The 66,910-nt window shown below is 33.2% G+C and overlaps 5 protein-coding genes and 1 pseudogene across 7 annotated transcripts; 3 read left to right on the forward strand and 3 right to left on the reverse strand.

Annotated features, from left to right (window-relative positions):
• Positions 1–6,935: 6,935 nt before the first annotated feature.
• Positions 6,936–10,381, reverse strand: LOC148275855 (pseudouridine-5'-phosphatase-like). Its single transcript, XM_088235110.1, has 4 exons — positions 10,068–10,381; positions 8,268–8,486; positions 7,863–8,095; positions 6,936–7,228 (listed from the first exon to the last, which is right to left on the reverse strand). Exons 1-4 carry the CDS (start codon positions 10,120–10,122, stop codon positions 7,055–7,057), a joined length of 681 nt encoding a protein of 226 aa, XP_088091236.1. The 5' UTR covers positions 10,123–10,381; the 3' UTR covers positions 6,936–7,054.
• Positions 10,382–13,892: 3,511 nt separating this feature from the next.
• On the forward strand, positions 13,893–40,300 carry LOC148275856 (uncharacterized). 2 transcript variants are annotated; one of them, XM_088235106.1, is made up of 19 exons: positions 13,893–14,224; positions 14,401–14,539; positions 15,487–15,807; positions 16,654–16,742; positions 18,090–18,246; positions 19,301–19,514; positions 21,504–21,570; positions 24,114–24,332; positions 27,205–27,376; positions 28,001–28,124; positions 28,739–28,961; positions 29,710–29,889; positions 32,726–32,924; positions 35,614–35,696; positions 35,880–36,000; positions 37,190–37,395; positions 39,205–39,678; positions 39,902–40,027; positions 40,118–40,300. In XM_088235106.1, exons 1-19 carry the CDS (start codon positions 14,108–14,110, stop codon positions 40,202–40,204), a joined length of 3,318 nt encoding a protein of 1,105 aa, XP_088091232.1. In that variant the 5' UTR covers positions 13,893–14,107; the 3' UTR covers positions 40,205–40,300. The 2 variants fall into 2 exon arrangements, with proteins under 2 accessions (XP_088091232.1, XP_088091233.1); XM_088235107.1 differs by having other exon boundaries at positions 27,205–27,358.
• On the reverse strand, positions 40,196–41,575 carry LOC148275857 (aminomethyltransferase, mitochondrial pseudogene; annotated as a pseudogene). The gene has a single exon (XR_015823926.1). The product of XR_015823926.1 is annotated as an aminomethyltransferase, mitochondrial pseudogene (transcript).
• A 6,530-nt stretch (positions 41,576–48,105) lies between these two features.
• Positions 48,106–50,024, forward strand: LOC148275858 (COX assembly mitochondrial protein 2 homolog). Its single transcript, XM_088235109.1, has 2 exons — positions 48,106–48,285; positions 49,147–50,024. Exons 1-2 carry the CDS (start codon positions 48,205–48,207, stop codon positions 49,312–49,314), a joined length of 249 nt encoding a protein of 82 aa, XP_088091235.1. The 5' UTR covers positions 48,106–48,204; the 3' UTR covers positions 49,315–50,024.
• Positions 49,335–50,024, forward strand: LOC148275859 (protein Abitram-like). The gene has a single exon (XM_088235108.1). The coding sequence runs from the start codon at positions 49,335–49,337 to the stop codon at positions 49,896–49,898; it is 564 nt and encodes a 187-aa protein (XP_088091234.1). The 3' UTR covers positions 49,899–50,024.
• Positions 50,025–50,149: 125 nt separating this feature from the next.
• Positions 50,150–60,511, reverse strand: LOC148275860 (sarcalumenin-like; the record flags this gene model as incomplete). The annotated part of the gene is made up of 8 exons (XM_088235111.1): positions 50,150–51,149; positions 52,072–52,335; positions 53,093–53,284; positions 53,647–53,819; positions 53,918–54,239; positions 54,417–55,030; positions 55,273–55,638; positions 60,416–60,511. Coding segments are annotated over 8 exons (2,402 nt in total), but the record flags the coding sequence as incomplete, so codon positions are not given.
• Positions 60,512–66,910: the final 6,399 nt, after the last annotated feature.

The following is a 66,910-nucleotide window of genomic DNA, read 5'->3' on the forward strand; positions in this document are numbered from 1 at the left end:
GTCTCTATCTCCAGCCTTGGAAATGAAGGCTACCTGGACTTCAGCTGTTTGGTATATAGCCCCATGCAAAACTAGCCCCAAAACGTTTTACTATTATAGGTAGGGTGACGTCTAATCCCTGTTGTAAAGGAGCAGGGATGATGCCATCCTCTCCCCCAGTTTTGATTGCTATAAAATTGTTAGTTGTCTACTCCACCTGGGGTGGTCAAAATACAAGGGATGCTCTTCTCCAGTCCTCGATCGCCGGTCTTTCAAAGTTCCTCAGCCGGATAGGGTGGCTCTCTCTTTTTTCAGGCATCACCGAAATGGGAAAATAAACCTGGGCTATGGAGCCTCAGCGTTTCTTCCGAGAATTCAGTAAATGATCCATCTGGTCTTTTAAATAGCCCTAGATGTGATGGAGAAGTTTTTGAGAGCATCTGATGAATCTTTGAAATTTATGAGGCTCCGTTTATTTCATCATAGAAACTTCTCCAAGATGCTCTCATTCATTTCCTTGAATTGAATTCAGTAAGGGCTTTTCTGCATTAATCCCAGTTTTGGTCTCTTTTAGCCCTATTGAATCGCACTTGAGCTGTTGTAAGACATTCTAGTTTGATTTGTCTTAGTAGTTTTCAGGGTATGCAGTGACGACACTACGTAAGGCCCACCAATTGGTAAGGCTATTTATACCTGAGGTCGCCCGGTATCAGGTACCCTCCGTTCTCAACTGCACTTCACTGCAGCCATGTTTTTTGGAATCGAGGTGAACTCCTCTGGACAGTGGTAAAGAGTCGGGGATCGGATCGAAGGGGGGTGTGTTAGTTTGATAACGGGATGAGGTGATAGGTATACCAACCAGTCTGGACAGGAAAGGTTGGTATCTTCTCTTGTCCGGGATCAACCATGATGTTCCCCACTGCCTGGTGCCATAGACACCCCACAGTGGGGTCGGCTATCCGCAACCCGCCGACCCGCCCGGTCGCATGAGAAGTATGCGTCCCGCCTGATCAGTGCTCACCGGCATAATATCGTGACACCATTGCCGGCGAACACCGCTCTGGCGATGGCCGGGAAGACCGTAGCTAACTAAAAAAAATATTTTTGTTTTCTTTTTTTAACAAGTGGATTGATACGGATAAAGCCTACAGAAGTATGCTTTCTTATAATTGTATTTAAGATATGTAGAAAACAATAATTATTGGACTTATAATTTCGATTCATTTGTAAGTATTATATTTTTTGTATTAGCTGTTGTTTTCTGAATAAAAAAAAACGGCAACCGGCAGCAGTCAAAATAGGATTTTAGTTATTAAAAGATTTTCTGAATCGCTTCAAATCCTGTTTAACTATAGAACAAAAACATGACCTACACACAACAAAAACAGCCTTTTATATATTTTTATTATAGGTACTGTAATATTACTTGTAAATATACAAGTGATTATGAATTATTGTTATGTAGATCAATTTATTAATTTTAATAAATTATGTATAGTAATTTAAATTGACATGATTTAAAAAAAAAATGATATTTTGAAAATCCACACTGAAGCTTCGAAATTACACCCCCTCAAAGTCAGTGAATGTTTCTAACATTTAATAGTTGAACCCCGTGCAAACCGCATGTACCCGCTACACGTCAAAATACGCTAAATGTCGAAAAATATGCCTACCCCGGAAACCTGTTACTTGCCACAACAACGCGATTGGGTATTGTAAACACATGGTCACAACCTGTGACGTTTTAAGGTCATTCTTTTTTATTTATTGTTTTGGCGTTTGTTTTGTAGAACTCCATATATTTAATATAAAAATCAAACACTGATTTGAGTATACTGAAAACTTTATTTTATTTTTAAAATATAAAAACATTCTACGATTGTTTCGACTCGTTGCCAAACATTAGTGTAAAAATAATTTTTGTTTTTGTATTTTTTTAAAGTGTTTAGTAGACTCAAATCTGTGTTTGATTTTTTATATTGAAAAAAATGATATTTTTATTCATTTTTGTATCCAATTTCCGGTAGAAATGAATTTCCTCATTGTGACTGAAAGATTGAGGGTGAAAAAAAAAAAAAATCATTTATTTTACATTTATTGATAATGGACATTTTATATACAGTTCGGTAAGTTTAATAATGAAACATATAATTATCAGATAATGCATAGGTAGTTTAATAAATTTTTTTTGTTTCTTTTTCTGAGGAAATGACATAAACTATTAGACATTAAATTTACTGAAAAATAAATTAACTATTGGTTATAAAATACATAATCAGAAGGTTACTGAACATTATATTCCTGTTTTGGTCTGATATGTATTATTGCATTGTAGATTGTATTATGTACGTACTTCTTAGACTTTGAAATAAATTTACTAATATTCAAAATTATGCAAACAAAATAGTACAATTGGTTATTTTTAAATCTAGGGCCCCGATTCCAATGGGAAGACAACAGAGTTGGCTATAAAGTAAAATACTTTTTTCTATACAAAAATGTGTAGGTTTAAAAGGTTTAACACGTTTAAAAAATCCACATTTTCATAGAGAAAAATCGAATTTACCGTATGGACGATTGAAGATGGTAACTTCCCATTGCAATCGGGGCCCAACAGATAATTAAAAATAATTTATTTAAAAGCTCTATTGTTGTTTTATTGTCACTCATTAGTATCTTAATGAATGTTTTTTATAATTATTAATAATCTTAGAAAAATAATATTATATTTTACATTATGTGCGTTTAGTATTTATTACTCGTTTTATGTATAATTTTTAACACACAAACCTGAAGGTTTAACATTTTGTTGAATGAAGGATTTTTATAAATAAAAAAAAATTATGCAAAACATAATATATAGGTCACGGTAAGCTAAGGAAAATAATTTTGCTCAGATAACATTTCTATCGAAATCTTCACAAATATCAATTCATTATTTTAGCAATCTTATATTTGACTGAGTGAATCAAAAAGAAGATAAAATCTATGAACATGTCCATTTTCATTTGAATTCTACAATCCTTAAATAATATCATATCAGCTATTAAACTCCACATATATTTTACAATCATATCTTGTGCAGATTATAGTCTTTAACATACTGATTATCCATTCCTTTATTGAATAATTCAATGGATGTCATAAGCACCAGGTACTAAACATTTACATCACAATAAAGGATTAAAATCACAGTTTCATTCATAAATATTAACAAATATTTATCTGTTTAATAATACTTTTATTATGTATCAATACATAATAAACGTTAATTTACTTTGAATCGAGTAATGATCTCAATACTCTTAATTGAAAACTAATTCATTAAATCCAAATCCAATACACAACGTGGATCATTAGTTAAATTATTATTATACGAGTAATTCCACTAATTTTTGGGTGATCATGTAACTCAATATTAAGTACAGAATTATTCAAAATTATGGCTTCAGCTTTGTACCCCTTTATTTCCAGAACAATATAGCAAATGTTCGATCACTAACAGACAATTTCTTCCTATACCTAGCTGCATCAAAGATATAGCAAATATTGCAGTGCCCTCAACAATCTGAAAAAAAGAGGTGGTAAATCATGATACACATGCAATAATTCAAGTGGGAAAGAGATATACATACGTATTTCCTTAGTTCATGTTTATGTCTATGTAACTTATTACCAGATATGACACAAGCTGGCAGCTATCAAAATTTTGAAAAATGTGCTTTAAAATATAACGAATTATCTGCTTATTCAATAAATTGGATTTTACTTACTAATTAAACGATATATCGGTTTCGCTTTGAACAGTTGCAATGCAATGAAAGCATGTTTTCATCATGCACAAGGACATATTTCTGCATAGAATCATGTCTGATCGTGATGAAAGTCCGTTACAGAATGGAGGCATGGAAGGCAATTGATTACCCACGAATTGAAATTCCATTTTCTTCACGCTTATAACTAATTTTTTTTTTTTTTTTTATCAAAATACAATTCCATGTTCACTTTGCCCAGCTAACAAGGGTACATACCCCGTTCCAAGCTAGGCAATTACATTTTAATATATTTTAATAGTTAACAAATTAATATAGAGCACAGACAAAAAAAATATAAACTTATTCGGATACACATTTTGATTCATATACATACAGACATACACATATATACACACATATATATAAATATACACATATATACACATGTACATACACACATACACCCATGCGCATACACATACATACATTCATAAAAACATAGACAATTTATTTATGCGAAACTTCATGGTTGTCATCTATAAATATTTTTTTTTTAAAATTAATCCTTATTTTTTATTTTTGACATCCAGTAAGGTTCTCCAATCCGTGGCATGCATCAACTTTTCTGACTCCCTACGACCAATGTCATGAAAGAGCGAGGTCAACACCTTCCGTAACTTGACAACACTCCCGTCTTTCCACGATTCTGGCAAAAGGTTATGGACCTTTTTGCCTACGTTATAGTGTTGTCTCGATGCCAGAACAGTGTTGACCCCTTCACTTAGTATCAGATCCCTATTAGAGTATCTTGTATTATGGTTGTGGTTGACGCTTGGGTAAATGTCTCTCTTTATGTGTGTAACCACTACCGTTCTCAATATATACTGTTGAATAATATTCAGTACTCTGAATTCTTTGAAGAGCAAGTCACTTGGATAACGAAATGTTTTTTTAAAAATGACTCGGATTAAAGATTTCTGTTATAAGTCATTGGGTTTGATAGTTTCTCAATTCAAACATTAAACCTTCAAATGGAAAGAGCATTTGTCATTGGTTTGAACAAACTGAATGTCTTGCTTCTGCTTCTTTGGATGTGAACTGAGTTCAGTTACATTCGGAGTCAAAATGGAACACATGAACATTCAACCGTATTTATAAGCTTATATTTGAACCACTTACTTTGTGACTTTCCATGTTAAATAATTTAACTACTTCTTTGTCAGCTTTATTGTAAATATATATCGACGCTGGAAAGGATAAAGTTACCAAGCGGCACGTAGCAATTTCACAGAAGAGCCAATATTTTTTATTTTTTTTAATTAGTAAAAAATCTCATATTGAAATTTTTTGTTTAAATTATGTAGGAATCAAGCCAAAATAATACAAACTAGATTTTTTATTGATTAAAAAAAAAACAAACTTTAATTGGCTTTTCCGTAAAGTTGCTAAATGTCACTTGGTAACTTTTTCGTTTCTCGCATCGACATATATTACCAAATGTAATTAAAATTTATTTTAACAGAGAGGGAAAACATTTTTGAGAAGGAAATATGGAAATCTAGGCATTTACAGGGCTTATGACCTGTCATTAGCTGGTTTAAGTGGCCACTTTACACACTGAGTTACATTCACCATTCTGCCCATGTTTGAATATCCAAATTTCCTCAACTCTTCCATCTGTTGACTTTTGTAAAGTAAAAGAGCTGGAACCTTTATCACGTGGGTAAAAGAAAAATAAAAGACTTTCATATTCCCTTCTCAAAAATGTTTTCCTTCTCTGTTGAAATAAGTTTTAATATGAATAACTCCCTAGGGAGGAAATCTAGCCAGTCTGCAAGCATTTGGACATACTCAAACATTGTTGAAATGTAATTTACTTCATGTTTGTCACTTTTTTGTGGTTCTAAATATGGAATTACAAAATAAGAGTCCATTTAGAATAATCCTGTATACCAAGTAAACAACAAACTATAATATATTTCTCAAGAAAAATAACAGTAAGTCATATTAAAACAGTTTATTGTAAATAAAATAAACCAATTATTTTACTTATAGAAAATACTTAAATGGCTAATATTTTTTAAACCTACATACACTGAGTGAATAATTTTATGCTTTTCATTACTGAAATAAAACTATATCGGTGACATTTATTGCATTAGGTGGGTCTTGCCTGTTCACTTAAAAATATTGTATGCAAGTGATTTTTTCATGTTCTAGTAGACTTTATGAAGATGATTCTTATCAGCCTAATTAAGTCTTTGTTTTCTAGATTTAAATTTATTATATTGTGCACACTGGTCGACTCATCGATTAGGCATACCATTTAGAATATAAGACATAAATATTATATTAAATATAAGTGGTTAGTTAAATACATATAAACCTCTAATAACACAGGTTACTGAAGGCCAAGATAATAAATATTTTTTTAATGTAACATTTGACACATTTGCAGAATGGCGGAAAAGCTGAATGTTGAATAAGAATCTAACACCAGAATAACATTACTTCAAAATGCAAATAAATTAATGGTGTTTAAAAATACATTTATTACAAAAATAATCCATAATTTAACATTTTCTAAAAATATACCTTCCACATTCACCAACTGTACATGAGTGTTTATTCAGAGCACAGAAGAATTTTTATTTATATATTTTCACTGTCAATTTCGTACAAAATAAAGTTCATACTATTTTATACCAAACCTTTCAATTGAATGTTACTAAGAAATAATATAGTGGAGCTGGGTAGAAGTAAAATGGATTGTCTCATTCGCCCAAACCAATATTGAATCACCTTCTCCACAGATGTACAGCTTATGTTGTCTTTATTTGATTGTGCATTTTATAATATAAATAATACAGGTATACATCAATTAAATGTAAGCATAAATACATAGTGTTTAAAACTGTCTGAATATTTTGTTATTTTGTCTTTGTACATTCACACATGTAAGTGTCCTCGGCACGAGTAACCCCAAGTGAGGTCACATTATCTTTTTTATTAATCATTGTTTACAATGGGAAAAAATTAATAAATATTAAATATAAATCTGTACCTTTCGATACAGACTTGCCTTATGAAGGAGACAAAAAGAAAAATGTCAATGGTTTAAATATTTCAAAAGAAAAATATATGACATAAGGTATGTAGATAGGTCTTAAAATATTTCAAAATTAAAATATAAACAAATATAAGCAAATTGTGTTTATTGAAATACCTACAAAGTACGTTTATGTTTCACATTGTCTTTCAAGTTCAACTTCTAGGTACATTAATTTTTGGCAAAATATCCATGGCAATATTTTGTTTTAAAACGGCGGGAGACCAAACAATTCTGGTTTGAAATCTTCAAGGGATTGAAGTACGAGAGTTGCCTCTTTTGTTAAAGCTGGATCCAATTGTTTGTCTGGAACCATGACAACTTGCATTCCTGCCGCTATACCCGCAGTTACACCATTGGGGGAATCCTCGAAGACCAGACACTATTGGAAAAAGGGGGTTACATATGTTAATTTTTTTTTAAACTGATAAATTTTCTAGCAAAATCAGAGCTCTCGAGAACTAAGAACTAAGTGTGTGTTCACATACCTGCGGTGAGGGGTACAATGGAAACCGCAGTGGTCTCATGCGGGTAGTTTATAATAAATACTATTTTGACAACACTAAGCACCATTTGTCATCAACAAAAATTTAATAGAGATCGACATTTCATCCTTTGTTCAATCAAATTGTCATAAAATACTTTATGACAATTCATTTTCGTGACATTGTGGGCTAGTTTTAGAGTGCTTTAAAAATAAGAATTAGTATGTAAGTTATTTATATGAAAATATTAAACTAGTAAAATTATCAGTTATACACCTTCATAAGATGCGCAAAAAGAAGTAGGAAAAATAGTCACCAGACAAAAAAGACAGAAAACAGAATAGTCATCTTAACAACGTGCCTGATATAGTTATGATGAATATAATATTACTATAAGTGTTATCATAACATTATTTAATTGCAGTTCTAGAACAAGCAGCTCACAGAAATGAAAGTGAAAATATAAACTTTTTAAATCACATTCCATAAAAATTTTTAGACCAAAGACAAATATGAGTATTATGTACTTACTTTACTGGGATCAGGTTTGTCAGGGAATTTGGAAGCACAAATCAAAAATATGTCAGGTTCAGGTTTTCCCACTTTAACTTCAGGATCGGATGAGCCAAATATTTTATGTGAAAATAAATTGAACAAATCCTGATGATTCATTGTCTTAAGGTCAGCATTTTCTTTACTGGAACTTGAAGCCAATGCAAATGGAATTTTAAGATCAGTCAAATGTTGAATAAGACGTTTAGCACCTGCAAAAAATACAACTTTTTACCACATATTATTAACCATATGACGTTAAGTATGCTTAATTACTTTATTATATATTTCTCTCAGAATTATTTTATATTTTGTTAGCTGATCTTTTGATACTTATGTAGTTCTAGTATTCATAATAACTGTCTTTCTAGAGACTAAACTAACCTGGCATTAAAGCGACTGTAGGGAATAACACTTCAAACTGCTTGTGGGTTTCATCAATAAACTCATCGATAGACATCGGTAGATCAAGAGCCTTAATGACACTAGCTGCACATTCTCTATTCTGTTGTCCCATCAGCTGGGCCTTTAGATCCCAAGTGTACTGTTTACCAAACTTACCCACAACGTTTTGAAATGCTTCTGTATACAGGGTCTCAGAATCTATAAAATAAAGTAACTACACTAATACACAGAAACACATAAACAAATACATTAACCGACAGATATTCCAAGAGTGACGACGTCTATCCCGTATCAAATTAATGCACTTATTTTTTTAAGAATTAAGACAATGCAGCAACCTCCGCTGACACTTATCAATACGTGTAGGCGATGCCGCTGGCTGGGCCGTATATTACAGATACCTTCCGAGAGCTTTAACTACGCTTGCCTACTTTACAAGGCATCAGGTTCTCACAGTCCTGGACGTCCACGGCTGCAAGCAAAATCAGAAAGATATTGAAAGGAGGGTGAGTGCTAGGAACAGGGTTAATCGAAAACAAGAATGAAAGAAGGCTGAATGCTGTCAAAATGCGAAATGGGAATGCCATCCTTATTATAGAATGGGAAAACCATCCTTATTTCATTATCTTATCTTATCACCAATATGACTAGGCGTAACTTTATACCAGGTTTATAAGAAAGGCCCATAACGTACTAATCTAAATCATTGATTGATTCCCTTTTATCCATCTCCCTTTTCCTTCTATCGCCCATTTAAAAGTATCATCATTATAAGCTCAACAGCCCCGGGTGGGCTTTGGCTGAATCCAGGAGTCTTTTGCCGGTCTGCTGTTCTTCCTCTCCAGTTCCTCACTTTCCATATTGTCGTATCTCCACTGATGCAGTCCATCCATCGGATTATCGGCCTTGTGGCACAGACGAAGTTAGGCGTTTTATGGGGTTTTCGTCGTCCATTCTAATTACATAGCTAGCCCACCTCAAACCCCACTTTGCTGGGCTTGATTACATCGGACGCTCTGTAGATTTCATGTAGCTCTATTTATTGTAGCAAAAACGCCAATGGTTGTTTTCTCTCACAGGGCCATAGACAACTCTGAGGATTCTTCTTTTAAAAGCTGTAATGGTTCCCCTAATATTCTTTGTCAAAACCAAGGTTTCAGAGGCATATGTAAGGATTAGTTTGATCAGAGTTTTGTACAGTATTATCTTACCATTTTTTCATATTAGTTTGTACCATAATTGTTTCTGAAGTGCGTAACAGAAACATTTAAAAGTATGATATAGTTTTATCTATAACCCATTTAAATATGTGTGATTAACAAAACTCGTTATTCATTTTAGAAAAAAAAAATCTGTTATACATTTTACGGTTTTACTGTAACGATTTTGTCAAAAAAAAAGTTATTCATCACTGCTGAAATATCTGTTCACTTGATAAACTTCTTAGTTGAATCTAGTATTTGTATAAAAAAAACTCAGGCATGCTACAATATTTTAAGTACATTAATCATTTGGATAATTTTTAGGAAATTTGTCTGTCTTCGACTCACTCCTTCCATGACTATTAGAATTCAACTCGTAAAACTTTAGACGTTTTAATAGCTTTAGACATGCAACTCAGCAAAAATCAATACTAATCAGAAAATTTTATTATTTATCAAATCTACTATGCCTACGCAATCATATTTTACAATGGAATTTTGCCACCTATTTTTCATAATACAACCAAACGATATTTCAATTTAAAACATGAAGGTCATTTGATTTTTAAAAACTCACCGATAATGAGACCATCCATGTCGAAAATGAGGTGGGTAATTTTCTTATACTGCATTGTATATCAATTAAGTAATTAATTCAATAATTAGAACACTAAATAAACTGTCAACAAATAGTAAATGGAAATTGCAACAAAATTCAGTAATGTACTTTACTTAATTTCCACGTGTATAGCGAGTGGTTATCAATTTTTCAAACTACATTGACAAGACCACAGATTATATTCAATTGTACAAGTACAATGGACAAGACCACAGACTACAGATATCTGACAAGACCAAAGACCTTCAATTGTTATACGTTACAGATCTGTGCGAATTTTAGACATTTGACCACAGACTACAGATATATCATTTGACTTGATGTTTGACTTTGACGCAAATATTTTATGTTTAGTCTATGGCAAATGTTTCTTCTTTGTTTTGCTTTTTCACCCCCCAACTGGGGTGTTCTAGCCAATATCGAGTATATTTACTCATGTGTTAGTAATATAAGTAAGTAAGTGTGTTAGTATTTAATATTGCTTACATTTTATATAATATATAACATATTTATTACTAGATATTAATATAAAATGTTGAATACATGTTCATTGGGTGGTCACAGTAGAGTTAAAATGTGAATAGGGAATGAGACGTTGATATCGGAGAGGGAAGATAGGAACTCAGGATAACAATCATTTATGGGGCATAAAAAAACATGATTCGAATCTTCATCCTCAAGCTGACATTCGCACATGGCAGAGTCCCGGACATACATTCTGAACCAGTCAAAACCATTACAACAGTGCCCAATGCGCATTATGCATATGGAAGATGTCTCAAATTGGTTCAGAATCACTTTGGTAAACCAAGGTTTTTCTGTTACATTTGGTTTCAATTAGAAAATTTGTTTTCCCTTGGCTTGGGAGGAGGCTACTCAATATTTTTGCCATGTACTAAGTTGCTTCTCCTTTGTCATAACGAGAAGATCACTGTTAGGTAACACTTTACCTGTAAAGTGTTAATTGGAGAGGATTTCGTTGCACCGATGACTAGTTTCAGACTTTGGGATTGGATCCGTTCGAGTCTTTGAAGATTCTTTTTTGAACATGGTTCTAAAAGAAACGAGGCATAATTAAGATGGCTCAGGATATGCGCAGTGTAAAAAAATATTTGTTTAAAAGGGTGGCTCCCTCACCATACTCGCAAGACTGCTCTTAACGTATTCAATCCGGCTTGACACTTGTTTACAATATGGTTTATGTGTGAGTTCCGTGTAAGATGAGTGTCCAAAACTACTCCTAAGAACTTAATCTGGGTCATAAAAGAGACTATCTCATCTCCGTTCTGAATTTTTATGGTTGGGATTTTTTGTGGTCTACAAAAAGATATGGCGTTACTTTTACCAGCCGATAGATCTAAGCTATGTTCCACTAACCAAGTTTTTATGTTAATCATACCTCAATTTAGATCATTTTCTAGATTCTTTGAGTTCTTCTCATTTGCATACATGAAGAAATCATTTGCATACTGGCGCATACTGCAGCATACTTGTCTCTACGGGGAAAATGTCGCTGATGTCTATTAACATCCAGACAGACTCCTATTAAGAACTCTTCTTTGGTCAAAGCGGCTTTGATATCGGATGTCAGAATTGACATGCTTTCAGTAGTGCTCTTTTTTTTCCTGAATCCAAATTGAGGTTCGGGCAGAGTTTTCAAGCTCTCCACAAATCAGTCCAAGTGTTGTCTCTCCATATGTTCCACCACTGTTAGTGAAGGAGAGGGCTATAGAGCGGTAGGAAGACCCAAAATTTGGGTCATTGTTGGGTTTAAGGATTGGGATTCTGGATTGGGTTTTCCATGAAGGGGGGATGTGTCCTGATTCAACGATCATATTCCCCTTGCATTTTTTTCTTATGGGGACATGTTTGTTTATTGCATCGACGATGTATGATGATAATGCTTCGTAGCATTTCATTACATTTTCTTTCGTCGGAGTGGGCAGCTCGTTCACTTTGAGTTTAATATCATCAGAGAAGTCTCTCCACTATATATTTTCTCTGATGTATCGCGGTATTCGCCTTCCCTTGTGGGATAGACTACATTGGCATTATCTACGGCTGAACATGTTGTTAAACCATTAAGATCATTAAGATCATGATCGCTGCCAAGGGTGTCATCACTAATTGACCATTGTAGATTATAGCGATGCAGCCTAAAACGCTGTTGACAGTTAATCCACCTTTGCCATACAGTATATCACCAAAGAGCAAAATAATCGCACTATGGAGATTTGTATTGCCTACTGCAGTACAAATTTAGAATCCGATGCGGTTAGTTATGTTTTTCGTGGAAAAGTTTCCTGTCTTGATTTTCTTAACCAAAATTTGAAATCTTGTTGTGAGTATTTATTTCAATAAATATTTTATGTCAATTGTTCCGGACGCACAGGCTGAAGAACAAGACTGCCGAGAATTATAATATTATTGGATTATGTGCTTAATAAAGATATTAATTAGTATAGGGCCTCGGTATAAGTAATAAAATCAAGTGCTGAATCCTCAATAAAGACGAGTTATTTCACTTTCGAATTCGGCCTTGACAAATACCGAGGTTTAATTTATTTCATATACGGGAATTTAATTAGTAAAATGTTGGATATTAATTTTGTAAAATGTATGTTTATTTATTTGCATTCTTATATGTTGCGCGCCGCATGGCATACTGTCGATTAAAACCGCGCGCGGGTGGACGACGCTATTTACGTGGCTGACCGTAGGGCAGAGTGAGAGTGGGGGAGGCCAGGCGAATGGTCGCCCGTACCCCCACTCCCCGGTGGTGGCTCGCGTACAAGGCGGCAGCCGCGCGTTTATAATGGGTACATTTCAAATAAACGATCAGTTCACTCAAGACACTTAACGCATGTGTTTTATTTCTACGCCTACGCGCCCTCCGCTTTCCGCTGGACTTCGTGCTTCGCTGCTGGCTTCCGCCTTGACTGCGCTCGCCTCTTTGCACAAACAGGACCCGTTGGAAAGCCAGGGCTACTGAGGTTGACTTAGTGGTCAGTTCTTTCTCGGTGCGTCGGGCTCCCAGGTCTCCCGTTTACGCCGGTTAGGCCGATTGAGTGGAACCAGGCAGAACGAAGCTGCCACCCCCCCCTGTAACGGGTCGGTTACATCAATTATAGAAAATTAAATTATTTAACTTACTACCTTCGTATTCAAATTTAGCATTTGAGCATGGTACCGAATATTTGTTAACAAAATAATGCAGTGAGTTAATTTATCGGCATCGGGCGCCAGTGCCAATATATATTTCTTAATTGTCTAAGGATTGTTATCCAAGCATTGAAAATATATCCATGCAAATTTTTCGAAGAACTGTTTTTGATATAAAATAATTTTTAAGTTTACAAATCTTAAATGTTTAATAATTGCTTCCCTTAACAAGATACCATTTCATAAAGTGACAACAACGTTGCGACAACTGTTTTATTTACCCTGTGCATTGGTGTTTGCTTTTGCTCACTATGTGTAGGACAACTTAGAGAAAACGTTCTCCGGATTATTTTTTTTTAACATAAGCATTTTTTTGAACATTCATTTAATTCCCTCCAATTTGCAAAAATAGTTTTGTTAAAGAACAGAAGTGAACGTGTGACCAACTAAAATCTCACTGCTTTTTTTCAAACAATTTATTGATGACGTTCTATTTTGATATTCTTTTATAGTCGAGCATATTTTATGTACTGTAGGAACTTCATGAAATTAATTTTCATTTGGCAAAAAAAAGTTATGGCAACACTAGAGTGCATTTGTCATAGACAAAAATTAATTCGAGGTCAACGATATCAGTTTTCATTTTTCGTAGCCTTGTTTTTTGTTTACGTTGCCGCTCATTTTCGCAAAATGCTTTGTGACAGTTCGCCTTCGTGACATTATAAGCGATTATAACTGCATATCAAAACCGGTTTTTGGCTACATTATAAATAAGAACATTAAATCTATGTATATACAAAGTATTTCGTTGTTTGCTTCCATATGAAACTAATAAAATGGATGGTCCCGGAATGAGTTTATTCAATGGTGCCGGCAGTATTCATTTGAATACAAGTGGTCAGCGACTTGAGGAAGAAGAAGCTATTGAAGATCAGAAAAGACGCAACGAAGAGGTTTTTCTTCCGTTTTATTAAATCTTTTTGAAGAATTAACACGTTTTATTTACAGAACTAAAAATCCATATGGATCAAATCTCAATTCTACATTGTTGTTTACCAAAGTTAAATATTGTTTTTACTTCCCATTTTTTTTCGCGAGCAATAATATTCATTTGGCATTCATATTTCAGCTTCAAAATGATCTCAAGAATCGTTTTGATGACTTTATTGATGACGATGATGAGTCTATCAATGACAGCTCTAATTTTATATCCATGCACAATGTATCTCATTCACGGTTATCAAGAAACAATATTCCACCACAGAAAGGTATGATTACTTATTATTACTGGAAGAAATTGAAACTATGCATTTTATCATTTTTTTTTTAACACAACGTTTACCCGTGGCGAGCCGTGATCTATTTTATAGGTAATCTACAAAAAAATGTTCTTTAATTTGAACATACATGTAAGTACATAATATGTAAGTAATATAATTAAAAATGACTATTTTTTCTGTGGTTCAATGGTTTTGAGTAGTGTTATTGTCAAGGTTGTTGCTATAAGTATACTTCTATAAAATCTACCATTTTGATATTATTTTTTCTCCTTTTAAAATTTAAGAATTGAAAAAAATATATGTTTGCATGTAAATGAAATAAAATTATATGAATCAATAAATGAAGGGTTCCAAATATAAAGGATGAACGTCAAAAAAAGACGTTTTGAGATATATGAGGGTGGCTCAACAAGAACCCGTATTAGGAATGAAGATGCCATTTTTTTCAAAAACAAATTATGTGTTTTTCAACTCAGTCCTCTTTTAGGGTTATACTCGTTTCCCAACGTCCTAGGTATTCCTAAGGTATTGCCTAGCTCTGCAAAATAGGCCTCAGTTTCAACGATGAACTCCTTATTTGAGCAAATTTTCTCTGTCCAGGCGGATGAAGAATACAGTAATGTCAATGATAAATCTTGAACCTACTCTCATGTAAAAATCCCGAAAAGTAAATTGAGTGGAAAATAGTTATCCTTGTAGTATTCTGGTTGGCACAAATTTCTTACCATGCTCGAGTCCCGGATTCGATTGCCGGGAAGGTCAGTATGAAATATTTGTTTATAATGCACACAGCAATATTTCACTACCTCAGGCACTTGAAGAGTAAGACTGATCACCTTACATTCCTGTAACAGATGAACGGGATACGCTGCATTTTACCTCACCGATGCACAATCAAGTGCAAATAAGAGTTTGTGATGATTATTCAATTTTAGGTTTTGATAATGGCCCTCCATTAAATTTGCAAGCCGAACTCTTGCAATCTGAAAATTTGAATAATTACAAAAGCAACGAACAATTAGTACATGCGAGTCACAGTCGAGCGAATGCGGATGCCGGAAATGGAGCCATTCTTCATCACGGAATGTCCCAGAAAGACTTACATAACTACAATGGCTTCAGTGAAGGAAACAGGATTCCTGTGAATAATTCTCCAATTTACACGTCACCTAATTCTGGTCAAGAGCATTTTCAAAATGAAGTCTTGACCGAGCACCATCAGCATTGCTATCAAGCACCCATTACAGGATATGATAGTAAGAACTCTATTTTACAACAAATTTTTATTTTCAATATGTTTTCTCGTACATGATATCAATAGAAATATTGGAACCAGATTGTGTTCCAGCAGTTGGGTTGCAGACTCAAGAATCAGAGGTCTGAGTTCCAAATCCCGCTCTACCATAACATGATTTTTTCTAGCCCAGTTATTTACAACTTTCAAAATTTTTATATTTGAGTAAATAATAATTTAAAAAAATATGTTTTTGAAGCTCTAACTTTGTGCTCTACTATGTATCCAGGCAGATATAAAATACTGTTCTGTTTGTGAAATAGAACCAGAATCCTGGATGAGTGTTTTCTATGAGTATTTGCACTCAAATAAAAATCCTGAAAATGGGAATCAAGTGGAGACAAGTCCGCCTCGTTGTGTAGTGGTTGGTGTGATCGCCTACCATTTTTGAGGTCCTAGGTTTGATTCCTGTGAAATATTCTGTAAAACATAATTTACTTTTATTAAGTTCATAATGTGCAAGCTTTATCTCCCTATTAAAAAAACAGCTGTTATTTTTAATTAATTAGGTGTTTCCATGCATGTATTTTTTTTTAGTACAAATTTTTAACCAATTCTTCTTTTGACCAGTCTGCTTTTTGGTTGGCTAGAAGTTATCGTGTTCAGCGATCAGTCCGTCAAAGTATTTGTTCATTGTAGTTGAAAATTTAAAATAAATAAATATTGATTTTCCAAGTAGTTCAAACTGCAATGTTTTATATTATATACTACCTTTTTAAAATATTTTATTTTAATGCTAAGAATATGAAAAAATGGATTTTTAGGTCCTCACTAGGATTACCTGTTGTAACGATTCTCTGTTTTATAGCTCTGAGACATCTCCTCATCCAAACCAAACCGGATCTTCCGGACGAAAATCCAAGGCAAAATGAGGATCAATTACATGTTTTTTATCAAGTAAGAAAAACAATGTAGATTTTAAAATGTTCCTCGTCTTGGTGGTGGAAAGAACTCATCCAAAATAATGTACATAATTTGAAGGATGTTGACTAATCAACTAAAAATATATCTTTCTGCATAGTTTTGGCATTTATTCATCTTGGTTAATGAAACTTATTGTATAAATTTATTGTACTGTATTCTTTTGCTCAGAGACATCTCTCATTTATCGCACCGAGAGTGTTCAATATTTTGGAAGAGCGTATTAAGCTCTCAAGGACAAAAATTATTTTCAAGAAAGGAAACTGGATTTTCCTTAGTGGGAGGGATTTGAGTAGGAAACTCCTTGATGATTTTCCAAATATTTGAGTTTACTGTTTACCATATTGATGTGCCATATACAAATAAATTATTTTTCAAAATTCTATTTCTATACTAATTTTCTACAAATAAATTTATTAATTTAAAATCTTACTTTAATATATTTTGTATGTCTTTTTAAAAATTTTTTTTTTATGTTTCTGATCCTATATTTGTGGTGATATACTCATGTGTCTGTGTCAACTAATTGCTAGTCCCATCTCAACACAGGACTTTTAGTCACATGGAGTTGGGACTTATTTCTCAAATAATGTACAATAAACTTATGTAAATAAATAAATAATAATAATAATAATAATAATGAGGAAGTTCAGTGCTAAGGGAAATTGGATTTAAAAATGTTTTCCTGCACCCGGTAAAAATTAGAGCATTTAATCGTACGGATTTTTAAAATCAGAATTTACAAGGAGATGGTGAAATACCCACCCCCCCCTTCAGATAAATATAAAAAATGGGAAAAATTCGACCTTGATAGTTTTTACAGTACTGAAAATCCTAATTATCTATTAAAAGTTTATATATGAATGAAAATAACTTATTGACTGCTTACGTATTTGTTTTTTTTTAAACTTTAATTAATAATTCTTTTTCTTTTCAGTTTTTTCTTTTACTTTCATGATATAGTTTACAGAGTAGTAAAAATTGGGTTGTATGTTGCACTGAGAATCGGCTTGTTGAGTCTTTAAATCTACTTCTACCTAGAGGTCGATAAACCATGTAAATTCCCAAACTTACGTATTTTCTTCTCAGAAAGCTTCTCCATCTCTGTAAAAATATCTTTTATCTGAATAAACTTCCTAAAAAGTTAAATCCAGTATTTGTGTATAAACTCATAATAGTTTTGATTAAATTTGTAACATTTTCCGTAAGATTGGAAAACAGACTTTTTAAAACAGGCATCTTTTCTGTCTTTATGAGAGCCTACTTTAACCCTTTGATGGAAAATATTTTTTTTTTAAATACGTGTTTTTTCATTTTTTTTAGATGAGAGTACAGGAAGTAAAGAGACTAAGCGAGCAGTTGTCAACTTGTAGGAGGGATGCTGAAGCTGCCCATGACGAACTGTACTCAAGATTAGCCGTAGCGGAAGCAGAGAGAGAACGAGCCCAGCTCTCCTTGCAGCAGTCACAAGAACTAGTCGGTAATTACGAACATAAAATGACTCGCCTGCTATATAAAATGTGGCAGCGAGACTTATTTTTGTAATCTCTAAGTTCAGGCATATATTAATCTACTTCGGGAATTTCACTAGTTATGTTTTCCGAGTGTGGAATACAAACCTGTTGGCTTATCTATACGTCACTGCACAACTCTGCTCCGGAATATCTAAGGATGAACTATAATATCTATTCATTCCAAATGAACCGGCTGGCAGACGTCTTATGCTTAAATCAGCTACATCTACGGCGATAGGAAAAGTTATTTATACCTCTACGCGACCAGCGCACTAAACTCAATGAGAATGCATTTGCGGTCGCAGATCTTATTGCATGGAATGCTTTCCCAGGAGAAGTGCAAAACTGTGAGAGTGAAGTGACGATTCGGAAAAAACTAAAAACCCACTTGTTCTCTAAATCATTTAGATATATCTGTAGTATGTGATTACAAAATAAATTGTTTTACTTAAGTTATCATTTCTAAGTTTAAATTAAATTGATATTCATAGAATCACTTCGTAAAGAGCCCTTAAGGTATTGTATTATGAAAATAATGCCGTATAAGTTATCTATAATAATATAATAATAATCCCTTCTAGAAATAATGATAGCCACAAGAATGTATAATACTCGTAGTTATATTCCTTATTATATAAATATTGCAAAAATTGCTTTAATAGAATATGATGTGGTTCAACTCAGAAGGGTCCCAAATTATGGAACAGTATTCTAGTATGCTCCAGTATTCTAGGCAGTTATGTTTTATGATTTATATGTGAGATTTGATCGCTCACCAACCAGAACTTGTGACGTTTCGGACGGTGTAATTTCTAACTTTCGTTGAGATTTTCAAAATTACAAAACTTAAAAAAAAATCGTAGCGATAATAAAACATAAAGTAATTCTTTCTTTTTAACCACTAAACTTCCTCATTGAAGTACCAATGCGGTACCCCATTATAATGATGATGATGTACTTATCTTTCTTCTGTCAGTTGTATGTTTCGCTTCCGCGCATAAGTGTCCAAAATACTTTCAGCTAATAGCAAACACCGTATTGCCGAAGTGGAGCACCAGATGTCCAGCCTGAACAGTAAGCTGGGGATCATTGCAGCGCGGAACGAGGAACTGAACGCCGAAGTGACCGCCACCACGGCCAGCCTGATGGACACACAGAGGAGACTACAGGCTGCCAAGATGAATAAAGAGTCTGCACAATCTACTGACGCACTATTCAAAGCCCAACAAGAAAGGTTAACCTATCTATATTTAAATTTGGATAAACCAATATTGTTTTTTGTTCTCCATTGTATAAAACAAAAAGCAAACAAACTATCAAGCCGTTTCTTCGTGGAGGTGGGCAGAGAAGATAGAACACCACGTCACTCTGCCTCTGCATATCTTCTCATGCACGCATGATGATTATTCCGACTTTTGACATGTCCATCTGAGTGCCACAAGTTTAAATGCATCGAACTGAGAAAAATGACTTTGAACATTTTGACATTTGAGATTTTTCACCACAGTTCAATATAAAACAATGTACTCAATATTGTAATATATATTCAATAACAACAATTGTTTATTAAAAAATATATTTGATTGTTAATTTTGACACTTAACAATAATGTGTTATGACTATAAATAAATATCATGTTAGAATGCCATTATGCACTCGTATGCGGTTTTAATGAACTTTTTAGCTATGGCAATCTGGCACAGAAAACACACCAAATCCTATTCAATGTCATATTGAACTCCAAACACAGTTTTTTTTTATGCTTTCAGCACCCTTGACGGGGGGTGTGATATTAAAACATGCATAAAGAACTTTTAGAAAAAGAAATATGGATTTATAAGCATTTACAGGGCTTTTGGCTGGTTTTAGTTGCCACCTTGAATGACTGAAAAATGACATGTCTCTCTTCAAGTATTTGTTGGATTTCGGTCATACCATGTCTTTCTTAGTCCTCGTCGTTTTCTGCATCCATCAACATTCTTATTGTAAATTGTTTTAGCCGTTCTTTTGCTGTCAATTTATTCTACATGTCCAAACTAACACAGCACTCCTTGATTTTGTCTTAGTTTTACCACACATTCGTCATATAAATATTCCGCTACATCACTCACTTCAACAGTTGGACCTATCTTTAAGTACATAAATAGAATACTTAGAAATAAAATAAAATGGGGTTTTTGTGATTAATAATAAGTATTTATTCCCAATCTTGAGATGGTGAGTGCAAGCCTCTAGGGTTCATATAAAAGAAAAAAGAAAATACGTAGTGTTTTAACAATAATATCAAATAATAATTCAATGAAAATAGGAACTAATTGATAATATCAACACATCCTACGTACAACTGTGTAACTGCCTCATCCACGGTTATACGACTGTTGCATTTTTGAAATATACGCTTATCAAAATAATGAAAATGATCTAATATTAATGTTGTGACAGCGATACATAAACAAATATAAGACCGTATTTTATTACAATTTTTTGGTAAAAGCTGTGTTAGTGAACAATTTAGGGGAAGATATCAAATGAAGTACCGAGTAAAACTATGTAACTAGGCAGATACACGTGAAACATTTCAATGAATCCCATTGAATAAGCCTGTATCAGCAACTTACAGTATTGATGACAGGTTACGTAGCAAAGTATAGTAGCGTAAGTGTGTATGTGTGATAAAACAAAAACTAGTGTTCTCAGAAAGAACATTTATTTTTTATCTTATTAAATAACTCAATTAAAAGCGTTATGCCAAATTTCACAGCTTTACTACGTAAGAACAGCGAAATATCACGAGTTTATTTTTAAAAAATCTTTAAAACGCTCTCCTTTAAAATTTACTTTTTTCAGTTACACAGTTGTACGTAGGATGTGTCGATATTAGATTAAATAAATATGCAGCGATAGAGAGCATTTTTGAGAAGGGGATATGAAAGTCTAGGCATTTTCGGGGCTTGACTGGTTTAAGTGATCGCATTACAGAATGTGCAACATTCATCATTCTGCCTATGTTTAAATATTACATTTCTTCAATTTTTCCATCTGTTGATTTTTAAAATATTTTATTTTGATCTTTTTTTGCAAACATAATTCATCTCAAACTCTTGTACTTGAAAAGGAATCTACATTTTAAATATCGTAGCAATATCTCGTAAAATAGTATAATATAAAATTATGTAATACAGTTTTCATGTGTACAAATTAATAAATATTTTTTTTATTGTAGGTACAAAGAGGACACTAATCATCTAGAAAAGGATTTAATGAAAGTCAGAAACAAACTGCAGGAAAAGGTAACAAAATATTATATTGGAGTTTTACCTACCATTAAAACTGTTAATTTATATTGATTAAAATTTATTTAAACGCCCTGTAGGCTTTTACATACATAAATATACACTCCAAAATGTATTTTACAAAATGTAAAGTGAAAGAAATCAAAATGTAATAAAATAAATATAAAACAACTTTGTTTTTAAGCACTTTTTTTCTACCGACCGCTTTCAAAGCTACACATGCTTCTTTATCAAGGTTTACTTAACTAATTAATTCTATCCTATTTTATTTTTACAGTGATAACTAAAGGATTACATTATTGATACTTATGGAGCTAGTAATTCAAGTGTTTTTGTCATGTTGTTCTTTTAATTATGGGAAGTGTGAAGTGAGATAGATACGATCTTTAAAACTAGACAGGAGTAGACTAAAGGAAATATTGTTTATTGGTTATTTATTATTTTTTTCTCATTATGAATCGCTTTTTTAATTTCTAAGATTTGTTAAAAACAAGGTTGTTTTATATTTAATTTATTGTAATGAATATTAATAAAGTTAGTGCTTCAAATAAAAAAAATATAAATGTTTGTAATAATTATATTTATAATATTTGGAATCATCCAAAATTTAAGGTTACTTAAATCAAAAATAAAAACAATAGGTGAATATAAAAATAAATTAAGTAGGACAGAAAAAAACCACGTTTGCATATTAGTAATAAATATATACATATTATGTATATTGAGTCCATATTATGATAACTTTAATTTACTTTCCCATTGTCCTTTGTTTTTATCGTCCATACCTGGGTCAATGTCTTACTTTATGGTTGCTCTGTACATTTCTGACGATTTTTTATCCTGATCATCCATGGATTTTGTTTTTCAAAAGGCTCATAATGCATCAGGTAAGTCTTACCTGTATTATGTGTTCTGAATTAATTTCTGGAACACATATTATGAGTTATCTCCTGGTGACGCTTTTATTTGATATTTGATATTAATTGATTGAAAGAGACTTGCTACAGAGGAATCTTTTGATGCTGTATGACTTAGCAGATCTCTACGATCATATTTCCTGAAGGTATTTTCACTTTTGGGTAGTTTTCTAATGGCTCTTGAGAGCTTTAATCGCGCTTGTCTACTTCACAAGGCATCCGCTGCTGTCTGTTCATCGGCAGTTCATGTCAAAACTACTGAACGCGGACCTGACTCGGGAGGATGCACAGGAGCTGGCTCTTGTGGACATCATGTGCTCCAACTAGCTACAACTTTTACATGTTTCAAAATATTACAATGTTTAATTGACATTGGAAGCATTTTATATACCTAAATAATAATTAAAGGATAAATTATTGTCTTAACCTAAATTCAAAGTAGGTGTAGTTTAATTGACCTTTTTGTTTAAGTATCTTCCTTTAGAGTCTTACTTTTCATTTGAACAAAAACTTCATATTGACGTACAAATCATGATACGCAGTTGACAAACGTTTAGAAACAATAAAGTTGTAATATCATCAAATTGTGATGTTTAAAACATAATAGAAATATTTAAAGTTATAAAAAAGATAGTTTGAAAAGTTGTCATAAAAATGGAAAAAAAAATGCCGCGATCTATATATTTTTTTTTTTTTAAGTTTTATTCATTTTAACAAATAAGTAACATACATAATTGTATTTTTGTTCCCGCAAAGCCGAAGCTTGTCTGCGGATTACATTACATTTTTTTTTTAAATTTATAAGTACATAGTTTAATAATAATTGAAGAATAAAATATATTTATACACTTAAGTTTCACTTGCTATTTAATAATTTTTTGATTATTTTTTAAAATGAAATTAGGTTTTTTTCTTCACGATTTTTGGCTGGTATTAAATTGTACAGTTTTGGTACTACACTACCCATTGTTCTGTCACCATAGTAGTTTTTCTGTCGTGGTACCATCAGCAGCTGTGCCGATACTTGTCGGGTCATGATCTGGTGGTTTATTTTGGATTTAAAATTGCAATCGAGGAAATGATCTGTCATTATCTTATACTGACACTGTTAACTGGCAAAACGTTAACAAAATCAAATAATATTTTATTGTTGTCTTTTGCCTCATTCTTTATTTTTACAGGTACGATAATGTTGTTTTTAGTGATGCCATAGAAAAAAAGTGATACCGTATAAATAAAATTTCCCAACATGTAGGGGAAAAATTCTATTTTCGTTTTTTTTTTATTTACACATAAAATATTTTTAACATGCCGTTTTTAAATCAAATAAAAAAACAGATTACATAATATTGTTTGAAAAAATGTATAAATATTTTTAGTGAAATCATTGAAAATAGGAATTAAAATATTGTCAATGTCCACTTATCACCATTTTTACTATTTTTCTGCAAGTATATGTACACTTTAGTGTAGCAAATCAATTTTATTTTTATGAAATTCCTAATTTTTCCACACATTTTTTTCTTGCTCCCTTGAAAAACGTAAGAAGGTGGTTTTACTGTACTTAACTATTCTACAATACAATCATTTTTGTTTTCCCAATTCAATACAATTTTTCTGCAGGAAAATGAAAACCTGATTTTGGAGTCACGATATCGGGATTTAGAAAGGTCAAAAGAGGAGCTCCTCATTGAGAAAGGTTCTACGATTAACAAATTAGCAATGGAGTTAGAAGAGGCTCAACACAGATTAGCTGCCAATGAATCTGCTGACCTCAAGGAGAAAATCTCTCAATTGATTGTTGAAAGAAACACAGCAAGAATGCAATTCAAAGACATGGCGGTTAGTATTATTTTTATAATTTATTTATTTATACAGTCTATTTAGTTACAATAACATAATGGCCATTTTTAAAAAAAATAAGTATGATTAAAAGAAAATTTGACCAAAAAGAATAACTAAAGCAGGACAAAAAAAAAGACCTCGAGACAAGGTATGGTCTAAATTTGTTGCAACAGAGGTGGAAAACGTTTTTGAGAAGGGAATATGGAAGCCTAGATATTTACAGGGCTTATGACCTGTCATTGACCGGTTTAAGTGGCCACTTTACACACTGTAACATTCACCATTCTCCCTATGTTTAAACATCCACATTTCCTCTACTCTTCCATCTGTTGACTTTTGCGAAGTAAAAGAGCTGAAACCTTTATCATGTTAGTGTGATTCACCCAGTTGAACTATTTCCCGTACTAGGCAACGCCTAAATACAATCTTCCATTTTTTTTCTTCTTTTTTCCTTTTGATTTCCTCCCTAGGGAGTTATTTAGATCTTAATTTGTTGCAACAGAGATGGAAAACATTTTTGATACTTCCATATTCCCTTCTCAAAAATGTTTTCCATCTCTTTTGCAACAAATTTAGATCTTCTAAATAACTCCCTAGGGAGGAAATCTAGCCTGTCTACAAATATTTGGACATACTAAAAGCATTGTTGAAGGTATAGTCTATTTAATAAGACTTGCACTAAAAAAGTTTAGATCCTTTCTCGAATATACAATATGACACAATCTGAACATTGGTGTAGTCAATACTAAAAGCCAATTACGTTTTAACTAAATCTTATTTTTGCGCTAAATTGAATGAAAATCAATAAAAACAGTGAGTGGTTATAGAAATGAATTATTGTTTATTGTATCTTAATTTTTAAATAGTGCTTTTAAAAAATGGTGACAAAGATCTATCACTTTCAAGGGTGTGATTATGAACGCTCTCACGGGCGCAGAAAATGCTTTGTTAATGCGTAATTAATATGTAAATTACGTTACAGAGCGTTCAAAATAGCAGCCCAAAGAATAGACGCAAATTTGGTACAAGATCGTTTACATCACTTAAAATATCTGGAGCCTTCCATATACCTCTCTATGCCTACTGAGTAGGAAACTCCAAAAACCAATACATAGTATTACTAATACGCATTATTTAATCAATATTTGAAAATCAAATCTATTTTTTGCACCAAATTATTTTGAAACCACGTTTACCATTAATGATGAGTAGGTATATTGGGTAAAACGGGAGTTTGGTGTATTTATTTTTTGCGTATCCATTAAAGTGTACAACCTACTTCCATTGTCTGTAAGGACAATTAGTAAGTACTTTATTATATTGCTATCAAGATTTTTAAAATTAAATGTACAATGCAGCACGCCTCCCAATAAGGAACTTCAGCCTTACGGGAAATTAGATACAAAAAATGTTTTCTTACACGCGGTAAAAAATAGAGCATTAAAAAAAATATTAAATATAGCAAAGTTTCTTAAAAATAAAGGATTTAAAAAAATATATAAAAACCATGTACTTTGAACGACGCCACTAGTTTATATGAATCAACCAATGATAAGAGAGTTGTGGAAGATTTCTGTTTACTTACCGTCAACGGACCAATCGGCAAAACTAACCGAGAAGAGGTGGAAGAGAACTTGAGATGTCAAACGCGGAGTATATCAGAAATACAAAACTTAAAAAAATTATAGTACTGATAATATGATACATAGAAATTTCTAAAAATATTTTTTGGCTTAGTTTTACAATTTATTAACAAATAAAAAAACACTGAACTTCGTCATTACAATGTACGTATATGATTAGGTATTTACAAAATAATGTTTTAAAAAAAGTGCACAATAAATTTTATTGTACAACATATCCATAAAAACAATAGTAGTAACTAATACACATTATGATACATAGAGAGAAGAGTCTAAAATTGGTAATCCCAGCATAGAAAAGATCCACCTCTCTCGGTAAGCTGTTCAACAGACCAATTATCCTCCCCACAGGTATCATCAGATAGAACAAAGGTCTGTGTTTCCTAGCTCTTCAATTGTTGCTTGGTACATATACTTTTATGCTCCAAAATGTTGGTATTATAAATTAACCCATTCAGAAGTTTAAAGGCCATCATAAGCAAGGCAATGCTCCCTCTGCCCCGCAAACTTGTGATACCGAGCATACGTAAAAGGAACAATGATGAGTAATGGATAATAGGTATTGAGGTGAGTTGCGCACGGATTGATGGGTGGGGTGGATCAGGCCTAATAGGTAGAAAAGAGTTTAGTTTTGTGAGTTTTATAAGATTTTTTATTTTTATTAAATTTTTTGTTTTTTTTACAATATACATAAGAGGTAAAACAGAGTATTCAAAAATAAAGGATAATTACATAGCAATAAAATACATATCAATAGTAAAAATAGTAAACAAAAAAATCCCACAAAGGCGTGGCCTGTTCGTGGGTATACAAGAAAATGTTAATGAATTTTTGCTCCTATAATAAATCGACAGTTATAATATTTTTGTGTAACGTAAGAAAGAGAAAATAAAATATTCTGTAAAAGATTATATAGTAAATTTTTTTTATAGTAATTAAAAGAAAATAAAAAATATAAAAAAAACATTAAAATATTCCTTATTATTAAAGGGCAACAAAATATATCATAGAAAAAAAGAGTTCATATCTTTAGTTTGAATCCAGGATAGTGCGTGCCTTTTAAAAGAAGGATTATGTTCAAGGTATATTTCAGATTATGTTTAGTAAGGCATGTGTCCCTCGGCACAGGACTCCCCAGTGAGGAAACATTATCTTTAATGTAAATAATTAAAAAAGCATACGTTGTGAAAGAATCAATAGTTTTTAAATGTACATATTTTCTTCAGGGTAAGCTAGAGGCGACTGCAACAGAACTCGTGGACTATAGAACTAAATTTATCAGATTACAAGAAGAGCAATCTGAATTGGAGGCTGTTCTCGAACAATTGTCCGAAGGAAGAGAATCGGATTCTTTCGTTCAACTTAGATCATCTAAAACTGGTAATTCAATCAATTATAGTAAGTAATCCCAGATTCAGTATACTTTAGGAGAGACTATCGTGGTATGCCCTACCAGGACATGTGGGTATGCAGATACTGTAGATATGTTTATTTCATCACCATCATCAAACCCTAATCTGCACCTGATAGTGCATAGGGCACTGCATTTATCTCGATCATTTCTTACAGGGATCCAAAGTGATCAATCTTACGCTTCAAATGCCAATCCAGGGACAGTGAAATATTGCCATGTAAAACCACCTTAACAAATATATTCTCAATTTTTTACCCCTCTACAAAAATGTCTAATTTATTTATAGATAATTAAACTTATATAATAAATACACTGCAGCATAGTAGGTAGTCATGTTTAATTATTATTTTGCGCTACATATAAAAATGTCTGCCTTAAAATGGGTTGCACCTAGTCAGGCAAACATAAAAATGTAGCAGATTATAAAAATTGTTATGTTAATAAACCATAACTATTTATTACTATATAATAACTCCCTTGGAAGGAAATCCAACTTGTCTACAATAATTTGGACAAACACAAAATATTGTTCATTACTATTTAATAATGATATGCATTTGCCTTTGTTTTCTTATTCCAGTCTTAAATTTCTGGAATGTTTTTTGTAGGGCGGGGATTTTCTTCTCAAGCAGATAAAGTGGCGTTACTTCGAAACGAGCTATCAAAGACTTTGGCTGCACAAAAACTTAAAAAGGAACAAATTGAAAAATTAAATAAAACCATTCAGCAAAAGTGAGTCAGTCATATTTTCTAGAATATTCACAATTTTAAATTATTATTTTTTTTAAATCTCCAACTTACAGGTTGGGCCATGAGTGCCTATTTCTAATATCCACCATCTCCACCAACTGAAAATAATTTCCCTCGGCTGCTTATTAATCAACAAGTACTCTTCTTCTTCGTTTTTTGCTTTTTCATCTCCCTACTGGGTGTTCTAGCCTTACCAAAAACAAGTATGTACTCTTAATATGTGTATTTTATTTCTAAATCTGTATCTAAAGCATTACACATTGATTGTCTTTTTTTTCTTGCACCATGAAAAGCCAGGAGGTCCAATTACAGTAGTGAATTATAGCTCAAAACACCCAAACTTGAGAAAAATCACTTTTTTTGTGTTCTCACCGGGAATCGAACTCAAAACCTTCCGTGCATGAGTCAAGTATCTTAGCCATAACACTTGAGAGGCCACCGATGTGAGTGCAATTTTGAAAATGGATTCCAATAAAAAAAAAACTGTAAAATTATCCCGTATGGAGATGCTACATATTGAAAATACGAGTAGATAACTCATCCATATAAGTTTCATTTGGGTTTTTTATATGTAAAATCTATTTTACCTCTTACAGGGACCAGTTAATAGAAACATTCAAAGATGCTGAAGTAAGATTAAAAAAAGAAATAGAAAATCTAAAAGCTTCCGAGCAAAAAAAAATATCTCAGTTGAAATCCTTGCAAAACCAATTTGAAGAACACAATGTATCTTGCCGCCCGGAACTTTTGGATGATTTAAAATTAAAATGTGCGCAACAGGAAGCTGAATTGGGAAAAACAATGTCGGAATTATCATCTGTAAGTCAATCAATATCTGTAATAGTACGAACATCGCTCAGGGACACTCGATTATATAACAAGGGAAGGAATAATTTACATATTATGTGTATTAAAGGATTACTGGCAATAAGTTATTTATTCTACATAGCTATATCTATTCATTATAACGTCTTAACGCTGGTGTCCTAAAGACAGAACAAAAACCACTAATATTTTCCGTCACACACAGAATCAAAACTTATGAATTTAAAAGATTTGTTAGGAAAAATTATGAATCTAAAAGATTTGTAAAAAATAAAACCAAATTAACAGTAAAAACCACTGTAAAGACAGGTGAACAGTATAAAGTAAATGTAAACAAAGCTTGAAAGTTAGTAATATTTATTTATTTAAGTTTATTACACATTTTTTGAGACAAGTCCCAACTCCATGGGACTAAAAGTCCTGTGTTGAGTAATTAATTAACACAGACATACGAATATATCACCATTTTTAAATAAATACATGGCACATCAATATGGTAAACAGCAAACTCAAACATTCGGAAAAACATCAAGGAGTTTCCACTCAAATCCCTTCCACGGAGGAAAATCCAGTCCTTAACTCCTCTCTTGAAAAAAGTTTTTTGTCCTTGAGAGCTAAATACTTATGCAGTGAAATGGTTTCTGATAGAGCAGCTTGAATCTTATAATAATATAGAAGAAAATTACGCCCCCCCCCCCCTCCCTCTTTATATAATATTGTGTATGTTCAATTATTTTTATAGCTACTCTCCAAATACTCTAGTTTGGAAGAAAAGTATGAAGAAATAAGTTCCGATGTAAACAAAAGAAATTCATTGGATAGACTTACACACATGGAAATAGTCAAAGAAAGGGATAAACTTTCTTACCAACTCAAAGACGCTCAAAAACAAATAGAGGAATTCAAAAATTTGTATGTTGAGGTATGTAACTATGATACTTTATATATATAATTACCACTTTATTTTTTAATAATTTAATAACCAACTAGTTTCGGCAAAAACATCATACCTTCTTCAGGGTTAGTTACAAACCATCATAATATATATATATATATATAATGTAGTTAATTATCGACCCATTTCTCTTCTTCCCATTTTTAGTAAAATCCTTGAAAATATAGTAACTGATCAGCTCTTCAATGTTATAAAACCACATATTAATCCCAATCAACATGGATTCTATAAGAAACGGTCAGTTGAATCAAATCTTTGTGAATTTACCGATATTGTTTTGAATGTAATGAATGCAGGTTTTCAGGTAGACGTTTTATATATGGATTATTCAAAGGCTTTCGATAAAAGAAGTCATTCGGTCTTGCTTCGCAAGCTTTGGAACATTGGTGTATGGGGAAATCTGTATCGTTGGAAATGTTCCTACATTAGTAACCGCAGTCAATCGATCTCACTCAAAGGATTGAATTCATCATTTAAACCAATCCCATCAGGTGTCCCTCAAGGTTCGCATCTTGGACCCTTATTTTTTACTATTTATATCAATGATATAAGTTTATGCATTAAAAACTCAATTTTTTTGCTATACACTGATGACAATAAAGTATTTAAAATTGTGTCTTCAATAAATGATTGCGAAGTTCTTCAAGCTGACTTAGATAGAATCTGTTGCTATTGCAGGGACAATCAGTTATTATTGAATTCTGATAAATGTCTTGTCATGTCATTTACTCGAAAGAAAAAAAGTATACTATTTGACTACAAACTATCTGGGAAAATTGTCAATCGTTCAATGAAAGCGAGAGATTTGGGTGTACTGATGGATGATAAGCTTTTATTTAGAGATCACATAAATACAAAAGTGGATAAGGCGTATAGACTTCTAGGGTTTATCTTACGAATCTCCAAGCCATTCTCATAACCAGATACACTCAAACTTCTTTACTATACTTATGTGCATAGTCAACTCGAATTCGCTTCATTAGTATTGTCCCCTCAGTATAATGTATATATGAATCTAATCGAGAACATTCAAAAGAAATTTATAAGGAGCCTGGAATATCGTTTTGGTAACATTGAAAATGATTACGGCGATTAATTTTAATATAGAATCACTACAAAAAAGGCGCCTTACGTGTGATTCAATTTTTCTTTTCAAAATTCTAAATAATATGATTGATTCGCCGTATCTTTTACAAAACATTGGTTTCCGTTGTCCTCTTCGCTATATCAGATTAAATTCCCTTTTTTGAATACCAACTTGTAAAAACAATTATACCTCTAATTCATTCATTAGACTACCTGTAAAAATTATAATGTACTCAGTATTGATGTAGACATTTTTGACTGCACGTTGCATTTTTACAGAAAATTTCTTCATGGGGTCGATTATTTGGGATAGTTGCTGAATGTGCATCTTGAGTGGTTTATGTGCCGCATGTTATGTATATGTTTGTGTATGTTTTATATGTGCGTTCATGTGTGTGTGCATGAATGGCTCGGAGTGTGCATTCATTATTTTTATTTATTCTAATTAATTACCAACGATAACCTCCATGGAAAACGCAAATGTTAACAATTATTCTTTTCTCACTTGAATTTCTTATTTATTTTTAAAAAATTGTCACACTTAATGTTTATATCTTTTGCATAATTTATGAAAACTTAATTGTTCTTTTTATGTTAAAAAATTGTTGTTTTTAATACTTATTATGTATGACTATGTTTTCTGAATAAAAAAAATATATATATCAAATTTACACAGTGATGGTAGAGTAGGTGTGGCTAGGGGAGAAGAGAGGGGGTAGAAACTGGGGGTTTATGTGCGTGTTTAGGGAAAGGAAACATATTCAAAATAGAAGTTTTGCTTACATTGATTTGATAATTAATAATATTTATTGTTATTTGGTGTTTTTTTCCAAAACTATTTAGTTATTAAATCATAAAAAAATAAAGTACACAAAAATAAGTGGTGGTAAAGTTATTTCATTTTTATGTATTGATTAATAAATAATGTTTCACAAAGTTAGTGCTTTAAATATTATAAATAAATGTATTTTAATAAGACTTAATAAAAGTTACATTTTATTGCATATCATCAAATTATCAAAATTTACAGCAATACTTTGCAATTTACAATATAAAGATAATATTCTAATTAGCAGACACAATCAAATTACCTTTAAACATAAAACTAGAAACCAAAAATAAACACATTAAAAAATTACATTCTGAAAAATTGTTTGAACAATGCAGTTTTGGCTTCTTGTTAACTACCATCTTTATGCCATGTAAACGGACCAGTGAGGAAAGGGAGTCCTTATTGACGATCCATTTATTTAGAGAAGCTTCTGTTGACAATATAAATTAATATAATGTATAATATCAATTTCAAATTGAGAAGTGAGTGGACTACACATTCCAAATGTCAACTAGAATGAAAAAATATTACAGCGTATTATTTGTACGCAAAGCAAAAAAAAAAGTAGAAAAACGCAATAAAAAGTTATGGGTTCATCCTCTTAAGTAAGATTTTATCATGCTTTCCACACTCTTTTGTAGTTTTAAAAAAAAAAATATATTAAATGTTATACATTCGTATGGTTAAAGACACTTTTCAAAAATAATTTGAAAAAGTAAAACAGAATTGTGTGTTTCTCTGGCATCTATCCTATCGAACACTGGCCAACAGACAATGGTCCCATTCATTGCCAAAAACGGTCATCAACAACAGGCCTTATAATGGATTGTTGAAACAAAGACACATGTTTTAAAAAAAACCATTTTTAATTCTGTATTTTCTCAGGTTTGCGGAGTTAAAGATAAAATAAATAAAGATCTGAATGAATTAAAGTCCCAAGATATTTACGAAGACCTCCAGATGGAGCGCACTCGTGTTGACGAACTAAAAATTCTCTTAGAAAAGGAAAAATCTAAAGTTGAAGAACTCGGGCAGCACTTATTAGAACAACAGGTCAAGCAGTTTGATGACCATTTGAAGAATTGTAAGTGGATCTTTTCTTTTCTAGTCTTGTATAAGATCACTATGCAGCAACGGCCTCAAGCAGTTGGTATTTATTTTATTCTAAAAATAACTGAAGTTGTATAAATAAAAATGTATGGCTGGGCTTAGATTATAATGACATACAGTCGAACTCGGTTATAACGATCACGGAAATAGCGAGATCTCGGATGTAACGAGGAAACATTAGTTGACATTTTAGTTCATGGTTTTCCCCATATAATTATTCACTGTTATAATGAGCTACTTCTCGGACATACTGAACAAAAATATTGTCAAAAATTATACAAAAAATCTTAAATTGTTAAAAACATCATTCTCGAAATAAAAACCTAAGTAATAAAATCCAAACCTTCGACTACGTAACGTAAAGGATTATTACCGCCGGGCGTTGGGATCGGATTATGTTTATGATAGCTATGTAAGTGTCTACGTACCTAATTGGATTTTTCGCCGACAATATTGAAAAATGAACACACATGGTTTTTAAAAATCCAAGCTTTGTGAACTTAGTAAGTGCCGGCTCGGCTCATTGTTACAATTTACAGCTGCTTTTGTAGTTTATGAATGACATGCTTGTTTCGGGGGTTTTTCTGGGGTTTTTTTTAGATTTTTTAATGTTCTATGCTTATTTCAATACACAGCAAACATAACAAGTGGGTGATGTCAAATGAGTTCTAGAACAGATCAGTTAAAACCCAATCCTTGAATTATAAAGATGTCTACTAACAAGAGAAAGTGTCTCTTAATTCGTAAAAAAGTGGCATTTATTCGTGAAATCGAACGTGGCGCGAAAAATGTGGAAGTGTGTACAAAGTTTTCTCTATTATCATCCACAGTGTGAACATTGTGGAAAAATAAGCATGTTTATTTGTCTGCATTTGAAAAGAATATCACAGAAACAAAAAAAATTAGAAAGTACGATTGTACTAATATGTCAATGAAGCATTGCTCCAACAGTTTTGTACCCAAAGAAACGCAGGATTTTCCATCAATGGATCAATATTGAAGGCGCATGCGGAAAAGCTCGCAAAAAAATTTGGATACGACGATTTTAAATGTAATAATGTCTTCATGTGATAGGTATGTTTGTAAGCATTTATTATAATTTTCCTTAACATTTTTTTTAATTTTTTCTGTGAATTATGAGTAAATGTACACATATGTATTTACTTGTTTACTTAGTGACAATGTGCAATAGCGATTGTATAAATAAAACCTTTCTCTGGTATAAAGAATTACGCTTATAACGAGCAAATTTATCAATTTATCGGTCCCATCTTCCTCGTAATAACCAAGTTCGACTGTATTTATTTAAAACAAATAATATATGTATGAAGAATGAAAATATCTTTTATACAATATTTTTAAAATGTAAATTTAGTATATTATCGTTATATACGATTCAGCTACGATTGTTTTTTATAATATTTATTCAATGTTTGATTTACATTTTAAAAATTTTATTAATACTGTGTCTGCATCTTAGACTAATAATTCGCTACCCGCTTATACAGACATCCTTTCGCTCTATTGCATAGAATACTAACTTACCTTCAATGAACATATTGATACTATGATTAACAAGTCACTAAAACTCTTGGGTTTTGATAGCAGGACATCTAGTGACTTTACTAATATGTTCATGGTTAAAACACTATATTGTTCACTTGTTCGTCCTCTTTTAGAATATGCATCCGTGATTTGGTCCCCCTTCTATGTAGGCCGGATAAATCATATCAAATCGGTGCAACATCGTTTGCTAAGAAAAGTAGCATGGATGATTGGCCTCGAGAGGGGAGACTACTCTTACAGAGAAATGGAGTCAATGTTAAAAATCTCAAGTCTACAAAAACATAGGAATAACATTGACTCCATATTTATGTTTAATTTACTGAATGGCTCAATTGATGTACCATCGTTACTGGAACAAGCGGCATTCAATGTTCCAATCAGCCGGTTGCGAAATAATAATGTGCTGTTCCTCGATCAACACAGTACAAACTATGGCTTGCATGCACCAATGTCCCGATTGTGTCGTATTGTAAACTCGAGACAAGATCTGGACTTTTTTGGTGTAACTTTTTTGTCCTAGCTTTAATTTTATTTAGTTGTATTTTATTTTATTAGTGCCTGTATTTATTATAAGAAATTGTATTCACCATCGTTAGAATGGACTGCATAAGTCTGTCAAATAAATAAAAGCACTCCAAATTTTGGTTTAACAACAAACGTGTAACGGACGGTTTTGGTTTGTGCTTGCGATTCTCGACCTGAGTACCATAATATAATGGTTTTTGTCTATATGGGCGGCTCTATAAGCGGGTGGCGTACTATTACTCTTAGGTCTACATTCACTGTTCTGCATAGGCAGATACACGGTGAGTAAAGTGAACACTTAAACCTGCCGATGACAAGTCGTAAGCCCAGTAAATGCCTAGACTGCTATATTCCATAATATTCCAAAATCTGTAAATCTTGATAAACTCAGATAGTCAAATACAGTATTAGACCCCAAACATTTAGACATACTCAAAATCATTATGGTGTTTTTTTTACCTTTTTATTTTGGTTACTTTTAACTTTGCATACTTTTGTCCTTTTATTTGTATAATGCTACATATTAAGTTTAATTATAAATTAATAAACAATATTAATTTGTATACTTTAAGATCAACAAACTATGGAAGCTTCTGACACGAAATCAAAGGAAAAAAATAGTATTACTGCAAGACATTTAGAAATAACAAATCAGGTAAGGAACATACAATTTTTTGCAATTAAAAAAATGCACTGAAATGAAAAAAAATTACGCAATGTTTTTTTGATAAAGGAAATCTCGTTTACGAAGTGACTGTGTAATCAAGTAAAATAATTTTTCCTCCCACATGGTTTTATATAATATATTTTACAATTATATTTTTTATTTATTTTTCAGTTTAAAGAAGAAAATGAAAATCTCCGACACTTATGTGATGATCAAACTGTACAGTTGAATAAACTACTTCTTGAACTGGAAGAATCTAAAAAGATGACTCTGAAATTGAATGCAGAAGTCGGTATGTTGTATCGATCCATTTTATATGGGGTCTTTTTACTTTTTTTTTTATTGTGTGAAATAAGCTAACAATATTTTGTTCCGTGCGACGTCAGATAAATTTTCTACAGAGGTTTAAAAAATGCATGTTTAGAATTGCTTAAAAACAAGACGTTTCGCACCCTGTGGAACAAACGAAACGTGTTACGTTACCGTGCCATACTTGTACCCAATGTTTGTCAGAAGCACACTTGGGGAGCATAACATGTGACGACAAAATGACATGACGCCAACTGCGTGCCGTTTTGTACGTGCTCATTTTTCGCTCGAAAATTATAAATGAAAACTTTTTTTTTAGATTGATAGTTCTGCATTAGAATCGTTAAAACCTGCTCTAAATATTCAATATATTTTTCAACAATGTTTTGAGTTTGTCCAAATTTTTATAAATATATACTAGATTCAACCCCCTAGGGAGCTGTGAATATTAACATATTACAACAGAGATGGAGAACAGCTTAGAGAAGAGAATAATGCAATCGGATTAATCTCACCCACATCAATAAAGGTTTCAGCTCTTTAACTTCACAAAATCAACAGATTGAAGAATTGAAAGAATATAGGTATTCAAATATACGTAGAATGGTGAATGGTACACAGTGCGTAAAGTGGTCACTTAAACCAACCAATGACAGATTATAAGTCCTGTAGATGCCTAGACTTCTATATTCCCTTCTCTAAAATGTTCTCCATTTCTGTTGTAATATGTTAACAATATATTTTTAATGTTTTTCCCGATCTGTAATAATATGTACAATGCGGCCTATCGCAAAAATAAAATAATGAAGCACACAACTTGACAAAAAATAGCAAGCAACTGACTAAAAATCTATATTTTTATATATCCTGGTTCTAGATGAACGGATGACTGATGAGTTAAAGGTAAATTTAAATTATTATTTTTTTTTTAATTTCCGCTATTGTTTTACCAGTATACCGACAATACGTATTTTGTTTTCGTCCGATATTATCATATTTTGGTAAAAGACAAAGAAAAAAAATCTTGTATTGTATTTTTCTGTGGTCAACACTTAAAAATCATAGACATAAGAAAAAATCCCGTCGTGTACCGATCTGCTTACACAGTAATGATTACCCTAATGTAATTAATGTTTACGAACAAAAACATTAATTTTGCGATACTTTTTTAGAATTACAGGGCGAGAGAGACAGATTGATTACTGACTTGAAGGAGAAAGGGAAACAGTTTGAACAGTACATACAATCACAACAGACTAAACTAATGAACAGACGAGATGCGTGCACGTCACCTGTCCCCACTCTTATTCAAGAACAAATTTCAATTACCAATCAACTTTCGGATAATGATCACAGGAAAACTAATGTAACACAACAGGTAGGGGTAAATTCAATATTTAAGGTACTTATTTGAAATCGGTAGATTCGGTGTCCAACTTTTCTTCGTTTTATTATATTTTTTTTTACCGAAGATACAGTGTTTTTGGCTTTACTTTGCATTTTCACGTTATCTTTAGATTTGTAAAGTGCTTAGTTCAACTCTTCCCAATCAGGGCAGAACTTGTATACCCTTATAAAGGGGGCTCCTAAATGGAGATCGAATTGAGAAAAAATGTCATTTTGTACTGAAATCAGTTGACATATACATGGTGAGTCCGGAAAGTAATGTCATTAATTTTTTTGGCGCGACTGTACATCTGAGCGCGCCCGTACCGGTTGAGAATGATAATGAGGGAAGTCAGCTTATGAACGCTGGGTCTCTCAGTCTTGTGACGCCTGTCTCACTAAACGCCTGTCTAGTGAAGACAGGCGTTTCTGCGGAAGTTATTTTGGGACCTTGTACAAAAGTCGAATGGCAGCACTCGGTACAGTAAAGGATGGCGATCAAGTTTTAATAATAATATTTGGCTGATTTATATAGCGCCATTTTTGTAAAAAATCACCTCAACGGCGCTTTACAAGTGTATACCTAAACTTACATTTTAACTAAACTAAAGTGATATATTATATTTAGATTTAAAATTGAGGGTATGATAGTCTAAAGATGTGGGATTTTAGTTGGGATCTTAACTGACTGGGACTGTCAATGATTCGTAAGTTTGAAGGCAATTGGTTCCAGGCAGAGGGGCCGACAACGGGCAAAAGCACGATCTCCCAATCTAGTGTTTAGGGAGCGCCGGATTTTGACAAGTTTTCCTCTCTCTGAATCAAATGCTGACCTAAGAGTAGATTTTCTTTGACATGTATTTTCCCAAATACAAAGGTCCGATAGGTATTTTGGAGCCATTTCATGAAGGGATTTGAATACTGTCCAGCAAAGCTTGTATTTTATTCTCTCTGGGCTTTTTAACCAGTGCAAATCTCGAAGATGTTGTGAGATGTGAGAATATTTTTTTACTCCCGTAATAAGCTTTGCTGCTGCATTGAAAACTGATTGAAGTTTATTAGTTGGATATTTTGGGAGATTTGCGTATATTCTATTACAGTAATCTAGACACGAAACGACATAAGCATTTACAAGAGCTTTAGTTGCATCTATAGGAATATTTCTCAGCACGGATTTGATCTGTCAGAGATGGAAGAAACCAGCACTTACCGTTTTTTTGACCTGAGAATTTTGCGTCAAACTTGGCAAGACTGCCGCGGAAACTGTTCTGAGGAGCCTATTTTGAGGAATTTTGATGTGTTGTAACGAAAAGTTCAATAACTTCTTTGTAATCATCTCACTAAAGTTACTTTCCGGACACACCGTGTATGAATATTGTGAGCATACAAGGAAAACCGACAAAGTCAAAAGTTTTTACATAATCACAAACAATTTTTTTGCTATTGAGTACACTTTTGATTTTAAGTTTCTTTTGCTTTACATAAACAAAGCATTAGCAATGTATTGTGTTCGTTTGGAAGTGTTTTGATTTTGTCAATACTTCCTGTAGCGGATGCTCTTAGACTGAATTGATCAATATACAATTATTAGTGATGTGTTTGATAACAAATACATATTAATAAAAAACATTACCACATATGTATAAAATAGTTAAATGTATTGTTTATTCAATTGAAATTGACCCTCTACAAAATGCTGGGAAAAAAAAAAGAAATCTATTTAGATCCAAACCGCAGATATATATTATGTACAAATATGTTTACCCGTATTAAGTCATCTCATTTATTCTTCTGTTACTAGGTCAATGTGAGAATGGAAGAAATAATCAGAGAAGAAGTTGCTCAACACTTTGCTAAAGAGATTAAAAAAACGGAAATTTGCTTCAGACAAAAACTATCCGAAGTCGAAGATCAGTACAATAGTAATGTCACCCAACTCGGTGATGTACTAAAACTTAAAACCAGAGAAGTGGCTTCATTACAGAGTGTTATATTAACAGAAAGGGCAAAACTGCAAGAAGTCTTGTCAAAGTTAGGAGAACATGAAAAGATGAATATCCAAAATGAAAAGCTCAAAGAGGAATACAAAAGAAGTTTGGAAAAATATCACCAGCGAATCGATAACTTAAATACCGATGTGGAGAATATTAAGAATCAGAAGCAAACTTTAGTTGAAGCTGCGTTAGTAAAAGAAAAGTTTGCAAACACACTAAAAGATCTTGAAAGGTTAAAAGATAAATATAGGATTTTAAAGAAAACAGCTCTTAAATATAAGGTTTGTAATAATTTCTATTGATATTATCAATGTACTGTGTTACAACTCCATACATTTACGAAATGCACCGTTTTAGTAGAAAAATAAATTGATCCTAAATATTTATAATGTATTAATTTATAAGTCTGTATTATTATTTTCAAAAACTATTTTAATCTCCGATATGTGTGAATGAATTTATTATTCATTTGAAGTACTGTATAGCATTTTTTATATATTTCAGGAATACGTTATTGAAAAGGATAAACACGTGGATGGTGAACTAAAGAGAATAAAGTCTAATTATGAAAATTCACTTAAAAAAATGCAGGAGCGTTTAGAAAATTGCTTAAACAATAAAAATGAAAAGGTTTGTTTTATTCACTTATTGTTTAATAGTTTTAATTGTAACTTTTAATAGTACAATCAATTTATAATTATGCCACTTATTTATTTTTAGTCTGGAACAAAGCTGATGGAATTGGAGTCCAAGTATTCTGAAAAAATGCCTCAAATACAAAATAGTAAAAACCAACAATTCAGCTGACAAAAGACTTTAATGATCAAGCGTTTGATAAATAAATTATTTTCAGTTTTGTAAAATAAGATTTCTATCTCGTAATATATAAGGTTTACTAATGTATTTTTTGTTTATTATTTTTTCAAATAGTATTTGGATGGTACAAAGGGCATTTTAGAAATATGACATTCAGTGTTGGTATTGCGGATGTTGACAGATATGTTGGTATTCAGTTTTTTAAACTTCTCTTCGACATATCCCATTGCAACATTTCCACCCAGAGAAGGACTCGGACATCCGCTAGTGACTGTTCCTATTACTCGGGAGTCGGAAGGATTTAAAATCTGCACTCCTCTGCGAGCTGGAGGACCCGTTTCCAACCTTAAACCCACCCGACGTTTGGAGACTCCGTCCCTGATCTGCTTCAACACAACTCCGGCACCGATGAAATTACCTTCTTCTCTCCTTCTCTTTGCTACCAACCATGTAAGATTAGCTTCGACCGGTGTAACTGTGTCGTCAATATCATTTCCGTACAAACATAATCCTGCTTCTAACCGTAATGAATCTCTCGCACCCAATCCCGCAAGTCTGACACTTGGTGATTTTAATAAAATTTCACAGATTCGAGTGGCACTGTCAGCTGGAATAGAAACTTCTACGCCATCTTCTCTAGTATAGCCACAGCGTGTAACCCTGCAGCCTTCTACTCCCGCTACTTTCATTTCCAGAGAATTCATAAAATAAAGATTGGAGAGATCCTTGGTGCACAAATTCTGGAATGATTCAACCGCTTTTGGTCCTTGAATAGCAATCAAAGCTCGTTCCGAAACATCCAGAAAATTCATATGTACATCTTTGCCTTTTGTTTTGAATATTTCCAGGTGTTCTGTCATATGATTCTTATCATGTTCCATCCGTCCGGCGTTCGATACCACATACAAATTATCCGAGTCTACTTTGGTAACGATCAGATCATCGAGAATTCCGCCGTTTTCATTCAGGAATACTGTCAGAGCACTGGAACCATTCTCCATGTTTTTAAGATCCACAGGGCATAATGTTTCGAACCAGGCGAGGCAATCTTTACCTTTAATGATAGTCTGTAACATATGAGACACATCGAAAAGAGAGGCACTGCTCCTAGTGTGAAGATGAGAGGCAGCAACACCCATATCAGAATATTGTACAGGCAGGAGATGTCCAGCAAAGTCAACCATTTTTCCTCCATTTTTTACGTGAAACTCGTAAAGCGACGTTTTCTTTACTTCCCCACCACTTGTTGAATCACATAAAACGTTACTTGTATTCACAAGTCTCATCGGAGGCTTACATCCATTGGCTTTGGATATAATTTGAAAACACTTGCTTCGTATAAACATGATGTCTTAAGTCGAAAAGTACATTTAACACTGCTACCAAAAATCAGTTGACTGTTACATTGATAAATGTATATCTGGGGTCAGAGGTTACAAATACACATTATTATCTTAGGAAACCAGTAAATATATTTAAAATAATACAATCAATCCTCTTTATCCAATTACAATACTAACTCCTGTTAACTTAATGATATTGTAATCAAAGAAACATAATTTAAAACAAACAAATATTTTTCATCAAGTTTGTCCATGAATACTTAAATTTATCAGCACCAATATTATTTAAATATTCATGATTCACATTTAATAAACTTTAAATGCTCTAAGTTTATTTGAATGTTTATACTTCCATTGGCAAAAAGAGCATTATGTATTATCAAACCAAATCATTCTTAAAAACAACTACGAATTTCAGAATCTTGAAAAAATACCTAATGACATTACGCAGTGAAGAAGTATTTTATGTATTTATTAATTTGTAGACATCAACTTATGGCGGCCATACACCTAATGTTTTACCTGATAAATATACCTGTTCAGGAAATAATAATATGTATTTTCTACCTGTGTTATTTGTCATTTTGTCCTCCGTGAAGGAAAAGGTTGTGATTGGAAAAAATGGATTCTCACAAGCGCGCCGTAATTTCATCCAATTGCATAAGTCAGAGACTTGTTTTCATTTCATTTATTCACTTTTTTCACATTACAAACAATAATAAACATAATGTGACCTCACTGGGGTTACCCGTGCCGAGGACACAACAATATACTTTTTTATATTTTTTTACATGTGAGAATATACAAAGAAAACTTAATATACAGAGAGAAATTACAAAATGTTTAGATAGTTTTGAACACTACGTATTTATGTTTATATTTGATTTCTGTATACCTTTATTATTTATATTATAAAACGCACAATAAAAGAACAAAAACATAACATTAACTATACGTTTTGAAAGAGGATGTATTCAAACAAACTCTACCAAAGAGGATGTATTCAAAAAAATCATCCTGTTAGTATTTTTTTTTAAACATTTTTGTGGAGCATAGCAATTTACTGCATGTGTCATTAAAAAATATATATCTGTTTGTTGCTTTATAATAGTGCATCGGCATAATGCATCATCGGCAACAAAGACATATGGAAGACATATGTAACTATTTCCGAAGCTTTCTGCCCATTAGATTTTAATGTTTTCTCCTGCATTTTTTAAAAAAACTTAATATTCTTAGCTACCAGAAATTCTTCTATTTGTACCAAAATCTGCTAATATGAATCGGTATTACGCTGTCTGATTCCACCGTTGACTGAAAATTGTCACAGATAGGCCGTTACATGTCTGATCAAAGTTGAACTTCATCATGTGTATGGCCGGCTTTTGTAATTTATCTAAATAAATCATGATTATTTAGATAAATAAATTAACTTTTATTTTGTTTCTTAGTTTTTCCGACAGAAATTTTACTTTCCTTCAAAAGGTAACTCTGTAAACACCTTTTAATTCTCAACAATGCACCCAAAGAGTGATACATAGCATTAATATGTGCCTGCATCAAACAATAATTTTGGGGATAGGCTTCTGTTCTTTAATATTTCCAAAATTGGCACACCATTTATTACACAAAATTTAATGTAAAGGAAAAAACGGATGTCCTTATTTTAAAATTATAATTCTGTATTCTATCAGTCTTGGCGCTGTGGCGCAAATTGGCACAAAGAACTATACCAATATTTGAACCGATGAAGTGTGTTCCAAAAACCGACATATTCCCTTTGAGGGGTAATATGCAAATGACTCATTAGAATGTGTAAATGGGACCAAGACCAATCCATAGTTTTGATCGACTAGAAGCCACATTGCCTTGCATGAGGCCAAAGGCATACCTTCAAAAAAATATTGCAGTTTCAGTTTAGTTTTTTTTCTTTTAATTAAAAGCAATATTTGTGTCTGATGATTTACTCAAATGTTTCATTTTCAACAAGTTTCTTATTACTCACTATTACAAAATCACCTTCAGAGGTACAAGGTTCAACCCTCGGTGAACTCTGAACCCTGCGTCAGCAAAACTAGTCACGAGACAATAAACTATCCGGTCTTTATTCTGAATATGCTCGATGAGCATTTATAAAATAGGAATAGATCAGCAGGCTTATTCTGTCACAATTTTGCTTAGTAAATTCGTTTGTTCGTCATATATCCATCTCACTCGCAATCAAAATCGTATAATCAAAATCGCATTTCGCTCTCGTTACCTCTCATACGATATGAATGTTTTTATAAAGTCAATTAGTTACAGATAAGACCACAGCATGTCTTATTGCATTTATAAATATACCCTGGCCACTCTATACTGCTGATGTCCCGATCATCTATAATTTATGTCGGGTAATATTTCTACCCTGATTTTTATCCCTACTCGAATTATCATGAACTCAAAGTAGTTACCCCAACCACAACGAAAATAACAACACCTGGAAAAAAATTGACATGAAAAATAGTTGTTTATGACTGAAAAGTCGCAGGGGGAGGGCTATATCCGACAGATAAGGTACACAAACCAAAGTACAATCAGACAAAGTTTTTCATGTCATTTTTTTATTTTGTGGGTATTATTTTCTTTGTGGTTGTGGCAGCTGCTTTCAGCTGCTGATTATTATGGATGCCTCCTAAAACCACGCTTACCGACGCCCGCAGCTGACAGTCCGTTGGCTCACTTTCGCCGCGCGCATTCGTGATGCCGCAGCGTAATGTTGCACGATGGGAAAAAATATAATTATAATACTATTTTTAAGGTAAAAAAAAGCAATCTGTTAATTTCTCTAAAATTTTATTGTGCATGCGGAAATATTGATTGACACAACAGAGTAGATAAGTAAAGAGTCATTTAATAAGAGTATTGAACTAATGAACTTTAAATTTAAAACATAAAACAAATTTTATTATAAAACGGATATTTTTATATCATGTTAAATAATATTTTATGTTTTAAAGATAATGTCAGTCAAATATCCTCGATAGAGTTGTTTAATCCGAGATCCAATTTTCATTAGTTCTCTCATTAGATGAGCAAAGTAGGGTTAAAAAATTTACTACCCTGGCAACACTAACGAAATGTTTATTTTATTTCTTTGACAATCTGACAGGTGGAAAAATAATTCAATTTTTAAGTAATGCATTTGTTACATACACATTCATTTGCTAATTACAAAGAAATGTGATTGCATCCTGTTTCTTTAAGATCCTAGCAGTATTTCTACACTTTAAAAGGACACAACACGGCATATTTGAATCCAAATCAGGAGTTGCGAACTCATCTCTGGCGTCATCTAATAGCACACAGTGCCACAGGATGTGTTCGGCCGATTGATGGTTATCTCCGCAAGCACAGCTCGAGACAGGGGCAAGTCCAAGTTTATGAAGCTTGTCTCTTAACTCCCCATGTCCCGGAACCATTTGTGCAGTATGATGGTCTAACACCAAGAACTTACTACACATCCTGTGTCTGATGGAAGGTAAAAAAGACTACGTCCATTTCCCCGTACATGCCATGTCCCATCTATTCTGCCATTGATTGAGAGTTACGCCTCGCATAATATCACATAGTACGCTAAATCTTGTCTCGGAAGGGCGCAGCTCAACACCAAAGTATTCCATATTCTCTCCTCTCCTCACAGAGCGTTTTACTACTGCTTCTCTTGTCTCAAAATCTATTGGAAGAACTCCTGCAAGCACAGGAAGAGTCTCAGACGCCACAGTCCGATATGCTCTTGTCAGTGCCAGCAGATGAACCCTCTGTCCACTAAGAAGTGCTAGTCGAGCCACTCCGATATTCAAACGATGTACCCGTACCTGGGCCGCATACGTAACCTGGGCCACATAGGACCCACGATATAGGATCCGCAGGGCTGGAGAGCGGATTCCCCACTCAACACAACTTAGGCGACATAAATGGAAAAACAAATTTTTAGCCTTTACCGAAACGGTCTTGATGTGCGTGAGAAACGACTGAGTTCTGTCTAGTTGAACACCAAGATACCGAACATGGTCTTGAAACCTGATGCTCTTCCCGTCCATCCTAACAACAGGGTTTCTCTCCCTATTCAGGTTCCCTCGTAACATCAAGCCAATGGTCTTGTGAGGAGAGAATGAGAGTTTGTTTCTTTCACCCCATTTTAAGATGTCGTTCAAAGCATCACTAGCCTTCTTCTCTATCATAGCTCTTGATCCTCCAGAGACAAGAAGTAGCGCATCATCCGCATAAGCCACCGTCGTGCAACCCTTTGGCAGCGGAAGTAATAAAAGGTCATCGAATAAAAGGTTCCACAGGGTCGGCCAAAGAACCGAACCCTGAGGAGAGCCCATGGTAGATGCCCGAACCACGCACGTATCGTCATACCTGATGGACACCTCTCTGTCAACAAAATAACTAGGAATAATCTTAAAAAGCTGTCCCGAACAGAGCCTGTTCTTCAGTTTTAAGAGAACCATCGGCCACCAGGCGTTATCGAAAGCACCAGATATATCCAGGAATACACCCATGACGTACTTTTCGCTGCTATCTTTCACCCAATTTAGTGCATATAAAATGGAATGCTCAGTAGATTTCCTTCGGACAAATCCAAACTGACGGTCACAGGGAGGCGACAGGGAGACATTAAGTCTTCCCCTTATCAGCTTTTCATAAACCTTTCCCATTAGCGGAAGGAGTGTGATCGGCCGATAAGCCCAGGGATCCGACCTCAGCTTGTCATTCCCTTTAGGTATCACTTCCATTCTTTGGGGAATACTCCCCGTCGAAGACATGTATTCATCACCTGAAGCATCTCATTTCGTGCAAACTTCCATGTATTCTTCACAATTATGCCCGTGATTCTGTCTATGCCTGGCGCCTTTGTTGGTCCAAGTCCCCGCACAACAACCTCAACTTCCGCCTCCGAAAAGGGTGCAATAGCAGATCCCGAGCACCCAGCCCCATCGCGTGGAGGAAGCCGAGACAGATTGCGATCCTGTCTGTGATGGTCCCCCTCTCCAACTCGAGACTCTGGGGGTACGAGTTTCAACAACAGCATTTGCAGGGTGGACTCTACGTCCAGACACTCTGTCCCATCGACAGTTATAATACTAGAAAGGTAACGGTCTTAGCCCTTACCAGTGTCACCGACCGCGCTGTAAAGAGTCCATGGATCAGCATTGCCCACCCCTGTGACCCACCTCCCCCAGCCCTCTCTTCGCACCGGCGATACCTTTAAGATAGGCCGACCGAGCAACGCGGAGAGCGGATAAGAGAGCAGCTTCCCTATCACTAGTGAGAGCCCCCCTCCTTACCCCCCACATCGCCTGTAAGCCCTTCTATATATGGCACGTAAAGACGAAAGGTCAGATGTCCACCATGTTGACTTAATGAGAGCACCAGGCTTAGTGCGTCCCAGGGCGTGGTCAGCCGATCGGACAACTGCTTTATTGAAAAAGTCGCCTAATTCTTCAGGTGTTTCTGCGGCATATTCATAAAAATCATACAACTTATTCTGAAGGCAACTACCAAACTTCTCCCAATTGGCTCCCCTGGTTCTAAAATGGCACGTGGAACGGGCCTCTGGCTCTATGCGTTTCCCGACGCTGAATGTTATAAGTCTGTGATCACTGATTATCACACCCGGGAGTACCTTCCAGACTCCTGCAACCCCAACGAGGCGTCCCGAACACAGGGTGAGGTCAATGTTGCTCTCTCCACCTGCATAGCTAGAGAACGTTTTAGGCTGCCCAGGATTATTGAGGAGATTTAAGCCATACAAGGCAATGAACTCTTCAACAGCTTCCCTTTGGTAAGCTCTAGCCACTCCACCATTATCAAACCATAAGGGCGAATGAGCATTAAAATCCCCACCCACGATAACAGGACGTCCCCCTAGAGCATTGAGAGCACTAGACAGGCCCAGGATATGAGGACCAGGAGGGTCCCCAAACTTAAAATATACAGAAATAAAAACGATCTCAAGGTCTCCGAGTTTTATCGCCACACACGTGCGGTCCTCTGAAGAGAGCCCCTCCAAAAGCATAGGCCGGATTAAGGGATTACCTATCACTGCTCACGTCTAATCAACACCGATCTTGCATGTACTACCTGTAGTCTGCGTGTACTACTGTGGTCGTGGTCCGTTTGGAAACTGAAAAAGATAATTTCGCGGGCCGTTAATTTCCGATCGCTGCCGTAAATGATATGCAGGCTTATTCTGTCACAAATTCGTTTCGTAAGTTTGTTCGTTCGCTATATATCCATCCCATTCTAACGCAATTAAAACCATATTTCGCTCTCGTTCCCTCTCATACGATACGAATGAATTAACGAAACGAATTAGTTACAGCATAAGGCCACAGTAGTTCAAATTTTGGACATCGACTGCCAGGAAATATGTAAATTGTCTGTGGTTAAAGTCAATCGTCTATTTTATTTTTCTGCAATTAAATAGTCTCTGGTTATCACTGTAACTTTAGTATAGTCAAGATATCTGTAGTCTGTGGTATAGTCTATGCTTTTCAGTTTATCGCCACTGGTAATTTGTGGCTAGTGTACTTATAGAACAGAGTAGTAAGTCATTTTATATTTTCCTGTTAACTGAATGATTTTCGCTACATAACAGTTATGCATACAGATTTATCTCCTCATTTGCATACTGAAGAGTGCAATAAATTAATACAAGCCCTTAGCCAATGCCACAAAGATGTAAGTAAATGTTTATAGGTTATGTTATTACCTAACTTTATATAAATGTCAAAACTTTCGTCCACGCGCCAAATATTATTAATTTTACTCAAATAACATTAAAAATTACATTACCCACGGATTAAATAATTCTTTTTTATTTATATTAAGCAATACCATTATCGTGTTTGTTTTCACAAATTGTCTAGTATGATTATTTACTATCATTGATTTGATGTCAACAATGATTTAGAATATTGACTATTTTTTTGCACCACAACAGGCAGGACGCCCAATTACAGTGGTGAATTACGAGACAGAACACACAGGCTTAGAAAAATCACATTCAATTTTTGTGTTCTCACCGGTAATCGAACCTGGAACCTTCCCTGCGTGAGTCAAGTGTCTTAGCCTTGCCGCCTTGATACTTCCAAACATAATAAATATTTAAATCGATATTACCCTTGTTCATGTTTTATGTAGAATGATGTAAAATCATCAACCCTGTGAATAGAGAATTTTAGCTATTGTTGGACATTAGAGCTTAAATATCAAAGTTAGTTAGCGGAAATTTGCTCAAATTAATAATATAGTACAAAGTATTTGGTTTGGTACAAAGAATTTAGGTTACATAATGCTTACACACAGGATCAGAGGTCTAATGCCCGCTCGTCCACAAATTGATTTTTATTTTTTATAACAATTATAACATCTTGATTAAATGTTGAATATAGATCCTAAATTAAAACAAATGTTAGTTTTTTTCTAAAATCATTTTTTTTCCACATATGCATTTTTGGTCTATTTCTGTTAAGGAAAATTATAACATTTAACTAAGTACTAAGAAATAGATAGAACCTACTTTTTTTCCTTTGATTTCAGAATCCGTTTAAAAGATTAGTAGGAGCTTGTAATGCATTTGATACAGAGATGGTTAAATGCTTAAAACAAGAAAGACTTCGAAAAAGAGCAAAAAACAACGCTGACGCCATCATTCATAGAGAAGCTCACTTGCAACGCATGAAAGAAAACACAAAAAACACCATTTAATAATTAAAAATATTTATACAATGTCTAATCACAATGAAAAAAATTATGCTCACAACCCAATTCCTAGTATAGTTGATTCAATTAACATCAACGATGTATATAAATCTGTAACTGACCGTTATTTTTCTCGACGGTACTGCATTAATGTCAAAGGGATTATAGGCAATGATCACCTCTTGCTGTTTCATTCAAATAAGATTTGTATCATAACTTTAGCACCTTCTCATCCCGCTTTAAAAAAAGATAAGTTTTCTATCGACTATCTCGTTGGTAACACTGATCGATCTAAGAATGCTGTCAAAGGAAAAGGCAAAAAGGGGGGGCAGATCTTGGAAGTTAATTCCACACTTTGCAAAATAAAATGTGCTGATGAAAATGAGTTTGTTGTATCCAGCTGCATCAAGGGCAAACTTATCGAAGTAAATGAAGCGCTTATTCAGAACCCCAATCTTCTGAAGACAGATCCAGACTCCTATGGATATATTGCGGTTGTGCTAACACTTATTTCAACCAATCTAAAGTCTAAAGATGAACTTCTTACTCCTGAAGAATATGAAAAGGTTTTAGCTGATAGAAACTGTTAATATTGGTTTTAAAAAAATGTTTTTAAGAATCATTTCCAAAATAAACTAATTATTTGATCACTCCTGTTATCTTATTAAAAATTCATGGAAATAAATTAAATTATAAATAAAAACACGGAGCATCCATTTTTCTTTTTTTTTATTAAGGTTGTAAACCTTTTGTAAAACTTAAGGTATTTACATAACAAATATACATAATTTAAATAATAACTTGGAAAAATCACTGATGTATTCGGTGGAGGAACAGTTACTTACTATCTACATGTAAATAATAAGTGGTTCATAAAATGCTGTTATAAGAAAAGCAAATTTTAAATATCATAAGTAAAAGCTTCATCAAAATAAAAAGTATTAATTTTTCTTTATGCAAGAAAGATGATAAAATGAAATGATTTTCGCAAATGATAGTCGATGTTCATTTAAACAATGGTAGAACTGTTCTATTTTTGATCAATATCTTACACATTAAATGTACATGTTTTTGTCAACTCAAACATTCCAATCAAACAAAGCAAATAAAAGAGGATAACAGAAATTAGTAAATACATAATATGCTAAGTTAACGTAAAATATATATATTAAATAAATAACAAAAATATCTATTACGCGGTAGTGTTGTCTAGGTTTCTTTACAAAATACAACTTTAACATTCTCTTTTTATGCTTTAACAACCATTATTGACTAGACGTTGTGTAAACATGTAAGTATTTAGTTTATCAAAAATCTAAATTTCGTGCAGTAAAATGAATTTCAGTATTAATACTTTTTTCGAACTTTGGCGTATTTAATTAATTTGTTGATATCGTATTGCGGTTCACGTTTTTGTAGTTTTTTTTTTTTACGATAGCAAGTTTTCACAACTCTTGGGAATCTCATCAACTTTTGGGCATTCCTTGTGGGGTGGATGTTTCCACCATTTTCTTGTACTTGCCGACGAGCTCTGGCAAGTCGTACGCAATGGCGACATCTAATCGATTGATGGGACATCCCCGGAAGTATGTACAGGTGGCCGAGAGTTGCTGGAACTCGTACAGAGGATTTAATCTGAAGAAATCACGGTACGTTTCTGGATCGGGAAGATCGTAGCGAGAGATGTTAGTGAGAGTGCTTAGTCCCTCATAGATGTGGTAGTTCTGTGGATGTTCGATGATGGCTTCAGCCACCACCCTCTTGTTCCCGAATATTGTTTTGTGATTGTAATATGTTGTCAGATAACAATCTACCATCTTCGCATGATTCCTCACTCTAACCTGTAAATTAAATATAGTACATCAAAAATAATAATACCATCTATTTTTACATCTTAAAATATTACTAGTAAAATACATAGTATTATTAATTTATGCATAATAATTTAACACATGAGCCACAACTTTCTCTTTGATTTTTGAAATTCTTCTTTCACGCAACATACACCTATTTACACCATTATATATATTTTAAATACTAACAAAAAAATAATAATTATTACTGCACACAATTTTTTCATGACTCAAGATGCTATTATCGAAATTTCAAGACCAGCAGTGCGATTCTGAACACTCTAAAAGGTAGAGAACGCATTGCTAGTAATTGATCTACTAATTTCCCTTCTGATTGCTAACCAATTTCACTCTTAACTAGTTGTCGATTTAAAAAGATTTTTCTGTTGCATTATTTTGGTTAGGCTATTGTGATCTGTGTGTTTGGTGATATGGGAATAGTTGTTTGGTATATTTTGTATTCATTTGAATAAATAGTGTGCTATGATGTCATTTATTTGCTGCGTTCACTATTTTTTTATATACGAATTATCATTATTATCAAATAGTCTCGAAAAGTCTCAAAATTCCGAGACTTAGTCTCGAATTTCGTCAGTCTCGAGACTCGAATTCGTGTCAAGACTGGACGCCCCAATTGTGATATTGATGAAATATGTTTTAGTTGCACCAAAATTATGCTTGGGAAAATGCAATGTGTTTTTTCATTTCAACATCCACAGCCCTTGAACTTCTTTTATGTTACAAATTATTGTGATAGACTAATTATGTCAATGCAGTGCCTATTGGTGATTCATTGAAATGAATTCCTGTTAATCTTTGGATTAGTTTCTTTTTAAATTTATTTTATTATATGTACTTCTAAATCTAGTACAGTTGATAGTTTGTCCATATTTTGTGTATATTAACTTACTGAAAATCTTCTTGCACTGGCAATCTTATTTTCCACTCTTCTGTCAATGGCAGTGCGAAGATCTGTCAGGAAGCTTCTCTCCTGTGCCTGCAATAGACGCACTGGGGCTCCTGCCTCGTAGGGCAGGGACCACAGAGATGTGGTGTACATGACAGGTGGTTGAGCTGAACTCATCAAGGGAGAGATGTTCCATATCAGGGCGCTCTGTACCCTCATTAGTTCCTCCGGTTTCACTTGGTCAGCTTTGTTGAGAATGATTCTTGTCTAAAAAAAGGGAAACAGCTATTAGTCTGTCTGCTTAAACTTGTAAAAATATGTCTGTTGAATAATAATTTGTCATACCACTCTACTAACTGGGATATACATATTTATGAGATTTAAAGCTTTCCTAATCTGACAAGCTCGTCATTTATGGTTAAAGGCTCAATATTAATGAAGTTTATTGTTGATTCTTCTTTCATACCATTAAATTAAATTGTAGGTACTTAAGTGGGTTATAACAACAAGTTGTTTATTCTAATTCTGGTGTGTTTCGGTGACTCGTTTCTGAATATTCCAGACTTGTATCTGAATACTTCAGACTCAGGTTTGAATACTTCAGACGCATGTCATCTCTGTTAGAGGGAGGCAATGCTAATTGGTCAAACAATTAAGTGGAAAAATAAACAAGTATTTTATATTAAAAGTTATATAAATTAACCTAATCATACCCATCAAATTTGATCTGCTACTCTTAATAAATGTGACTTAGCATGGACTTGTACACAAGAAACAAACTTTACTTCTAAGATGAAGCACTTGAGTATCTGCAACCTTATTCTGTTACTAATTTGTTTTGTAAATTTATTCACATCCTATGAGAGCAAAATACGATTTTGATTGTGGTAGAGTGAGATGAATGTATGCCAAACTCGCAAAACGAAATTGTGACAGAATATGCATGCTAAATCAAATCACGGTTAAACCAAGTTTTTTGTTACATAGCTGACTTATAGTATAATAATATGCACAAACAATGTACCTGGGCCTCTCTTCCTTTGAGTTGATCCAGAATAGCTTCAGTTTCAGGTCCCACATCTAACTTTGATGGATCGTATACTAAGAAAATAACGTCAGCTCGATCAATGAACCACTGACAGGCATCGTTGAAGGGGAAAACACGAGATACTTGTTTGCGGACCTCGAGTATACCAGGAATTTCCACAATGTTTACCTGTAAATATGCACTACATTTTTACTTTTCAATTCAGATAAAAAAAAATATTTTGGTCCTGACCAGCTAAAAATTTGCTGAGTTAAGTCAAGACCATTTTTTGTCACACAATACATGCATTGATGTGTCTCTATTTATCTATATCGCCTGATCTGATGACAGAAAGGGAGAACTTCTTTATGAAGAGAATATGGAAGTCTACCCCTTGAGAGTTAATTTTAACATACTCAACATTTTAGACATATTATTATGTAATATTGTTTTTCAATATTAAAAATGTCCCATTAATTAAGTCTTCTAACAACTTCTAATCATCTGTAATTCTGATTGCTAATATGTATCTCAATGCTTTCGGTTGTTACCTTTTCAAGTAATTTATTGGGTAACCTAAGTCCTCTGAGACGTTCCTCAAGTCCTTGTCCAAACTTCTGCAAACCGGAGAATGTCCAATCAGCAGCCAGCTGAGTTCCATCCAATACTTGTGGCTCCGGTCCATGCATCAGAATATTGAAATAAGCTGGCGATGGTTCAGCACCTATTCAAATCAAAATAACTTCACTGAATTTAAACCAAAGACAGTTTCCAACAATGCAAAATTTTGTTAGGTGCTAAAAGATAATGAAATTTCTTTACCAGTTCTGAGGGACCATTCGGTGAACTCATTGTCAGTCAAATAGTTAACCAGAGAAGATTTTCCACCACTCCATGGTCCCATAAAGAGGATCAGGGGCTTGGAGAATATTTCTGGATCACCGAAGTGTCTGTTACTCAAATCACGATACTTGTACAGAATTTCCAAAGGTTTGATGGCGGTATCATAGAGCCTTTTGAGTTCTCGCAGAGTTATATCAGCTGATTTCTCGACCGTCATCTCTGCTTCAGTTGAATCTTCATCCAATCGTAATAATTGAGAAATGTGCTCACGAGATCGTAAGTTATCTGGAATGTCGATTTCCTGAAAACACAACCATAAAATGAATGTAAAAAGTAATTATAATATGTACACATTATACACCGCATCATAGGTTACTTTTTTTTTACAATAAGTACAAATACTGAAAATATTTGTTTGGCTGGCTACTTAGTTTATAAAATATAGCAATTGTTCTAAAATAAAATAGTAAATGCTTACCATCAAAAGATCTTCTTCTGGCATTTCACTAGATTCTTCACCATCTGTTTCTCCCTCCTTTTCGGAGCTAGAATCATCTTCAGTTTCTGCATTCAGTTCACCGGCTTCTTCCTTTTCAACTGTCTCTTTCACTGGTTCATCTTGTTGTTCAAGGGAATCTGTTTTCTCGTCATCCTTTCCGTCAGCCTCCTTGGAATCATCAGAATCTTTGGCATCATCACTGTCCTTAGAATCATCTGCTTCCTTGGAATCGTCAGCTTCCTTGGAATCATCAGTTTCCTTAGAATCAGGTCCATCTTGTTGGTCAGCATCCTCTTTAGAGTCATTGTCTTCGGCTGAATTTTCAGAAGATGTTTTGTCTTCTTTTGAGCCTTCCTTAGAATCATCAGTTTGTTCACCAGAATCATTTTCTTTAGAATCTGCCTCTTCCTTTGAATCACCTTGTTCAGCAGATGTATCTTCCTTAGTCTTATTATCATCTTCTTTGGAATCATCGTGTTCTACATCTCGCTTTACCCTTTCCGCACCATCATCAGCTCCATCATCTTCTTCAGGTTTTTCTTCACTTTCACCATCTGCTCCATCTTCTACAGAAGCATCATCATTTGATTTAGCTGTATGAAAATTCAAAAATATTTTTTGCAAATAATTGTAGTAGTGCCACACTTATACACTACTAAAGTTTATAAAATGTTAAAAAAAATTGAAGCACAAAAAAAAAAGTTATTCTTTCTGTACCGGGTGTGAAATTGAATTCATCCTGCTTATCAACATTCAACTTGGCTATAAGTAACTTGCAATATCTAGATGTAGCGTATTTGCAAAATTTCAAAATAAAAACAAAGTTTTATCTCACCATCTTCGGTTTTAGTATCTTCAGCTGATGCTTCGTTGCTGTCTCCGTCTTGGTCACCAGATTCCTTGCTATCGTCCTCCTTGCTGCTGTCATCAGAAGTAGCTTGCTCATTACCCTGATCATCTGCATTGTCTTCCTTGGAATCATTTTCAGCTTCATCAGCCTCGACAATAGCTTCATCGACGTAGGGTTCGTCCGCCACTTCAACAGAAGGTTCGTCCTGGTTCTGGTCTTCATTGGAATCCGCGGCTGCAGGTTCCTCCGATAGGATTTCTACACTACTATCTTCATCGGCTGCCTCTCCTTTATTATCTTCTTCTGAGCCATCCGTGCTATCTACTTCTTTACTATCTGATTCTGTTGATCCTAAAATAAAGAAAATAAACTATCTTAAATCACTACAAAATTATATCATAAAAACAAATCATTAATTTATTTTCTTGGTAAAAACTAAAAAAGTATTTATTTTGCACAAAAATAATGAAACACACAAATTTTACGAGCTTATAAAAAAAAAGGATTTCACTTATAATTTTACGGTGTTACTTTTGTGTAAATTTAAGATAATGCAATATTAGAAAGAGGTCATTAAACAAATACTGAAAAGTATTGATCTTAAGCTGTACAATTTTATCTGAAACTAATACCCGTATGCAGAGACAAACCTTAAGGTGAGGAAAGTACATTCTATTGTCTTCACCTTCGGGTTATTCTCTGCATTTGAAATTAGAATGTACTTTCCTCACCTTAAGTTTTGTCTCTGCATACGGGTATAAACATTGAATTCCTCATACAAATCGGTTGAAATATAATTTCAAAATATATTTATTTTAACGTTTTAATATAAATACTTTTTCGTCAGGTGGGATCTAATATACTTAAAACGAACAATAGATTTTTAAAAATCAAGTTGTCTATAAATAATAATAAATATGTTATACAGATTACTATTTTCATTACTTTGTTAAAAAAAATATGTACATATTGATTTATTTATTATATATACGGCTTAAGCCAATTACAACAGTTACATAAAGAAACACATATACAAGAAACTGAACAAAAAAATAATTAAAATTATGTAGCAAAGACAAACAAGAGCAATAAAATAATGGTATACATATATTCATACAGTGTATATACATTTAAGGGTGGGTATATTGATAAATATGAACATACTGTATCATTATAATTGTATTAAAAACAATTTACCACCTACAGATATAAAACAAATTAAAAAAAAAAAAAAAAAATTAAGTGAAAATCTACATTTTACAGGCGGAATTCCGCAACTAATGTAATTTTTATATTTATTTTGAATCTTGAAGTAAGAAACACATATAAATATTATTATGTGTGCTCTAATAATTACATTGTACATATCATATATAAATTATTTATAAACTATTTAACACATATGTGGGAGTTTTGTTTTTTTTTCTGCGTAAATGTTTTTTCCCGTCTTACTGCGTTGAATAAAACAGAATTTTATGATTTTGATTTTTTTCTTAACAAGGGTCTGATTTTTTCCCTATCTTTGGTATTATGAACAAGTTTTTCTCAAATTCTGCGTTTTTTTTCTAGAGTTAATAATTTTATACAAAAAAATCATCTTAATTAAAAATATTATTTGTCTGTATGTTAGTATTTTTATTTCATTTAACTTCGACTTTACCCCTTTGTATTTTTTTTTTCAAAAATATTTTTGTGTACCAACAAAAATCCCATCACTATCAGTAAAGGAATGATGATGATTTGTGTTTTCGTACAATGTTGTTTCTTTATTATACGACTTATTTATAATATTTACTATGTCTTTCTTATATAGGTACATAGAAAAAAACTTTCTCTCATGTAAACTAATGAAAAAGTACCAAAAGAGAGTTTTTGTTATAATTTTATGCATTTGTTTTAACGTAATATTTCACTAGATGCATATTTATAAATGCTATGCTTTTTATATCCAACCTTTCTAATCTTCTAGGTGCCGCAAGCGAGGTATCTCGCGCACGTCGTAACATGAATATTTGCATGTAAATAATCTACAATATGTCGTACCGCCTATAGGGAAATATCACATTTTTAAAGTAATAAAGGTCTATGAAATACTGTTTAGTAAAAAAAAAAAATGTTTTCTGTTACTTATTGGTAGCATAAACAATATTTTTAAATTTGTAATTTTGAATTCTCTCAAAAACGGTCATTCCATTGGCCACGCCCCTAATACGTCACGATTCATGTTTATTTGTTACCGACCATTTAAATTTGTTTCGAACATTGTCACGAATCTTGACCTCACAATTATCAAGGCCAAACGTATTTTAAAAAATCTTTTTTTAAATTTACATATGAAAATATTACTCCACAATATCCATATTGATTTTGAAAATACAATTAATTATTCTAAATATTTTCATCGATATTCGTAGTATGTGCCATTTTCCTACTGTATGCCACCCTGCCTAAAATAAATAGAGAGACCATTTCACTTTTAAATTCGCATGGTATCATTTAACAAAACTCTGTGGCATTTAGGTAGAGATGTCACTAAAATTAGGAAGTTCAGTGGTTTTTTTAAAAAAAAATATGTATCGTATTATCAGCGCTATAATTTTTTAATGTTTTGTATTTTTTAAATTACGTCTCTCTCCTTCTTCTCGATGAGTTTTGCTGATTTTCCACAAACCGGAAATTCATCACGATTTTTTTATCATTGGTTGATTCGGAAGAACTAGTGACGTCATGCAAAGTAGTTTTTTTTTTGTTAAAAAAACATTTTCATTATTTTTGCATACATTTGCAAAAAAACTGAAAATTTAATCTCTGCCCCAAAGAACTAAAAACTATTAAAACTAATAATATCAGTAAACAAATTCAAAGTAAATTAATAGAAAATTTTTGGATCCCGAGTAAAAACGCACTGTATAATTTTTTCTTCTCATGTACTCGCATATTCCAAATTATATAACTTCAAATTACTTAATAAATACAACAGTGTAAGTCACTCTCCAATCACAAGAGCTAGTCTCTTTTTGGAAAATTATAGAATCTTTATAAATAAATTGTAATAGAAAAAAAAATCCTTTATTATATCTAATTTCCCGTAGGGCTGAACAGTGGCGGCGTAGCGTTGATTGGCACCCGGGGCTGTTTTCAAATGAGCACCCTCCAAAATAAAACAATAAATACTTAACGTGTTTACGCGACATTATTTTACTAAAATATTCAATAACATGGTCAAAGTTTACTTTTCTTTCGCTTTCAATTGACAAAATATAGAGGTTGGATAATCGCGCTTGGCTCATAGTTGATTTTAAATACGATTTAATTAACTTTAATTTTGAAAAGCTTCTTTCACACGAAAACACCGAAACGCAAATAGTTAGGAAGATCTGAGACACAGCGGTAGATTCGAAACGGACTCAGAATAGTCCCATATTACAATGAATCTCGGAACCTGCAAGGTAGTACTGCTACTTGGCAAGAAATGCTGGCGGCTTATGTAAAAGTTTAAATAGATATTGATATATATATATAATGGTTTCAAAAACGTAACAAACAAAGAACATATTTACGTTATTAGCTATTTTAACAATTTTCTGCGTGTAAACATACGACAATAACTTACGATCGCGCTTCAAAAATATACAAATTTGTGTCTTATATGAAAAATGAATGCAGAATTCGCTCGCCCTCGCGTTCACCCCGCTTGTCGCGCGTGCTTGTGCGTTATTGTGCGAGTATTTTTTCTGAGCTGCACTGTGGACGGTGTCACCCCTTGGTGCTGGGCACCCGGGCGGACCGCCCCCGCCGCCCCCCCTTTATGCCGCCACTGGGGCTGAACTTTTTCATTGTAAAAATAAGTAAGTATGTGCTTCCACTCTATAAGGTCTACGGAAGGTTGGGTGAAACGATACGAGTTAGAATTAAATACTCACTTCGATATTTTAATAATAAAATTGGCTAATGTCGTATAATTCGAAAATAATAATAGATAAACAAGTACAAATAACTTGTATAAAATTACGTTTAACAACATAAAAAAAAAAAAAGAGAACTAACATATTATGACTTTTACCGCTTCACCTGTTTCATTCTGCAGTTTACGCATTTAAAGTTTATTCAAAATAGCACCCAAAAAATAATGTTAAAGGATTCAAAGATACAGATTAATTATTTGAATTTGTTCCGATTTCAATTTTTGTTAAAATTTTGGATAAAAAAGCAGATTTAAATAGCAATTTTTTTTAATAAATAGAATATACTTTTAATATAATTTTCTCATTTTTAGCAACAAAATTACTGTTTTCTAATGTTAGCACTCATTTTTAAACTTTTTGATATCTATCGTATTCTTCCAGTAGACTTGATTTCAATTTTAAATTAAATTTATAACACACAGGCCATCCCTTTGTGAGATTTTTTTGTTTTTATGTAATTGTTTTTTTTGTATTTTTAACTTATTACCCATTGTAAAATGCAAAAAAATATATATAAGTACAAATAAAAAATAATTCAATCAGTAAGAAACTTTAAACCCCCCCTGCACACTGCCCCCCTGCCGCCCCGCACACCTGATGCCACAGAACGTATCCCTATTGGCAGTTTTTCTCAAAATCTGTTGAATTTGTCTGGCAATCACCCGTCGATGGGAGGAGTGCTCTCCCGAAACTGTAGTAATGTTCTTGTAAAAGAATAAAAATTGTGTAACACTAATAACAAAGTTTTATTTTCATAATAATTTAAAATGAAGTGTTACGAAGTGAATGCCGATTAAATTAAAAATAACATGTTGCGTGTTTGAGTTTTTGTAGCAATGTTCATTATATTTTTCGTAATAGACACAAATGCAATGGCTATACCATTCATCATCATCACTCCCCTTCCCCGCCTAATGGTGCATAGGGCACTGCATTGATACATCTTGATCATTTTTGTTACATGAAGGTAAAATGATCAGTCTTACGCTTCAGGTGCCAGTCCGGGGACTATGAAATATTCTAGTGTAAAAACACATTTTCAAATAAATATTTCATGTCAACCATGACGGAAATCGAACCCGAGAACTCTTTCATGATAGGCAAACGCCTTGACCACTACACCAGGCGGATATATAAATAATTAATTATATTTAATATTTTACCTGAGTGCGCGTCTCCTTCTAAGTCTTTGAGTGCCTTTTCGATGTAGGGTCTACATTGTGATTCTGAAGGAATATCTTGCTCGTCAGCGCTCACACCTGGAGAAGTAAAAAAACATACCAATTAATGTATTTACTATAAAAAAAAGTGATGTTAATTTACTCGGTCTTTGACAGTTATGAAAACTTTTTGCCAAATGTCCAAAGATTTACAGATTCTGGGTAACGAGATTTTGTTGGTAAAAAAATATTTATATTTTTTTCGTAAGTTCACCTTCTGATGGAGCATAATGTTTCCTTAAAACGAGTAGCTGCCTAGTTGACTACATGAAATATATAGTAGAATTCCGTTTATCTAAACTCCAGTCATCCGGATTGCCAAGTATTCGGATCATTATCAAGAAATAAATAAAGAGAAATGCTCGTAAACGAGTTTCTTCGTCGAAGCAATAAACTTTGCCGGACATGTTTTAAGTAAGTTTTTAATGTGATTGTAATTCAATGTATTATTTAAAAAATCCATAAAAAAGCTATCTTAGAGTAAATATTGTATTTTCTTTCAAAACAGTTCCCTTATGTAAAGGTTAATTCAACTATCTGGATTTCTGGATATCCGGATAACGTATGGCATTAATCAATCCGGATAGTTAGAATTTCGCTGTACCAACAATCTTAAATCGATCAGTCAAAATGATAATTTTTGATCTTTTACATAATTTGTAAATAAAACACCATATGGAATTATTTTTGAATAATTTGTATTTCTTATTCTGCCAACAAAACAATACATTCTTTCGTGTTATTTTAACGTCATTTGGTCATTTTTTTTTATTTGTATTTTTAGTCGTAAAATCCTCCTCTATTTGTTTTACAAAATCGTTGTATCTTTTTCAAATGGCCGCGCCGCGCCGTCTCAAATTACGGAAATAATTTGTGAATGACGATGGATGACACAATCAATGTGTATTATGTAGTATTGTGCATATATAAAATGTGTTTTATTTTTATTAGAGATGCAATAAAATATTCGCATAGTTACCATGCCCAAGAAAACATGTTTAAAGAATTTTTTCGGTCGCACTAAGCTTCATCATTTAAAAAGTCATCAAAATTTTGCATTTTAAAATTGTAATTTATACAGGCATACCAGTACTTGAAACAAAATATCTGTAACTAAGGGCTAATGTCAGATTTCATATTTTTCTTTCCACCATTTTGTAGAGGGTCGATGTCAATTAAAAAACGTGTTTATTTAACAATTTTATTCACATGTGTTGTAATGATTTTTTATGAATATTTGTTCTCAAAGACGTCAAACAGTTCATTCCAACGCCAAAAATGGGTAAGTTATTATTCCTGTAATATTATGATTTACGACATTGGCCCTTATGTCTTATTATTGAAGCGAACTTTTTCATAAATTCTAATTTTGAAATAAACTAAAAAATAAATAAGAAAATTGAAAACGAAAATTTGATAAGAACGTATTTGCTGTCATGATTTACCCAAATATTTCAATTCTGGAGGCATTTTCTTTTAGCCGTAAATAACCTTTCCAGAAAACGGAAAACCACTTGTGGTATAGCTACGTTTGAACCTCGGACACCTTAATCTCGAATTCACGACACTACCCACGAGGCCAAACGGAACATATCTCACATTAATGAAATTAGTAGCTATGGAAAATTTTCATCTTGTTTTTGTGACACACTGACCAGCGCCTACGCGGTCTTAGGCCGCAATTTTGTTCGCACGATGTTAGTACAAAAAACGTATTTTTTACTCCTTGGTACAAAGTATTTTTAGATTAGTGATTCTTGTATTAAGTAACATTACATAAAGATCATCAGGGTTAATGTGTCGTATTATTTAAATTACAAATGTATCTAGTTTCAAAGTTTGTGAAAACTATTTTTAGAATAAGATCAATTTTGTTTTGAAATAAATCAGTGTAAATGTATTTTAATTGCATGTTTAGTGATCACTAATTGTAATTAACTATGATGGCGAAAATACATTAAATTAATTACGTACATTGTACGGCGTACGCTTGTCTTAAATTTAATCCATTTATTTCATGTTGCGACACGGTTGAATCTGGTTGACTATAAATTTATAAATTATCGAAATTTTTTAAATGGCGTCACGCAACTACTGTTAAATCTCGAGTCTTTGAATTTATTTATTTCAGGAAAAACAATGGTCATTTGCGAAACAATCGAAACTTCGGAACATATTTGAATATAGTAGACCCCGTGGCGCAATGGACAAATCGTTTGCCTTACACGCAGGGTTCCAGGTTCGATTCTCGCTATGATCACATCTATTTATTTATTTTATTTTAGTATTTTTTCTCAAGCTCAGGTGATCAGTGCATTGATTCACCACTGTTATTGGCCCACTTGACTTATTGTGATGCAAACATAAAAAAAAATAGATATTAATTAAACACTTTGATTGAAAAAAAATATTTTTGAGAAATTTTGATATAAAATGTAATGTAGTATCTACTAGTATTATAATGTAGTAGCTGCTAGTATTTTTTTTCCACCACAAAAGGCCAATTACACTGGTGAATTACAAAGCAGATTTTTTTGTATTCTCACCGGGAATCGAGCCCGGAACCTTCCGTGTACGAGTCAAGGGTCTTATTTGGCTGTTTTAAGTGGCCACTTTACGCACTGTAACATTCACCATGTGGCCTTTGTTTGAACATCAGTGTTTCTTCGATTCTTCCATCAGTTTAAAAATCCAAAAGAAAAGTTAAGCATCCAAGTTAACAAATTAACACTTTGACAGGCCAATGTCATGTCATAAGCCCTGTAGATGCCTAGACTTGCAGATTCAGTAATTAAAATGTTCTCTGTCTCTGCTGATTAACGTCAATGTGTATAACTCCCTAGGGATTGACATATTTTTTTGCATAGGGATAGCCAGAAAGGTGAGAAGTAAAAAGGATACTTATTTGTTATTCCAAATCAAAAAAATATACGATAAAAAAATATAAAACACATTAGCAATGAGCAACATTATTTGAAAATGAGTAGGCAGTAAGGTAAAGGTGGTATGTCCAATATAATCAATTTGAAATGAATTCTTTACATTTCTATAATTGACTTGCTTTATCTATGATCAGTTTACGAGGGTAAGGTGAAAAGTTCTCGGCCTGACCCAGAGGTAGCGTTGCAATCAGCAAAAAATTATGTTGCCTGCCCTGGGTGCACGTGTCATTAGTTTTTATGACAAGTTTCAACTTGTTCTCTCAAGTAGTTTGCTTACATAAATATTTGCAGTGGACATCTTGCGTGTTTTTCGTTAAAATAGATAAACTTGAATATCGTGTGGTCATAAGATTCTTCGTTTTGGATGGATTAACCCCTAAGGAAATTCATCCGAAGTTGACAAAAGTTTACGGGGACTCTGCTCCTTCCATGTCAACCGTTAAAAAGTGAGCACCTGAATTTAAACGTGGTCGCACGTACCTCGAAGATGACCCATAAACCGCCACCACATCGGAAACCATCGAAAAGGTGCATGATATCGTGTTGAACGATAGGCGAGTGAAGGTAAGTGAGATAGCTGAGGCTATAGGAATATCGAAAGAAAGGGTACGAAACATCTTGCACAAAAAATTAAGGATGCGAAAGCTCTGCGCGAGATGGGTGCCGCATTTGCTGAATGCCAATCAAAAGCAAATGCGCAAACGACTTTCGCCGCAATGTTTGGACCGATTCAATAAAGATCCAACCGATTTTGTGCAGCAATTTGTCACCATGGATCCACCACTAAACGCCAGAAATGAAACAGCAGTCCAAGCAGTGGGTAGAAGCCGGTAGTTCAGCGCCAAAGAAAGCGAAGGCGATCGCATCTGCCGGAAAGGTCATGGCCAGCGTATTTTGGGATGCGAAAGGGATCCTGTTAATTGATTACCTTGAAAAAGGCAGAACAATTACAGGCGAATGTTACTCCAATCTTCTTGATCAGCTGGATGCCAAAATTCACGTGAAGAAGCCTGGCTTGAAGAAGAAAAAAAATCATCTTTCACCAGGACAACGCGCCTGCACACAAGGGTGCATTGGCGATGGGAAAACTGCGGGATTTGGGATACGATTTGCTCGACTATCCCCCTATTCTCCTGATTTGGCACTCTCAAACTTCTATCTGTTCCCGAACTTTAAGAAAATTATTTCTAGGAAGCGCTTCGCGTCCAATGAAGAAGTTGAGAGGGCCGTAGATGAATATTTTCACAGCCTTCCAGACTCTCACACCCGAGAAGGAATACTGATGTTGGAAAAACGCTAGACTTAGTGTGTTGAAGTCAAGGGAGATTATGTAGAAAAATAAAATATTTTTTTAACTGAAAATCGCAGTCTTTCATTGTCAGGCCGAGAACTTTTCACCTTACCCTCGTAGCTTGCCTTTCGTTTTGGTTTTGTAGCAGAATTTTTATTTGTGAACCGAATAACCATAATAACTACGTCACCATAAACTAACGGATCATTGTATTTCTTTCATAGCAATAGTTGGAAGACCAAGCTGCTTTCAATCTCAATAAAATATATCATTTCATCGGGAGTATTCTTATTTATAAACTCCTATTTTATTTATTTATACTTTGACAATGTTTGTATTATTTTTTTTATACAGAATAATGTTCCCTCCTTGGGCTGTCCCGTGTCGAGGAAAACATTTTATAAAAAGTGAAGCTTGCTTTAAATTAGTTATTTAACATAATTAACATAATAAAAAAATAGAAAACGTAACTAATCTAACTAACCTAATTATCATCGTAAACATAATAAGCAATATAAACTAAAGTATTCATAAAAAAACATAACAAATTCATATAGACTTGTAGACCAAATTTCACCATCAGGACAAATTTTTTACCTATTTGGCTTGATCTACTCGTCAATCCGTACGCAACCCACTTCCACTATCCATTTCTTAATAGCAATTTTATATTGTGAGTACTAACTAATTGTCTTTATGGACAATGAAAGTAGATTGTACACTTTAACTGAGTAGTAGGCCAATCCTCTTCGACCGAAGGTTGTATTAATTTTAAATTGTTTTTGTAGCATCAGAGTGGAGTATCTAGTAACTCTTGTATTTGTGAAATGAGTTATGGAAGGTAGAGAATAATGTCTGTGTGCGTACAGTAACAGAGCTTTTACATAAAGTTGTTTTACAGATGTTACATTTATATTTAAGAATAGACCGATAAAAGATAATAAACGACTCGACTAATTAATCACTTAAATCATTTTTCCCTCATATCACGTGAGCAAAGCCGCGGGTAAAAGCTTGTGTTTAATATATTATTAAATGTTTACAAAAGAAATGCATAAGGCGAAAGTACACATGAAGAAAACGAAACGGGTACATCATAAAAAAGGACACCTCTTGTGCTTGGTGTGAGAGAATAATAACAAAAATAAATATAATATTGCCGATGTAATGTTTATTTTGTAATAAAAATATTTTGAAAACTACTCATAAAACATTTCTTAATTCTTCTTTACACAACAGAGCTTTTGTTTTTGAGCTTTTGTTTTAGAGCGCACGTTTTGTTAGTCTAATGAATCTCATTATAACCACATTTAAACGCTAGACGCTAATCAAGTTAATCAAATGTTAACAATGTTAACTGTAATTTTCAGACATCAAAGCCAAAGGAGTTGGGTCCCAATTGTTTTGCATTCAGCCGCTCTAAAGTCGCAAAGAACAGCTGATTCAATTGAAAGCCACCAATCTTAACTTGCTATTATAAAGACGTGTGCCAACTGATGCCAAATGAGTCAAACGAATATTATGTCACTATCCCGTTATGTGTTGTAACATCAAGGTAGCATCAATACATATTTCGAATAGAGCTAAGATTTAAAAAAAGAATTGAGAATGATTTCAACTTTGAATTAAAAAATAAATATTTTTCCTATTACAAGCACAATTCGTAAGAACTAAATAGGTACCCATGAATATTTCAATAATAAAACAACATAACAGATTGTATTGGTATTATCAACATTAAACTGGTCCTAATACATGAAAATTAAAATAATCATTTCCCTTTCCGCACCCAGTGGTGCATAAGGTACTGCATTATCACTCCAATTAAAACTAAATCATTTTTGTTATGTGGAAGGTAAGTTTAATGCTGAAAATATTTGTGATGAATGAATTTGCAAATATATATATACTGCAAATAAACCCTGTTTTTGAAAATAGCAGCGTATGTTAATCTTGTTTTTCTTTTGATGGTTATGTCATACCATATTATTTAAATACAATAAACATATAAATTATTATAAAAAGAATGGCCCACGCTCAGACGCTAGAGTCTTTAAGGGGCATTTTTTCTAAATTACGGTATACCTTAATTTTAAGATGTATTTTTTAAAGTGTATTTTTGTAACGAAAATTCTATGTAATTATATGTATGGAAAAATAAACAAATGAAAAATATTTGAAAAAAAAAAAACCCCGAAACCACGA

The sequence above is a fragment of the Micrasema longulum genome, unplaced genomic scaffold, assembly GCF_059751315.1.
Source record: "Micrasema longulum isolate JH-2025_06_02 unplaced genomic scaffold, ASM5975131v1 h1tg001329l, whole genome shotgun sequence".
NCBI classification, from domain to species: domain Eukaryota; kingdom Metazoa; phylum Arthropoda; class Insecta; order Trichoptera; family Brachycentridae; genus Micrasema; species Micrasema longulum.

Bases quoted from the DNA above. Each gene is read 5' to 3' on its own strand.
- LOC148275858 (XM_088235109.1), top strand. From the start codon at position 48,205: ATGCATACAGATTTATCTCCTCATTTGCATACTGAAGAGTGCAATAAA. The intron at 48,286-49,146 runs GTAAGTAAATGT...CTTTGATTTCAG, and splicing joins TTAGCCAATGCCACAAAGAT to AATCCGTTTAAAAGATTAGT.
- LOC148275859 (XM_088235108.1), top strand. From the start codon at position 49,335: ATGTCTAATCACAATGAAAAAAATTATGCTCACAACCCAATTCCTAGT.
- LOC148275855 (XM_088235110.1), bottom strand. From the start codon at position 10,122: ATGCAGTATAAGAAAATTACCCACCTCATTTTCGACATGGATGGTCTC. The intron at 8,487-10,067 runs GTGAGTTTTTAA...TTTATTTTATAG, and splicing joins CATGGATGGTCTCATTATCG to ATTCTGAGACCCTGTATACA. The intron at 7,229-7,862 runs GTAAGTACATAA...TTTTTCCAATAG, and splicing joins ACAAACCTGATCCCAGTAAA to TGTCTGGTCTTCGAGGATTC.
- LOC148275856 (XM_088235106.1), top strand. From the start codon at position 14,108: ATGGATGGTCCCGGAATGAGTTTATTCAATGGTGCCGGCAGTATTCAT. The intron at 36,001-37,189 runs GTATGTTGTATC...ATACTTTTTTAG, and splicing joins GAAATTGAATGCAGAAGTCG to AATTACAGGGCGAGAGAGAC. The intron at 37,396-39,204 runs GTAGGGGTAAAT...TTCTGTTACTAG, and splicing joins AAACTAATGTAACACAACAG to GTCAATGTGAGAATGGAAGA.